General features: G+C 58.4%; 1 protein-coding gene across 1 annotated transcript; it reads right to left on the bottom strand.

Moving 5' to 3' along the window:
- Nucleotides 1-1,752: 1,752 nt before the first annotated feature.
- Nucleotides 1,753-58,462, bottom strand: EFNB1 (ephrin B1). The gene is made up of 5 exons (XM_029997042.2): nt 58,238-58,462; nt 26,260-26,537; nt 9,159-9,251; nt 8,001-8,129; nt 1,753-6,893 (listed from the first exon to the last, which is right to left on the bottom strand). The coding sequence occupies exons 1-5, from the start codon at nt 58,351-58,353 to the stop codon at nt 6,505-6,507; spliced, it is 1,005 nt and encodes a 334-aa protein (XP_029852902.1). The 5' UTR covers nt 58,354-58,462; the 3' UTR covers nt 1,753-6,504.
- Nucleotides 58,463-69,875: the final 11,413 nt, after the last annotated feature.

The following is a 69,875-nucleotide window of genomic DNA, read 5'->3' on the forward strand; positions in this document are numbered from 1 at the left end:
GCCCACCTTGTCTCTCACCCCTTGCACGCTGGCCAAGAAGAAGTTCATTCTCCACCCTCTCTTGGTGCCTCGGCCTCATTTTTCCTCTGAGACCCCATAAACCCGACCCATCCCTTCCTGCATCCCCGCAGTAACCGTGCAATCCAGCATCCACAACCCCTGATGGGACAACCTGGCTTGGTGCAGACTTGGTTTACACCAGGCAGGCAGAGCTTCGACTCCTCCGTCCTCTCCTAGAGCAACTGCTGGGCAAGCTAGAGGGAAGCTGGCCTTGCTCCCCTCCTCTGGGTGCACCCCGATTTTCCCCTTGCCTCTTTGTGGAGGAGGGTCATTCCTACCAGCACATCACAAAGAGCCTTCCTCCTCCTCTGGGCTGGAGACTGGCGAGGCCGTGGTGCCCCAGCCTCCCCACCACCGTGCCAGTCCCCTGGGATCTGCAGGGAGGGGGCACCCAGAGGCTGCAGCCTCTGCCCAGGACCTCAGTGGCCGGCACTCACACTCCCGCATCATCTTGAGCCCAGCCTGGCTGGCAGGCGACATCTTCCCCATCATCCTGCTCCATCCCCGGCACACATCCCACCTCCCATGTCCTGCATCCCGCATCCAGCATCCCGCATCCCACATTCTACGTCCCAGACCCACACCAGCAATGAGGACGACATGTAACCGCTCCACCACTGCCCTTCCCCGGGATCTTCCTTCTTCAGCTGTCCCAGGCTCCCCGAGTTGCCTTCATGCTACCGCTATCCCATGCTGCCGGACTGCCGCCCCCGGGAGAGGCAATCCTCGGACGAGGCATCAGCTGTAGCCAAGGGAACCAGGGATGCAGGGAGAGAGGGCAGGGGAGCCGTCCTGTCCCTGCAGCAAAAAGGTGTCCAAAGTCCACCTAAATCAGAAATATGGGCTCCAGGCTGAGTAACGCGGCCGAACCAACCCATCGAGCGTTTCCCATCCACACCCCACTTCTCATTCGTAACGTATTGCATTGCGTGGTACTTTATAGCAATGCAAAGTGCCCTATGAAAGCTGGTTATAAAAAGCAAGAGCAATGACTGTGGTAGAGCCCATTTTGGAGCCAGCAAAAGCACCATCTGTTAAGGATTTATTACCATCCCATTTCCTAAAATGACTTTTTAATAACTTATCAAATGAAGGTACATTGAGGAATGACTAAATAAATATCAGTCACTAGGTGGGACGAGTATCACTGTCCTGCCCCATCCACACACAGCTCCTGCGAGGCTCTGCCTGCTCCCGAGTGCAGGAGCAGCCCCTCGAGCTCCTGGGGGATGGCGACCACCGGGCACACCGCGAGCCCGGGGGCCGTGCCGGCACGGCGGCTGCGCAGGCAGCTCTGCTCTTGGGAGCAAGGCAGGTGGGCATTCGCCCCGGGGGAGCTGGTGGCCTCCGAGAAGCCTCCAGCAGCAGGGACAGAGTCACAGAATCATAGAACCATTTAGGCTGGAAAAGACCTTTAAGATCAACCGTATCCATCAAGTATCCAACCGTACCCATCTGTGTCCAACCCTAAGTCCATCGAGTCACTGGGGCCATGTGAGCTGCTGCAGGTATTAGACAACAAGCTCCAAATTTTCAATGCTGACCAAAACAAACCCAACAGCTCCCTCCGACACCAGCAGGAAAAGCCGGCAATGAACTGCATCAGCAAACTTGTCCCAGATCTCTGCAGACCAGGCTGCGATTTCAGAAGACAACGTGGGGCAGCAAAAAAGCACACAGGAGACAGCCGGGTTTCCATAGGAAAAAAACCCTTTTATTTAACAATATATCAGGTTCCATCACGGCTCCATGGAGTTCAGATGCCACAGAGCTGGTTACCGATGCCGATGATATGCTACTGGGCGGGAGAGCTGGGGAGAAGGCGAAAGGAATCAAAAAGAGGAACATGACACGAAGAAACAAAAGTCTGCGGCGCCGGGGAGAGCGGCCGACGGGACCCCGGCGCCCGGCACCACCGGAGCCCCACCGGCAGCCGAGGACGATCAACCAGCGCGGGATTGCCGAGCCCTGCTCCGGGACGTGCCCCCTGCAGCAGCCCGGGGAGGCGCTGGCACAGAGGGTCCTTGCTCCCTCCGTGCCACGGCCGAAGCCCCGGCGTCCCCCCGCACCGCCAAGCTGCGCGGTGCCCAAACCGCTCCAGGCGCTCGCCAGCGGCAATTCCCGGCCCTCGGCCAAAGCCCGCCATCCCGCGTGCCCTGCGCCGGCAGCGGGACCGGCCACATCCAGGCTCCAAGCCCGAATCCACCTCTCGGCTAACGGCAGCAGAGGACGGACAGGGAAAACCTCGCAGCCTGGACGTTCCGGCGGTGCCGGCACCGCGGCAAAGGCAGCCGGGCACGGGGTCGGGGCAGCGGCCCCGCGGCTGGTTGATCGCGTGACGCGGGGCCGCCCGGGAACGCGGGGACTTTTCCCACCTCGGGACGCGGGACCGTGGCGAGGGCGCGGATGCGACGCCGTGGGATGGAGACGTGGTCACAGCTCTGAAATGTGGGAGCGCGCGACGCGGGTGTGCTGGTGCGCGGTGTGGCCGGGAGGGAGGGAGGACCAGCCCTGCTCCAGCACCTCCAAATACCCCCCCCAGGGGCAGCGGAGGCTGCGGCAGCCCCCCCTCACCCTCTGCTGATATAATGCAGATTCACGGGCAACTGCCCGGCTCCTGTGAGCAAGTGGGACGACAGGGAGCTCCCGGCTGCCCACGGGGAAATGCCAGGCATGCCGGTGACACCGGAGATGGCTTCGGTGGGCACGGGGACCCCTGGCACTGCCCTGTATAAAACGTGGGGGCTGCTGAAGAGGAGCGAGCCGCCCCCGGCCCGGGCAACAAGCAGAGATCGGGCTACCGTGTGCTTGCGGTTGGCAACTGGAAGATAGGGATAGCTGGGGAAAGGGATCTGCAACAGCAGCAGCTCCGCGGGTCTGGAAAAGCGGATCAGGATCTCGGGATGCTGCATTGAGTTACACATCCCGAGGTTCAGGTTTTTTTGGTTAAAGACAAAAAAGGAGATAAATTTGATGCTCCTTTTGTTCACCTTGTGCTACCGAGCCTCTTGCCTGTGCTCAGGCCGGGGCTGAAAGCTCTGCCCGGACCCAGGACGGCCAGAAACTCGCTGGGAAAAAGCCAAGTCTGACCCTGCCGCGAGTGCCGGCGCTGTGCCGGCGGCAAAGGGCACGACCAGCCCCGCTGTGCCGCGCTGGGGGCAGAACCGGTGCTCCTGGCCTCGATCTCTGCTTGGGGCCTGGCAGATCTTGCATTATATCAAGGGCATGGCCCCTTACCCCATCTCGACCCCCCCAGGGGGGACCGAGCCCCCCCCCGCAGCCATTCTGCCCGGCAGCACCCGCACACCAGCACAGCCCCGCGGAGCAGCTCCGGGGCTGAGCGCAGTATGACAATGTTTTACACCCGTTCTTGTGGTTAAAATTTCTTTTTTTTTTTTCTTTTTTTTTTTTAGTTCTCATTTGTTTTTCTAAGAAAAAGCAACCAGAAAATAATTCAGAGTTTATACAAAACATCTTTACATTATTTCTTCCAAAAAAGACTAGTATTTACACAAACAAAATGGGGGGGACAAAAAAAAAAAAAAAAAAAAGAAAAAACCAACCAAACTTCAATGCTTTCAATGAAAAGAACCGAAGGGACACACTCCGTTTCAGGACCCAGCAGACCGAGGTGCTCAGCAAAAACCAAGAGTTCCGATTTCACCCTTTCTTCACATATTTACAAGGTTTCTCAGCTGCCCCCAGCAGCAGGAGTGAAGCTGATGGGAGCTGCTGAGCCTCAGCCCAGCTGGGGACAGCCACCGTGCCGGGGAAGAGCCACCGTGGGAAACCACCCAGGGCCATCAGTTTGCTTTTGGTACAACCCATGGCCAGACTCCTTCCCTTCTCCTCTAAAAACAAACCAAAACTAAATCATTTTCCAACCGCCTCCTCCACGCCAGCCGCTGCTCTCCGGGCTGCGGGGAGAAGCTCCCCATCGATAAAGCATCCTTCACCACTGCCACCACCATCACCACCGCCCAACCGCGGCTCTGCTCGCTTCAGGAACTGCAGGTCATGATTTTGCAGATGGAAGAGGGCACCGGTGAGGGAAAAGGGGGATTTTCTTTAAGACACAATTTTCTGTGATTTCTGAGAGCAGACCCCGTCCCCCGGCAGGGAACGGGGGTCCCGGCAGGGAATGGGGGTCCCGGCTGGGGCGGCTCCCGGCCCTTCAGCAGCAGCCCGGGGTGGGCAGCGCTGGCATGGATGCCGTGGAGGAAAGGGGGCTGAAAGGTGCTACACGGGGGGCCGGGGGAGCGGGGAGAAGGGCTGGGCAGGGGGGAGCACCCACCGCGGCTCTTCTCTCCTGAGGGCAGTAGCCGGTTTAGGACCCTGGCAGCCGTCCTCACTTCGGGATGCCGAGGGCGGGAGGAGAGCTGGGGCAGCCTGCTCCGCTCCAGCCCAAACTCCTTTTTAGAAAAAAACCAAAAAAAACCCAAAAAAACCCCAACAACGCGACACCAAGGGATGCTCCCGTCCCGCTCAGGACCGCGGCCAAACCCCCAGTACAGCATCCGAGCCGCCAGGTTTCCCCGTCCCCTGCTCTGCCCCTCCTGCCCGCTCCTCGTCAAGGCACTTTTGCAGAGCAGCTCCCTCGCTCTTTGGGCACTTCCTAACGCGGGTTTCGAGGCCCTGGGGACAGGCAAGGACAAACCAGGCCAGGCAACCCCGTGCCACCGCAAACCCACCGCCCGGCAGCGCGGCGAGCCGCCCCGGGGGAGCAGAACCGCCTGCCCCACGCTTGCTCCCTGAGCAAAAGCAGCTACTTCTGAAAGGAAAAGAAAGCGAGGAAGGAGGGGGCGGCCGCCGGCCCCCAGGCTGGGACAGCCCGAGGACCGGAGGGCAGCAGGGCACGGCCGCGGGCACCGCCAGCCCCGCCGTGCTCACCGGCATCGGCTACGGTGCCGGCGGGTCCTCCCGGGGAGAGAAAGCTGGGAACGATCCCGCCAAAGGAGCCCAAGGCTCAACCCCCTCCCAGTTTTGGGCAGGAGATGGGCAAGGCAAGGGCAGGGGGAGCCCGGGCTGCGGGACCCCCGGGAGGTGGCACGGCCGGGTGATGCTCCCGCGGGCGGCAGGCGCTGCTGGGGACCGGTTCCCGACGGCAGGTCCCGCAGAGGGGCACTGGGTTGTCCTGGAAAACCAGGCGGGTGGAGAAGCCTTCAGCTCCGCTCCCAACCAAGTCAAGCCCGGTGCTCCAGCCGGCCGGAGGGATACCTCCCGGGGGGCTTCCAGCTCTGAGCGCTGGCCTCCTCCTGGCACCCCCAGCTCCCCCCCCCCGGCACGGGCTGTGGGTCGGGAACGTTTGTTTTCCAGTTTTCCTTCCCAAGGAAAGCCACCCGCAGCATCGCCGGCTGGGGTACAGGACCGGGGGCTGCAGCTACCCCCTGCCCTCCCGCCGCCCCCCACTTCGCTTCCAGCAGGCTCAGCCCCAGCCCAATGGAAACCCTCAGCAAAGGCTTTTCTCTGCAGCGGGGTGCCCTCGGGGGGTCTGGAAGAGCTGCCGGCCGAGGCCGCTGCTCCGCGCGGGGCCGGAGGAGCACCCGGACTCTCGCGCACTGAATGCTTGAGACATGGTATAGATATATTTTTTTTTTTTCTTTCTTTCTTTTTATAAAGAGACTAAAACAAGAGTCAACAGCTACGAACACAAAAGTTTAAAAGGGCAGCGGCGGGAGCAGCGGGGTCTGCCCCGCGGCCGGCGGGACGGCGTGCTGGAAGGAGGCGACGGCGTGTGCCCGAAGGCGGCGGGCGGCGGGCCGGAGTCCCGCCCGGAATTCACAAAAATAAAAATGTTACAAAAAATTAAAATAATTATAATAATAATAATAGTAGTAGTAGTAAATCGGGTTTGCCAGCTTCCTCCCTGCACAGTTGTCTGCATCTTGGCACCTAGGCAGAGCATCCTCCTCCTCCCCCCGCGGCTGCTCGCTCCTCCTCGGACCGAGGCTCCTCGCCGCGGCCCTGGTGTCGGTCCAGGCTCCGGGACCCAAGCGGCGGCCGACGCGGCGCCAGGCGCACGGGCACTTCACGCAAGGACGTAGGGGCGACGCAGGGAAATCCCAAAACGAAAAGGGGAGGTGGAGTGTCCGGGATTGCCGGCGGTGTCCGAGCGAGCACGGAAAGGCACGGCGCCCGCCCCCTGGCCGGCCGCAGTCTGGAGAAGAAGAGGAGGATGCTGAAGGCTCACCCTCGAGTCTCGGGATTACAAAAGCTGAGAACTACAAAACTAAATACAAAGGGGAGAAATCAGCGCGCGAGCGTGCGAGCGAGCCATCCGCTCTCCAGCGCCGGACCCCGGCGCTCCCCGCGCCGTGCCGTGGGGTTCGTTTCGCTTCCTCCCTCCCGGCGCCAGACCGCCCGTGGGGAGACCCGGGGGGGGCGGCTGCCCCCCGCGCTCGGCGCTCCCGCGCTCCTGCATCGGCGGCTTGCCCAGGCTGCTCCTCACACCTTGTAGTAAATGTTGGCTGGGCTCTGGGGGGGCATCTCCTGGACAATGTAGACGGGGTGCCCGTAGTCCCCGCTCACCTTCTCGTAGTGCGGGCAGTAGTTATTCTCTGTAGTCCGTAAGGGGATGATGATGTCGCTGGGCTCGGAGCCCGCGTTCCCGCTGCATTTCGGGCTGGCCAAGGTGCTGAGGGACAAGGCTGCGGCTCGCTGCTGCGTGTGCTTCCGGTGCCGCTTGCGGATCTTGATCAGGAGGACGACGAGGAAGATGATGATGAGGATGAAGATGACGCAGCCGGCGCCGATCGCCGCAAAGACGGCCACCTTGGAGCTCAAGAAGCCGTCGCTGGGACCTTGGGTCTCCTGGCCATCCTGGTTGACGGAGCCTGCAAGGCGAGGGGAGAGGGGTGTCAGAGCCCGGCGGGCAGCAGCCTGCACCCCGTCCCCGCGCGGGTCGCATCTGTGGGGCGGGTGGGCGAGCCGTCCATCGGAGCCCCTTCTCCACCCCCCAAAATCGGCGCAACGGCTTCCCTCCGTGCTGCCTGGGGAGGGGAGCAGCCCTCTCGCCTCCGAGGGGCCGGCAGCATCTCCCCACCTTCCCACCCCGTCCCTTCAGCCCAGCCTGCAGGCGCTGGGCAGGGCAGGCAGGAGCCCTGGGCGTCCGCTGGGGAGGGACCACGCACCCTCTCCCCCACCCCGCATCGCTGCTCCCCCTTTCCATCTCCCGGCCGATGGAGCAGAGCGCTGCTCGTGTCCGGGTGACGACCGGTCCGGACCCCGGGAGCCTTTGCTCTCCGCAACAGATCTGGATGCTGTACTGAAAGTGGGCTCTGATACCTGGAGCCCCGCGATAGCCGATTACTGACCCCCCACCTCCTCCTGACCCCCGGGCCGGGGCAGCCCCAGGCCCCCGAGGGAAGAGTGCTTGGCTGGCCGAACCGGACGAGAAGAAAAGAGCAACTCTTCCCTACTTCATCTGATTTCACTTTTCTCTCAGCAGGGTCAGGAACTCAGGAAACCACCTTCAAAGGGCTTTCACACTGGCTCAGCTCAAAAACCCGAGGACCTCACCTCCTCCAAGCCCTCTCAGATGTACTGCGAGCAACAGATGGTCAGCGAGGAGGAGGAGGAGGATGAGGAGGAGAGTGCTGAAACAGCACTTCCCTGCAAAGCTCCTGCCAGGACATACCGGAGCCGGGAAAACAAACTCGAGCTGCTCCGTACTGCAGCCTGGCTGGCTGCACCGTGCCCTGAGCCAGAAGGCACAGGGCTGGGGCAAGGAGATGCTGCGAGCAGTAGGGACGGCAGAGATGGGCACAGTGCTTCCAGGAAACCCATCTGGATCCTTGCTCTGGAGCGCCTGGTATCCCCAGGATCCATGGAGCAAGCCCGGCTTGGAGCTGCTCTGCCGGCAGCAGCTGCCTGCCAACCTCCAGCCCCGCCGGCAGGCAGAGACCCCATCCCTCTCCTGGGGCGTCCCTGGCAAAACCTACCCGGCTTGCCGGGCTCCTCCACCGCGGGGACCTTGCTGCGCGGGCTCTGCGTGACGATTTTCATGGTGTTGTCAGACTCCTTGCTCGGCCGACTCGTCGTCAGCTGCTCTGGGATCACCGCGTTCGGATCTGGGGGAGGAGAGGGAAGGGACGGATGAGAAACCTCATTCAACCTCGATGGCGGCAGCTCGCTTCCCCGCCTAAAGAACAACTGCCCCCAAAATCCCAGCCAGCCACCTGCCACGGGGTGTGGGGAGACGCAGGAGCAACGGGAGATGCCGAGAGCAACAGAGCAAGGCTGAGCTGCTTCAGGGCTTGTGGGAAGCAGCCTCCCCACCCTAATCCCCCCCGCTTTTATGTTTTCTGAGCTCCTCTGCGTGGGTTGGGGCAAGTTTCTCGCACAGGCAGCGGGAGGAACGGGAAGGGAGCCTGCCAAGGCTGCAGCGCTGCTTCTTCTGTTTATTATAAATACTGGGCCCAAAGTGAAAACACAATAATGAAAAGCAGCCACCAGGAGCTGTGCATCCGGGTCGGGGGCCGAAACGAGCCCGAGGCATCGCTGGGACTGGGAGGCAGCCGGCAGCTCGGGACGGGAGGTGTTGGGGAGCTCCCTCCAGGACAAGAGCACGCTCTGCCACGGCACTACCACCGGCGACACCCTTGGTGTCCCACTGCCACCGTCAGCCTGCATCGTCCCCAAAGCACGGTGGCCACCACCGCTGAGAGCTGCCGGGACCACGCTGAGCCCAAGCACTAAAGCCTGCCCAGCTCAAACCCTTCTTTGGGTGCCTGGCAAGTCATGGGGGCACTGTCTGTGCCAGCCCCCCCCCCGCCGAGGCACTCGTACAGTTCGTGGGTCCCGTGCCGAGCTAGCTTCCCACCGGGACACCAACCACGAGGTTAACACAGAACAATTACTCCATTTTAATCCCAACGCACCAAACGTGTGCAAGTGTTGGAAAAGAAAAAAGGGAGGGAAAAAAGACCCTAAAAATGAGATTCTGCTGAACTAACCGAGGAGGCTTCGTAGGCTCCAGGGACCAGCTGGCCTGGCCCCAGTTTCCCCAGAACCCCCACAGCACAGCAGGACAGGGGCCAACGTTTTGCTGGGCAAAGGCATTTTGGCGATGGGAGACCCCAGGGTGCAGAAGGACTCACCCTGCCCCACTTTCATGACAATCTTCATGGACCGCGTCTGGCAGACCCCTCCTTCCCGGTTCTCCAGGCCATCCAGTGTCCCGTTGGAAGTGGCTGCAAGAAAAGAGAGGGAGTGTTAGGCAGGGTTCCTGGGAGCTGGAGCGGCACTGCTGGGCACGTCCCAGTTCCCCCCAGGCACCACCGGGCAGGACCCCGCTGTCCCCAGGCACCGCGAGGGAGCTGGCAGGAGCTCAGCACCTCCTGACGCAGGGGCTTGCTCCTGACCTCCTGCTGCGGCCACTTCTTCATGCCCCAGTCTGAAGCCCACCACAAGTGTTTAATACACCGAGTTCTCATTTTCTGCACCTTCCAAGGCTGTTCGCAGTGGTGAGGATGTGATCCCTCCAGCTTCCCCTCACTGCCACATCCACACAAGCAAGCCATTCTCCGTGCCTGCACCCTCCTCCCCCTTTAATTCCTGGATAATTTCCTTTGCTCCTTGGTGTATAATAGGAACACATGCATATGCACAGTTTAAATTATACATATATAATTACACACTGTGCCTCAGTAAAGAATGTAAACTCAGAGCCCCAATAGGGTTGAGTGGCTTTAATTGCAGGGCAGAAGTCAGTTATATTCACATTAACTTTTTGCTTTAGCCGGCACAGATTTTTAAGCCTTTCAATCCTGCGGGAGCACAGGGAGCTGCACGTCTCCCACCGCCACCACGCAGAGGAGGACCCCCACCCAAGCACCCACCAGCCCTCTGCCGTGGCAGGGACAGCTCAGGGCAGGGGTGGACACGAGAGAAAAAAACCCCAAACCAGAGGATTACAGGATTAAGAACCCAAATGGCAGATTCTGCTAAACATACTCAAAAAATTGGCTTCTGATCCCAAAAGGGCCCTCGTTGCCAGCAGCAGTGAGCACCCGGTGGATGCTGTGCCGAGGTGGGTGATGCGTTGGGTGGCTCTGGCACGCAGCTGGCTCTCCCCAGCAAGCAGGGATGGTTACCAAGCCGGCACCTCCATCCATCACGGCAAACGCAAATCATCCCGGTGCTCCACCAAATCCAGGCACAGGGACTCATTCACCCAGAGAAGCAACAAAACCTGGGAGGAGCACGGCGACAGCATATGGCATGAGCGGGGCTTAGGAAAGGTGATGCAATGGAGAATCACGAAGCTACGGGGATAATTTTACAGAGACAAGGCAGTGAAGCAAAGCAGGATTTGGCCAGCACAGCACAGCCAACACCTACCGCGAGCCTCAACGCCAAAACTCAGCCCCGGGGTTTCAGATTGCCTGTGCAGCCCAGTTCCTGCCTCCACCCTGCAAAAACTCGGGTTTGGGGAGGCGGGGTGACTGATGGTCGGTGGGCACAAATCCATCAGACCCCGCTGGGTGTTGGTGAGGAGGTGATGGGAAGAGGCTGAGTTATGGAGCAGGGTCTTTCTTTTTCTTCTGCACTCCCTGTCCCGCAGCAGGACCCTTGGGTGCCTCGATGAAGGCTCGATGCTAGGCTACACTGGAAAGCGAGCCTGGATCACGCTGGGATGCAGGCTCAAAGTCCATCAGCTCTGTCCAAACGCCTCTGTGCAATCAAGGCTCTCGTGTGAAACACCAGCAAATGTTTTACTAATCAGAAAGTCGTTGGGCCGTTTGCTGAGTTATCACCTCTCTCGCGGCAGGGTTTCACCTTCCAGCAGCTCCCTGGAGCTCCCTGGATGGAGCCGTACATCCACGCATCTGGGATTCGCTGGCAGGCGTTTTGACAGGAGCACTGTCAGCACAAATCCTGATGCAAACGCCTGGGAAACAGGATAAACATCCCCCTACAGCCTGCACAAGTTCCTCCCAATGTGAACCAGAGTCAGGGCCTGAGTAAAAACTCCCCATAAAAACATCTTGGGGAGATAACTCTGGCAGAAGGCTCAGCAGCCCAGTTCTCCCAGGCCAAAGGCACTGTTTTGCGGATGAAATAAGCTGATACGTCCCAGCTCATGGCCCTGAAGCAGTTCCACGAACAGCTTCCCAGCACCGTGCCACAGGTTGCTCCATCTCAAACAGACTTCACCCGTTCATGCTGCAACGTAGCGGGGCAGGGGAAAACAGAGCAGTCTGTAAAAACCAGCCTCTGCGAGACCTCGTAAGGTCTTATTTATAAGGTAATAAGCTAATTATATCAAAACGATCTACAAAGTGTGGCTCGAGTGTGGGGAACTAGGAGATCCTGCAAAGGTAGAGCACGCAGCAGTAACGGGAGACAGCAGTTCCTCCAAAATAACGACAGAGACATTGCATTTGGATACCACAAAATATTAACGGTTCAAGCAGGACAGAAGAATGGCAGCTGGAGTCACAGGGACGGACGAGGAGACGCAGCTGAGCATCCTTCCTCCCGCGCCACACACAGGACTTTGTTCAAGAAGCCTCTTCTTGTTCTGATCATCATAATGATGAGGGGAGAAAGTAGCTTTGAAAGGGAACCGCATGAAAAAAAATGAAGCAGCTACTTGAGAGAACATAAAAAGGGGAGGCTAAAAGGGTAAAACGCTTGCAAAAACCATGGCGATCATCTCCGGTACAGCCTCTTGAAACAAGGACACACGCTGCCACACTCTGTATAGATCCAAAATGGGCCAAACCAAAGCAAAGCAAGATGTTCCACACAGCTGGTGGGGCTTCCAAAAGTCAAAATCCCATCCAAACGGCTAAAAGAGAGAGTACAACATCTGGCGGGTTTTATATAAAGACGTGGGACAGGCTGACGTGTTGCTGAGCAGCAGGTCCGGAGGCGGGCAGGGGGCTGCGGCCGGGGGGTCCCCACTGACCCAGGGGCAGGGGTCTGCGGCGGCGGCACTGCAGGCTCCTCCGTCGTGCTTTGCTCGGAGCTCAGAGATGGAGAGCTGATCCTCCCGCTCTGTTTCTTGCTTTCAGTGGAAGATCTACCAGCAGAAGGCCACAGGATCAGGCCGGCACCGCTCCAGCAGAGACGCGCAATCCAGGAGGCACCTGGCAAGCAGCGAGACGGAAGCCCAAAGCGTCTGTGATCCTCGCCGCTGCGCTCATGGGAGAGCGGCGGAGGCACCACCGATCCTCAACGGCGGACGAAATTCAGCATCAACAAGTGCACGGTAACGCAGGGGAGAAAAAGGTTAAATCCACAGGCACAACAGCGAGCTGCAGGGAGAGGCGAGAGGCAGCCTTGAGCCTGGGGAGAGGTGGCCGCAGGGCGGGAGCACGAGGCAGAGCTATAAAACGATGGACGAAGACAGGCAGGGAGCTAGGGATACCCAAGGGAATAGGAAATGGCAGGTCTCAAGCGACGGCTGTGATCTCCACGCGCCGCATTTGCAACGTGCAGCTCTCGCATCAGCAAGGCTTGATCTGGCCAGCCCCAGCAGCACGGAGTGCATGGGAGCATTTTCTTGCCCCCCTTCCATTTTGGAGGGACTTACTTACAGTTTGGCTGTAGGACTGGGAGAGCAAAAGCAGCCTCTGGACAGATGACTTCTACTCCGGCTTAAAGAAAAGGCAGCTCCCAGCCCAGAGAGCTATTAGATGCCTTTCCCTTAATGAAGCATTAAGCCTCAGGCTGCTGAGTGATGAGGGTTTAACATTGATACCATTAACCATGTAATTGCTTGTCAATTTAGAAGAGATGCTCAGCGTGCATGGAAGCACAGGCAGGACCTCCACTTGCTGGCACAACTCACCCCGGTCCTCGGGCACGAGACCAGCGAAACACCAAGTCCCAGCCCAGTGACACACGCCAGCCAACTGGGACAGATGCCTCCGAGAGCCCCAACAACCCCAGGTTTCCACCTCCAGCAGCAAGCGGTGCCGTGTGCTGTCCCCAGTGCATCACAATCTGCCTCCCCACCACTAGCACTCAGAGTGTCACCATAGCTTTTCTTCCTCCCCTAAAAATATTTCAAACAAGAACTTGGGTTTTGGCAGATGGGAGACTCTGGAAGTAATACCTGGCAGCAGATGAAGGCAAGGGTCTCTTAAACGGTCAGCTTTGGACAGAGCGAGACGCTTGGTTTCTCTTCTGGATTCCCTCTAGCAGGACTCCGTTATGATTTGGGCCCCAAAGCACAATTAATGTGCTGAGACTGTAGCGAATCCAAGTCTCTTTCCTTTTATTATTCTTAATTACTCTTCCATCTGTGCGCCGCAGCCCTGCTCCAGACCCAGCCAGGCGCTGTGTGGACGCAGCCCGGACACCAGCCCCGCAATCCGCCCCCCCCCTCGCCCCCAGACCCGTCCAAGATTCCCGTTTCCATCGCGCAGCTTTAGGCGGAGGCGGCAGCATCCCACCGGCACCCACCGCCACTCGCCGCCAGGGCTTCGGGGTGCCCCCGCAGCCTGACCCCCATCCCGCCGGAGCAGACGGGGCGGTGGGAAGGCACTGACCGACCTCGCTGAGGGGCAGCTGGCGCAGAGCAGCCTCAGCTCAGCCAGGACACCCACGCCAGCCTGAAAGACCCTCTTGGCACAGGTGAAGACCCTGCGGGGGGCCCTGAAGATGCGCCTCACACACCTCCGGTGCGCTCGGACGCTGCGCCGGCAGACCCTTGCACGAATCCACAAACAGACTCTATTTAAAACAAAAATCTAGCTCCTGCCACCTTCCCTCTCCTCCAAGTCTTTCAAGCTGTTTTAAGCACCCTCAGTACGGAGGTTCGGGTGTTGCATCAGCAGAGGTGCTGTACCGGTGCCCAGCTCCCTCACGGGCACCGGGGTCCTTCCTCCCCCCATCCCGGCCAGGGCTGGCACCCCAGGGGACCCCCAAAGCCACTCCAGGTCACCCAGCAGAGGCAACCGCCTGCTCCACCGCACACAAGTGCCCTGGGGCTGCCCAGGGAGCAGGGCTTAGTTGCAGCCCCTTCTCCTCCTCCTCCTCCTCCTCCTCTCCGGCTGAGCTGGGAGGTGGCAGGGGCACGCAGCCCGGCTGCATGCAGCCTACACTCACGGTATCACCACCATTACTAATATTAACATCATCATCATTATAATTACTATTATTATTATTATTACTATTAATTATTATTATTATTTCCTTGTCGGGCCCCACTGAAGGGAGGTGAGCCCACCACCCCCCCCTCTGCAGACAACCCCCCTCCCAAGCCCTTTCCATCAGCTCCGGCACATTCGCTGGGTCGGCTGCCAGAGCAAGGGCAGGGGCTGCGCGGGGGGAGCCGAGCCCCACGCTGTCACGCTGCCAGCGAAGCCGGCAGGAGCCTTCCAGCCCAGAGGCAGCTGCACCGGGAAGGGGCCCTAAAGCCCCAGAAATGCGTGTGCAAGCCAGCCCAGCCCTGTCCCGTCCCCGAACGGCTGCAGGAGGTGCAAGGCTTGGGTTTCACACACCCTCCTGGCAGCTCCAGAGCTGCTCCAGCCTCCCAGTCTGCAACCGAAAGAGAAGAGCCGAGCAGCTAACCCCGAGGGTGCCCAGGGGGTGCAGGGGGCTGCCCCCTCCCCAACTCGCCACCCCAGCGTTGGAGGGCGCTGCCGGGTCCACGCAGCCAGCCAGAACCGATGCCACGGTGCCAACTGGGATTTCTCTGCCCCCCACACCTATACTGGGCATGCAAGAGAGCCCGTAACTGCAGTCAGCCTGCAGACAGCCCACGCAGCCCCGGGTCCCTTCTCCCCACCGTCCCCAGTGGGCACCAGGAGATGACCACCACGGGCAGGCATTCCCAGCCCGGCAGCCGCCACCATTACTCCCCGTTACCCCCAAAAAACCCTTCTGGCAGGAAAAAGCTCTGCTCCAGGCTGCTCTGTGCACGGCGATGGCAGTTGCCACGGGGTGGGAAACACACGGCGATCCTCGGAGCTGGGGGCAACCACCACGACCTTCCCGCTCTGCCCTGCCAAAGTGCCCTAAGACCCAAACCTAGGTTTCACAAGCAACACCTTCCCTGTTCGTTATCTGCATCCTCCTCTTTGCTCCTTGGGGTTTACCGTCTCGGGGTCCCACAAACACAAGCAACTCAGAAAAACGTGGGTGTTTTCTAGAAAACAGCCCGTCCCAGGAACCGCTGCAGCCGGGGTTTTGAAGCACCGAATGGCGAACCCTCCTCGTGTCCCAGCGATCGGTTTCGGGTTCCCTCTGCCTGCAGCACAGCGACTCTGGGGGTCTGGGAAACACCGCCGAAGGGACGCAGAGCTCATCTCCTCCCCTCTGCCCCCGCAGGGGACGAACGGGGGTCCCGGCAGTACACCCACCGAACCGAGGGCTGACCGCCGCAGGCTGCTGGAGAAGCGGCGGCGGGACCCCCACCAGCGCGCGCTGGGCGATGGCGTGCCGAGGTTCACGGCCACGCTTACTCCTCCGGCGCAGCCGTAAAGCCTCCCACCGCCACCGCTTCATGTCCAAAGCCAGGTGTGGGCGCACGGTTTGCTTCCGCGGCTCCTTCCAGCCCGCGGCTCCGGTTTTTGCTGACGGCATCAACCCCTCCGGAGCAGCTGGGAGCCGCGAGCGGAGCAGCACGCTCCCAACCCGGCTCCCGCAGGCGCAGCCGCACCGGCCCATCTGCCGGCGTACGCCCACGCCGAGCGGGGCGAGGAGCTGGAGGGGCACACGGCAAACCCGGTTGCCGGCCGACACAAAGGTCCCATTTACGGTTGTGGTGTTTGCCGGGGATTTCGGCTCTCTGAAGTGCTACGTCTTCCCGGGAAGCCCTGGAGCAGCCGAGTGCGGCTGGAGGGAAGGGGGATGCCAACACCTGCCAGCACCATGCGCCCAGCCCTGGAATTGCCTGGCTAAATAAATAGATTTTATATATAAAAACACGTGACTCTCCCTGCACTGGGGAGGGAAATGCTAGCCTCCCTGCTGTAACCTCGGACCAAGTCCTTTCACCAAGGGGGAGCAAGCAGGTATGGCCAAGAGCTGGTGGGTCTCCAAGCCAAGGCACGAGGAAATGACCTAACAGTGCTGATAGAGGCTGAATTGGCTATAGTCATAACTTTGTCTTGTTGAAAAACCCTACAAATTTTTGCCACCAAAGGGAGAACCTGGTGTGCTGCTCTGGTCCGCTCCTGCCAGCTGGGGCCAAGGCACAGCGAAGGAACCCGGGGCTTCACCTCCATCCTCCCCACGCACATGGCAAGCAGGGGACAGCCGGGGTGACTGCAGAGGACAGGCTGCTTGCTGCGTGCCCTGCGGAACCCGGACATCCCAGCCCAGGCTTGTTGCTCCAGCGAACAGCAAACGCACCACAACGTGAAAATCACCAGGTTCAAATATGCTTCTGGAAATAGGAATGAAAACGATAGCACTGGGTCTGGTTGGGACGGAGTTCACCTCCTCCTGGCCAGGGTCAGCCCCCCACAAAGACAAACAAAAATGCTGAATTAGCCCCATCCCCTTTAAAGGGCAGCAGCTACGTTCGCAAAGCACAGGTCCAGCAGCACCAGCCGGGTTAAGGGGTAAGAAGGGAGGATACCACGCGCCCGCACTCATCCTCGTGTGCCACAGCACTGCTCCCACACCCAAGCGCTGGTTTGGAACTCTCTAGGGTGCCTTCCTGGGGCAAAGGGAGAGCAACAGGCAAACACTGAAGTATTGCATAGAAAAAGACACTTTAACACAAGTAATGCTTAAGTGAAAACCTAATTTCCCGTTAAAACAGCTTTCTGATGGAAAAATTATAATCAACCCCAATTAGCATCATAATTAAGAGCCACAGCTACATTGCAGGTAACCTCATCAAGGCTGGAAAGCACTTCTTGGTTGCAAGACCACTGCTTGCTTACTCGCTCGCAAGCCCTTTTGCATGAACGCTGCCGAGACGTCCATGCGGAAAAGCCTTGCAAGCTTCCCGTGTCCCTGTCCCGCGCCGGGGAGCATGCGCGGCCTCGCTTCTTGCGCAGCTCAGGAGGACCACGGCGCTAAATAAAGCCTTTGTCTTCAAGTCTATCCACCCCCTTCCAAAAAAAGAGAGCGTCGGTGGAAGAGAAAGGTTATTTGCACAGTCTCTGCGGTAGCCCCAAGCAACTGGTTATAGGTCAGGAAAAAAGTGCCATGTAATTCTCCACCTGATGCTCTGCCAGAGTCATTTGCGGGCCCCGCTGGGAGCTGGAGAGGAGGAAAGCACTTATTGCGTTTTAACAGGGTGTAAATCTCTTCGGTTAGGTAGCAAAACATCTGCGACTGACTGAGAAATCTGTCGTGAAGGGGACGGAGAGGGACGCGCAGGGGGACGGTGCCCCCCCCGCCTCCGCCGAGGCCGATGCCAACGCCGGCTCCTCCTCGCACGCGAGATGCTGCGCGGAGGGATGCGGGGATGCGGAGCCAGCGCTGCTCGCCGAGACTGCAGCTGCAGCAGCCGGCTGAGCTTAGGCTACACCATCACTGCCTGGGTGCCGGGCTGGAGGCGGCTCAGAGAAAAAATCAAAGTTATCGGGGACCGGCGAGGCTGATTCATGTGCAAATCTTCTGCCTGGGAGAGCGTGGGGAGCCAAGGAGGTGCAGGACAGCAGGGAGGGACAGGAGCTCAGGGTGCACTGTGGGACAGCCGGGAGGAAAACCCACTGCAATTACAGGTAAATTTTGCATAAGCATCAGGAATCTGCAGGCAGCAGGGAAGTTTACATTGGTGCAGCTCCTGGCCCCGAGTTGCAAAGAACCCCCACAGCCAGGACAGGAGTCAGCCCAGGCACCGCTTCCACGGGGGGAGCAGCCGCCGCTGCCGTGCGCCCACCGGTGTTGCACCCACGCAGGGACTGGAGCCCGGCCTGGAGCAGGATCGCCCTCGGCTCCCAGCGCTTCATCCCACGCCAGCCGGAGCAGGAGCTCGCCGACACCTCTGCGCAGCCGTGCCCGCGGCTCTCCCGGGAGCGAGCACGGCAGCACCCGCGCTGGCCCAGCAAGAAGCCACCGGCTGCAGAGCCCAGACGTCACCCCGGGGTCCCAGCAGGACCCCGGGACGTGGTCTCAGCCCTCTGCTCCGGGAGGATGCCAGCACACGGACCTAACGGTCTCCAGCAACACCCTGGCTTATAGGATGTGGACTTTTCCAATACATGCTAAAGAAGCTCCCGAGTATCCAGACGAGGACTTTCCCCCTCACCGAGCGAAGGATGGAGGGAAGGCCTCTCTGCCCCCCAAGTTAGGGCCGACCCCCATTGCAGAGGGACCAGCAGCCACCTCCCCCGACCCCACTGCTCCCTACCAGCCCACCGCGGCCGGCTCTCAATTAGCTGTGTTAACACCCGCTCCGCGCTGCCAGGCGGGATCAAAGAGCACAGTCATTACACAGCAGCAGCAGAAAAACCATCACTCCTAGGGCAAAAAAAACTTCAAATAGCAAGTAAAACCAATTCTCCCCAGAAAGGCAAGCTTTTAAAGGTGCCGCACGCAACCTGGGCAGCCCTCCCCAGCACAGCCAGCCTGGTCGAGAAGCGTTCAAAACACAGATCATTAGAAATTGGAGATGGAAAAGGGCTGCACATCACAATTCGTTAATGTCAAACCTGCTTGCACTCTGCACGTCTCATGGCCCAAGCGTGGCATCAATTCTTGGAGTCCCCCCAGCTTGCTCTTGGTCCGACAGCCAGCGCCCACCCCAGCACCCACGGTCGCCCACCCCAGCACCCACGGTCGAACACGCACGCCCCAGGCGATCGCCCAGCATCCCAGGTTGCAGCCGAAGCTACAACACACAGCCTTTCACACCAGGTTGGAGCTGCGGTGGTGCCTGCAAGGCTCCTCCCGGTGCCCCGGCAGCAAGAAAGCACCATAGGTACAGGAGCAGTACGGGATCCCAGGGGAAAAGCCCGGGGAGAGGGTCGCGATGAAGAAGTGGTTATTTAAAAAAAATATGCCAAGGAAGTAGTTGCCTGCACTTATCTACTGTACGCCCTTCCCAGCCACTCCTGTATGCTGGGATTTTTTTCAAGTCTTCGTCAAGCTGAAGGCTTCCTCTGCCTTTCAAGTCTCTTACTGGAAGTTTAGTCCAAAAGGAACCAAGTTTTAATCTCTTCCAGCGTTCCGGAGGAAGCCCTCGGAGGTGACCGTCACTGGAGAGCAGGGTCCATCAGGGTCCGTGCACCTGCAGCTCCAGAGGATTCCCTGGGGTCCCCAAGCCCCGCTGCTGCCGACGTGCCGGGGGGAGCAGGGGCTGGAAGGGGGAGGAAGAGGACGGGGGCAGATGCACGGCCACGGCGTGCACCACAAAACGCCTTTAGCGTTGGCCCTCCGCCACAGCTGCCAAGGGAGCACCTTTTGGGGGGTGCAGGCAGTCACGCTGCTCCAGCAGCGCGGGGGGCTGCAGAGCGGGATCGGGCAGGCGATGCATGGCTGCCAGCTGCATGTCACCTTCCTTGCTGCCATCGCCGCACGTCCTGTCCGCACGTCACCTCGGTTTTTAGGAGCACTGGGGAGTCGAACGTGTTTTATTTTGTACTAACGGGTCGCGCCAACGTTAGAGATTTGCTCTTGGAAATCGCTTCTCCTGGGGAAGAGCATCCTCGGATGCAGGCAGCCTGGTGCCCAGCAGCCAGAGAGTTAAGCGGCACCGGCACCCCTGTTGCAGGCAGGGCCCCCCTCTCCCCGGCCCAGGAGCAGATCAAAGCGCTGGGTATTTACCTCCTGGCTGGGTGCGGGACACTGGCCCTTTCTGATAGGGCTTTTCATCCCTATTAGGGCCGTGAAAGGCTGAGCTATGAGATCAGCTGCCAGGGGCTGTCCGTGGACAGCGCTGAGCCGAAAAGGTCAGGAGGGAGGAGGAGAAGAGAAAAGAGGCAGAGGCTTAAGGGACGGGGCTCAACAAAATCGCATTTACTGTGGTCACGGTCTTCAGACAAGCCTCCAAGACAAGGAACCGCGTGTTGTCTAAGGGCCATTATTTGGGTTTGACATGTCCAGCGCCCGGGCTTTGAAGTTGGGAGTGGGACACCGTTAGAGACCCGTTTGTCTCCGGCGCAAGCCCGCCGGCTCCCACGCAGCATCTCCTGTGGGGAGAGGGTCTCATCCACCCTCTGCCACCAGCTCCCGGCAGGATGGGGATGGAGGAGGAAAGCCGGTCCCCAAAACCAGACGGTTATGCCGCCAGGACGGCTTTGCTTCGCCCAGGCTTTCCGCGTCGCCGCGGGTATGTCGCAAGCTGGTGGGACGAGGACAGCGTCGGCCCATTTGGGTGAAGAATGAGGAAGCCGGTTAATTGGGTTTTTATCAGCAGAAGTTCATAGCGCTCATCACGGCATCAAACGGCACTTTTGCTTTCAACTCACCTTCACCAAACAAGTTGTGGGACGGAAGATGAGGAGCACATGAAAGTGGCCACATTCAAATGCAATCAGCAAAGAAAGCCAGCAAAGAGCTGGCGGGCTGTCAAACCGCCCCGGGGGGGCTGCGCCTGGTCCCCCCCGGCACGGCACCCATCAGAGACGGGCAGCCAGCGCGGCACTTGCCAGGGCAGAAGGAACCGGGGAGGAAATTATTAAATACCAAGGGTTGCAGAAAGGAGTCAAGCGGCTCTGCAGACACTCTCACACATGCTGGCATGGGCTAAAAGGCTTCCCAAACCAATGGCAGCTATTTCGGAAGCTGGAGGAGTACAGACAGAAAAGCAAGTAAGGCAGCGTGTCCCAAAAAAAAGAAGGAAGGATGATTCTGGCAGTTGCCAGTATATAGGTGACCCCCTTCTCCATGCTGAAGCGCAAGCCATAGAAAAATGCTGATGTAGAAAGGCCCAGGGACGAAGCCCACATTGCAGAGGCAGCCATGGTTTACAACAAATAATTCTTGCCAGGTTAAGTCTAATTGCATCTAAAAACAGAAATGCAAGACAAGGGGTTTAAAGAAACACTCAGGGTAATATATCTGGTCTCGCTGAATCCTGCTGCCAAAAAGCGTTAGATTGGATTACGAACATTATTACATCAAAAATGGATTGAAGGGCTTAAAGACTAACAATAAACAGCAGACGTATTAGATTTATGGGGCAAACATCTACCGGGGCCTCACTTTTACTTTAGCATTTTCATCAAACAAGGTCTCCTTGCCTTAAACAGGCTCACAGGAGAGGTGGGACACCGCAGCCGTGCCCAGAGACTTGGCAGAGGGATGGGCAAGAGATCCCACCTGGAGAAACACCGCAGCGCCGGTTGGCCGAGGCGCTGCCCATCACATCTGCAAACAGCTGCCTGGAGAGCATCGAAAGGCAGAGCGAGGCTTCGCTTGGGGGTCTTCGCTCTCCCGCACCCCATCAAACACAAAAAGGGCTGCAGGGACCACCACCACCACCGCGTCCAAGGATGAAGCAAGCACCTAGGCTGAAGAACACGTCACCCGAGGCAGCTCGGCGGCACCGGCAGCACGCAGGGCACTGCTGGGCTGCATCCCGAGCTCCCGCATCTGCATGGCAGGGAGCTGCGCCGGGAGCTCCTCCTCACGCCGCCCCGCTGCCAGGACATCGGGATTAATGCATCTCTATCTAGGCACCTCATTACCGGAGATAGTAAAACTGGAGCAAGTTCAAAGAGTAGCAGCAAACGCAATTAAGAGCTGCAGTGAATTAGGAGGTGAGGTGGAGAGAGCCAAACCTGCACGGCTGGCTAAGCGGTGGGGGGGGGCTGGAGCTGCCCACAAGCATCCCAGGAGCACAGACACCAGGGAGATGGGTAAGGCTACTGGCGTGGGACACCGACAGCCAAGGAAGCAGAGAAAATCATCAGAAATTCGTAAAAAACAAAGCTGAGGAGAAATGCTGGTATGGTCAGGCTCTCAGACCTGGTGCAGATGACCCATGGGCACAAAGCAGGACCCCCACCCCGCCTCTAGGACAGCACCTTCACAAAACAGTCTTCAGTTTCCACCTTCCTACAGCCTTTTGCTCCTGCTAGCCCAAAAAGCAATCGGATGGATTACTTTTAAGTACTTGGACACATTCTTCCCTCCCATTTCAGCCATTCACAAGCAACCAGCTTCTCTACCAGCTCAGCGGGGATGAAGGGAGGAGTAACCACACGCCTGCTAATGAGCCAGAAGCACCTTCTGCCTTGATGAGGACGGTGTGAATGATCCAAACCTCACTGCTGGCCCAGGGAATGGCGGCAGCAGTAGCATCCACACACAGGTCTGCAAGTACAAGCTACCCTGGAGTCCCCCTCGACCTTTCCAGCAGCCTGCCCACAGCTTTGTGCTTGGCCGAGGAACCCCTAAAAGGACTTTCTTTTGGGGCAAAAAGCAAGAATTCGTTCCTGTTGGACCTCACCTTCCTACCTCCCACGCAGCACAGCAGGAGGAACCGCCTGGGAGAGCCACCGCCATGCGCTTCCCTCTGTCTGCCCGCGGCGTACGATGGTTTTGCAGGGAGGGGACAGGACGCTGGGGACAGGAGACTCCCACCCAGACACCAAAGGCAGGCAGGGAGGCAGCCGCAGGAGACCAAGGGCAGAAGAAACCACAGGCTGCCCTGAATCCAAAGCCTGCCGCAGAGCAAAACACCCAATTCCCAACTTCTCCGCCCTCTCAGGGCCCCATCCCGGGGACGGCGCCCCATGTCCTGCTGGAGCCCCACGTCCTCCACCAAGGACCTGCAGGCAGGAGCTGCCGCATCTCATTCTTTATGAAAAGGCTTAGGAAGAAGCATCACCTTCCCCTGCCCAGCCCCGGGAGAAAAGATGCTTTTAACGAAAGCCTGGGGCTGGCGCGGAGGGGCTCGGTGCAAGGCTTTGGAGAGGATGGGGAGAGGTTACGTTCTCTTTCAAAAGCCTTTTTCATTGCTAAGCCGAGGGCTGGGGCCGTGTCCCTCCGTGATAAAAGTGGCCCTAAACAAGGCTTGGCATATCCAAGGCGAGGGCGAGGAGGGGGGAGCAGCCTTGAATGGGGAGGGACCCCAGGAAGCCCCCCGGCTCCGGCGGGGAGGTTTTCCAGCTGCCTGGGGAAGGCGGGGGCCAAGCGGCACACGTCCCGCTGCTGCCTCGCTCCCCTCCGCTTCAGCATCGTTTCCCCCAGCTTAGGGCCGCCGGCAAATGAAAAGGAAGAAAAAAAAACTTTTGTGCGTCAAGGCAAAGCTTGGGGAGAGGGGAGGGGAAAAGGGAAAAAAAAGGAAAAAAAAAAAAAAAAAGACAAAAAAAAAAAAAGACAACACGTGGGTGGTCTGCTCAGGAGACTTTTGACTTTGTTTTTTTGGCTATTTTATTTCTTGGCAGAAAGAGCTCCTGGGGCTGCTCGGCAGAGGGTACGGCCAGATCACAGGAGCATCCTCGGCCCACCCAGGGGCCAAAGTTCAGCTGGCAGCGGCCGCTCGCTCCCAGCACCGAGGGGGCTCGCATCAAAGCGCAGAGGAGTCAAGAGAAATTAAAGTCAGAAACGGTCCGAGGAGGGGGCAGAGGGCACTGTCGGCCCCCCGAGGAGAGAGGGGGGGACCCCGCAGGGATGCTCTGAGCACCCCGCTCACCACATCCCTATTCCAGCCCTATACAGGCTCCAAGATGCTGCAAGAGGAGACTGGGAAATAGAGGATAAATAGGATTTTATGGCAGTCTCTTTAGAGATCCCCCCACCTTGGGATGAAAGCAGGATTCCATTACAAATACAGAGAAAACTTCTAGATAGGGGAGAAGATTCCCACTGCCGGCAGCAGAATCATACCGAAAAAGGGGGCGAAAACGCAACGAGTTTGAAAGCCTTAGCCAAACCTCCAACGGGATGCACAGTCAGGATTTTGCAAGCTGCGCAAAGCCGGCACGGCGCAGCTTGCAAAATCCCGGCTGTGCATCCCATCGGAGGTGCAGCCAGCCGGAGTCAATGGTGACCCAGGTGTGCTGGCAGCGTCGGAGGGGAGCTGGCGCCGGCTCAAAGCCACGGGGGCCCTTGGGGAGCCACGTTTGTACTCGGCAGCGCGCCCTCGGCCGCTTGTGAAAACGCCACCAAAAGCTACGGGCAGTTGATTTAACTTAAGCAAGAGCTTTCGTGTGAAATGCAAAGCAGCTCCTTAAAACTTGTGCAATTCAGAGCCTGGTAAATCCCTCTGCCTGCCCTGCCCGCACCTTCCTGCCGGACTGCGTTGCAATGCGAGGGACCCCACGTTTCTCCTCCCCAGCGCTTCGTTAGGCTCCCAAGCTCCTTCTGGGAAACATTTGTCTTTGGGGGCTATTTGCAGCCCCGGGGTCCCAGGCGACATAGCAGCGGGGCGCGAGGCAGGACCCCGCTTTCAGCCCTCATTAGCTTGACGACCGTGCCGCTGCTTGAACTTGACCCCCGAGCACGGAGGAGCCGCTGACCGAGCGTTTCAAGATGTTTGCCTGACATACAAAAGGCAGACTCATGGCTGTGCATTCAGCCCCTCTCCCCGCTCTTTGCCCACTGCAGGGAAAGCTTGCTGTTGAATTAAGCCTTGCATCAGCTGAGGGACAGCAGAAGGGCTGACCTTTCGGGGTCCCAGAGCCACCGGCCACGGTTACTCGCGGTAAGGGAGACGGGAGCCTGCGCGGGAGCTGTGCCAGGGTTTTTGGCATTCCCAGCCCATCCCCGCGGCGCCTGGGCTGGCAGCCAGGGTCGCCTGCACCCCTGACGGCTGCAAAGCTGGTGACCCCACCTGTGCCCCCCGAGTGACAGCAGGCAGATGGCCCCAAATCCTGACAGCGAGAACGACCGAGCGACGGCAGCTCTCGGCAGAGACCGGCCCCGCCAAACAGTGACTCAGCCCCGCGCAGCCCGCGGTCTCTGCCGGCACCACCGCCACGCCGAGCAGGATGAGCGGGTTGTTGCGCCAGGTCCTCCCCGCCATCGCCCCCTCCTACGGCCACGCGGTGCCGGTGACCAGAAACCCCCGGGAGACCCTTCGTCACCAGCCGGTCCTCAGCCAGGCGTTAGGGAGCACTACACAAAATTTACCACCGAGGAAGCAAGGGTGGGCTCAGGGCTGACCTGCCGGAGCCCGTCCCGGCTGCTTTCCGTGCACCGGGTTTAGTCAAATTATTCTGCAGCAAAACCACAGGCAGCCCCAGCCCCAGGGAGGACTCGCTGGGGAAATCCAGGCTGGCAGCATCACCGTGGCACCGCGCTACGGCAGAGCATCTCCTGCCCCCAGCCGCCTGCAACGTCCTCGGCAGCCCCTCCGAGGGCAAAGATTTCAGCCTAAAAATACGTTGTTTACCGACTGGAAAGCACCAGCTCCCACAGCTCGGCGCTCGCCTCCCACGCAGGTAGCTGACCTCTGCGCCGGGCCGCTGGCCGGCGAGCCCGCGGCAAGCGACGGCGAGGGGAGAGACGAGCCGCGCGGCCGCCGTGCCCTTTGCCGGCTGCTCTGCCGCGGGTTCACGTGCGACGCGCCGAGCCAGGCGGGAGCGGTGAGGTTGAGGAGACGACGGGCAGGGGAAGAGCGAGCTGGCAGGCATTGCCGTGCCCGGCGCTGCCAGACCGCCTGCCGAGGGACGGCCGAGCTCCCCGGAATCCTCGCTCCATCCTGCCAGAGCCGGCACAGGCAGATACATCCCTGTGCAATGGTCCCCTACAGGCACAGGCCACGGGCTCCAAGAAAATTCAGCCCTCTTTCCCTCTCCCCTCCATAAAATCACGTTATACCAAGAAATAAGAGGAACAGGCCGCTACGCAGAAATTCTACAGCCATTTAGACCACAGCAAGCCCTGGGCACCGCCAGCAGCTTCCCGCTGCCAGGGCTGCTCTCGGTGGCAGCACCCAGGTAGGAGGACGAGTGTCTCCTCCGTCACCGTTCCTCCCCATCCTGACTGCCCCACCAGAAGCTTCCCAGCCCCAAGGCAAAGCCCTACGAGAAATGCCCTGCGACACCTCCAGCAAAGACGGCAGCAAAAAATAAGCTCCGGGCGTGATGGTGCTCCAGACACACGCTGCCCCTCCTTGCCAGGGCTGACCCCGGCGGAGGGACATGCTCGTGGTCCTGCTCCCGGCTGCGGGCAGGGCAGGGGACACGGCACAGCAGCCAGATACAGGCCGGTGACCCGCTCGGCCGGTGACACATTCCTCCCCCTTCTCTCATCCAGCGGGGAAATATTTTCCGTACGTGTCAGCTCTTTGCACCGGCCAAGTCGCGAACAAGCGCCTGGTGACACTCTCCAGGCCCCCGCCGCCCCCCCGAGCCGGGGACGGCGGCGAGGAAGAGGAGGGCAACTCACATGTGATGAAGTAATCCTGCTGCCGCTTGAACTCCAGGCCCATGTAGTTGGGGCTGAACTCCTGAAACTTGATGGTGAAGCGGATCTCCTGCTCGGGCCGGTTGCACGTCACCAGCACGTTGGGGTCCATGACGGTGCTGCAGGCATCTGCCTGGTCCTTCTTCACCAGGTACAGCTTGTAGTACTCGTAAGGCTTGGACGGCTCCGCCTTGGGGCAGATAATGTCCAGTTTATCCCCAATCTCCGGGTAGATGACCAGCCCCTTCCCAGTCATGAATCTGGAAGAGAGGAGGGCGAGAGGTTAGCCACGTGCAGGCAAGCGGGGGCCACACCAGCCCGTCCCACCCCCCGCAAAGCCCTGCTTTCACACCGTTTATTTTGTGCTTAAACTCTGCTGCTTTCCCTCTGCAAGATGCTTTTTGACACCAGAATACAGCTCTCCTCTTCCTTCACCGTCACTGCCCGTGCAAGGAGCCAGCGTAGGCTCCCACCAACAAAAAGAGGGGCTCGCTCGGTTCATTCCCGCTCCCCAGCCCTCTTGCCGCGACAAGGCTGAGCACCCTTCCCAGACCCCAGCCTGGCTCCCAAAAGGGAATGGAGCCTTCCCACAAAGGGCTGCGGAGCGGGCGGGCTGGAGACGCCGCGGCTCTGCCCGACGGCCAGGCAAGGAGCTTCCTGCAGGGACAGGCGATAATTAGGCACGGGGAGAAGTCCTGACAATGGGGTGCAGGGAGGGATCCCTTCCACGCCCCGGCTCCCCGAGGAATTCCTGTCCTTAAATGGAAGGGAGGGAAGCATCCTGCAGGACAACTTCTACCAGGCCAGGCTCAACGGCGTGCCCAGGAGCGTGGGAGGACCGGATGGAGAGGAGCGAGGAGGGAGGAAAGCTATTTGGGGCTGGAAGGCAGGGCATTGCGAAGGGAAGGAAGGCAATATGCTGATAATTAGCATTCAGATTTCATTATTGTGGAGCAATACTCTGACTACTTTTTTTTAAGCACGAAGTAGAGGATTAGGGCAACAAGGAGGGAAGCAGCAGATCATCTACTTTGATGTAGGCAACGTAACGCATTCTTGATGGAAGATAAGGTGGGAATGGATGTTCCTGCAAAGTTATCTCTGCTGCGACTCCCTCGCGTAATGTGGGCATGGCAAAAACCGAAGCGTGTGCTTCAGCAGGCTCCACGTCCGCGGCTTTCCCTTCCTGCTCTCGGACACGGCGAGTCCCCGTCCCATCCCACCCCAGCAGTCGGATGAGGGGATGGGACACCTTCTCCCCCCCAGCCAGCTGCACCGGCTGGGGCTGCAGGCAGCGCGGAAGGAAGATCAAACACACAAGACCAACCTGCTCCGTGGCTCTGGTACAAGTCTTAGCAAGAAGCCACGGAGCTGAAACTAGCGCCTGAGCAGCCCAGGCTCCAGGCCTCCGGCTGCAGGAGCCCCAGCAGATCTGCACGCCGACCGGCCGGGCTGGGAGGAGGCAGGCGGAGCCGGAGCCCACGCATACCCCGATGCCCTTGGCAAGGGCTCCGGAGCTCGGTGCCAGCTGTAACAGCGGGAGGGACGGCCAGGACAGACAGACAGACAGACAGACAGACATCAGCTGCACCTCTCTGCCAGGTCGCAGCCCCGGTGCTCGCCCTCGCCCAGCCCCAGAGAGGAGGCAAGGCACAGGGACAGGGGGTACGGTCCCCTTCACCCACGCTGCTCCGAACGCGGGAGCTGAGTTCAGACCGGCTATCTGCCCCATCCTCCCTGCCGAGCCGTGGCACAGCCTCCACCACCCCAGCTCCAGCGGTACCCGGAGAAGCACCGTGGCCACGGCGGGGGACAGTTGGGATCACCCTAACCCCGGCACCACCAGTACAGCGGCCGCACCTTCGCCGTGCAAGCTCGCGGGGAGCAATTCAGTTTTACCAAAGTCATGACTTCTGGAAGAGGCAACAGCCTCGCGAAAGAATAGGGAACCTGTAGGAAACTTAACCCCTGAACGCGCAGGTGGGATGCCGCGCCGCTGGCACGGCAGAGCCCGGCTCCATCCCCGGCGCTGCCGGCAGGTGAGCCGCGCTTCGCCCCAACGTTACCAAGTAGGTCAGCTGGCCCCCGGCCAGCACGCCGCTTCCAAAGCCTTGGGAGCGATAAAGGCTTCCCCCACCCACAGCCGGAGCCCTGACGCAATCCCGGGAGCCGTGCAGCAGGAGATGCAAAGGAGCCCCTGCCCCTCCCTCCCCACCCCGCGCCGCAGACATGCAGCGCAAGTGAACACTTGCACGCTCGCTCACGGGTTCCCACCCCGAGAGGCAGCTGGATCCCACACTCGTTTCTCCACGGTCGGGCTGAGTCAGAGGCTTTCTGGCACAGGACTCGCGAGTGACTCAAATTCCCTCCTCTGGCCCCTGCCAGCTCCCTCCTGCCCGGGAGATGCCAAACAGGAAGCCGCAAACAAGTCGAGCAGATGTCTCGCAACGCCGGAGCAGGAGGAGAAGGCTGCTATCCGTCCCCCATCTCCACGCCAGGAGGACCTATCGCACCTCCTCGGCCAAAACCTGCAAACCGACCGGTCCACGCGACACCGGCCTGCGCTGACGGCACGGCCGCCCGGGATCAGGTCGAGCTGATTTTTAACCATAAAGCGATCAGGGGAGCTGAGAACGTCCCAGCACCACAGCCTGCTGGCACGTCTTCATCCCAGAGACTTCAGAAAGAAGGCCTATGTTTGTTTCAGCTGTTTCAAGGATACAACGACGAGCCCAATTTCTTCTGCGAACGCTCAGTCTCAGCTTCAGAAGCACCCAGCTTCTGCCTGGGAATTGGCCCAGGAACGTTTTCCAGATCTACACGAACATCGAGCACGACAGAGCTACCAGCCAAAGCAGGCAGCACTTTTGGGGGTGCTCCCTCCGACGGCTGCTCCCTGCCAGCCGCATTCCTGCCTGCACGCACGCATTTTAGCCTTTGCCCTCCGAGTTCCCTGATTTTTTCTCCGCCATTTCCCCCTTAGCGTCCTCCCTCTCTTCTCTAAAAGCAGGGCTGTTTCCCAGCCGAGAGGCCGGGCAGCATGAGCGGTGAAGACAAACCCCCGAAGCATACGCCTTCAAAACCCCTCTCAGGGCTCTTTGAGCTCTTAACCACACATCGAGACTTTTTGCCCCCCAAAATTTTGCTTTGTAGCAGGCAATGGCTTGAGGGCCATGCTAGGGAAGACTGACAACGGTTCCCATCATGCAAGAGGCCAGGTCTCCAGGAAATTCTCCTTTAAAAAACAGAAGGTGAAAAGCAACATTTATCACAGGAACAGCAGAGAAAAAAGTGTCCAAAAATTGTCACAAGTTGCCCGTACGCAGTATTACAGCAAGTTCTGGGTATGAGAAATTTTACTTCAGAAGGACCGTTGAAGGCAAAAAAGAATTACACTCTTGACTTGTCTTTACAAGGACACATCTTCAAATTTATCTTAACTGGGAAGAATGAACAGATCTCCTTTTAAATTAATAGAGAAATTCATTGTGCCCTCAGAGCACATGCTGTATCCTCCATACCTTACAGTTTCATTTCCCCGTTTTAAGGTGGGGAGGGAAAAAAAGAAAAAATTAAAATTCAACTCAACCTTAACGCTGGAACTAAGATTGACACCTGCATAATAACATGCTCTGGGACACGGCCCCAGACACGCACTCTATTAGACAACTTGAATTTGGGTCCAGCAGAGCAGCAGGGCACCGAGAGGGAAGACAGCTGCTGCTCAGAGCCGTAACCTCCCAAAAGCCCAATTTCTGACCCCGTTCCTGGGACATGAGCGGACCCCTGCCCACGATCTGCCCCGGCGAGCCCAGGCTCAGCACGCCCCGTGCAACAGGAGGGGGACGACGGACCCACAACCAGTGCCCCACTGGCGAGCACCCGGTGCTTTTGGGGCAAATCCTGCACAGCACATGGAAGCCCGTGAGCCCATACCCGGCACCCAGTGGGGTCCCCCCACGCATGCACCTTCCCCCCCGACCACCCTCCTCCACCTCTCCCACCACTTGGGAGGAGGATGGCGGCTCAGCTCACAGATAACATCTCAGCATCCTTTCTCCTGATGCCAAAGGTGGTGGGAAAGACTAACTACAGCCATTAAAGCTTAAAAAAAAAAATTTTTTTTTTGCAGGTGCTGCAAACTGCACCCAGCTGAGCAGAGCCTGCCGGGGGGGAGCGCTGGCCTCCACTCCCATTATCGGCAGCTTCATCACCTACAGCCCCTCAAGCTGATTTTTGGGCGGTGGCACCTGCGGCTGCCCACCCGCAGAGCCGTGCCGGCTGCCGAGGAGCATCCCGGGCAGGCGTCCCCGCCGCCGCACCCCCGGCCCCCGGCTCCCGGCCCCCACAGCCCCCAGCTCCCGGCCCCGCAGGTTCCTTGGGACCGATCAGGTGGCGGCGTCCAATTTCCTCATTGTTTCGGGAGGTGTTTTCTGATGGGAAAGGTGAAAAGGGTATTTGTGAGCCTTGTAAACCGATTCCTCCGAGTTGGGTAAACAAGGGGAGCTCTGTTGGCAGCGGGATGCCGGGATGCCGGAGCAGAGAGATGGGATTAAAGAGCAGCCTCTCCCCTGCCCCGAGTTGGGGGGCCACTGACGGGGACCCCCAACCCCCGGCGGACCAGGCAGCCCCCCCTCTCACCAGCAGGGAAGCTTAGTCTCCCCTCAGGGGTCCAAAAACCTCCAGTGGGACCTGATGGAGTGACCTGGGGGCTACCAGTGGGACCTGCTGGAAGGGCCACGGACTCGCCCGGCGCCCAGTGTCAGACTCGGCCGCCCTGGCATGACGGAGGCGGTTTGCGGGGAGAGGAGGAGGAATGGGGCAATAAGAGATGCTAATCCCTTGAAATACACAGGAGGGCTGCCCAGGGTCCAGGGAAGGATCACAGCCCTCGTGTCCCCAGGCTGTGCCCAGGCAGGAGCTCAAGCCACACCACGGCACCGGCGCGTTCCCCGGGCGAGCGCAGACCAGCCCCGCGGTGCCGGCTGCTCCTTCGGTTCAACCCCGACACGGCCGGGCACAGACCCACGCCACGGCTGCGCGCACCGGGGACGACCGGGATCCCCGGTGCAACCGCACGCAGAGAGACGCCGTCCTTCCAACCGGCAGCCGAAAAGCTCGCACCTCGGCTTCAAGGAGGAGCAGCCGCGTTGGAGGGTGGCGGGGCTCCCGGCAAACCGCCTGCCAAATCACAAGCCCACGGCTTCCCCAGCTGGCCCACAGGGCACCAGCCACGCCAAGGAGCTCCGGCAGCACCGCGGTTCCTGAAACCGGCAGACCCCGCTGGGCATCGCGCAGGGATGACCTGCTCCATCCCACCGCTGCTACAGGCTCGAGGAGCCCAGGAACACAGGGGTAAGAAGGAAAACCATGCAAGTTTGGTCGGAGCAAGCTCAGGACTCGTGTTGGGCACGGTACCTCCCTCCTCCACACACACACACATACCATGCAGGCTCCTCTTCTCCACATGGGCATGCACGGGCTAGCAGACTGGGTCATGGTTAAACGTGGACAAGCTAACACGTTCACAGCAATAGCTGCAAACACAAGTGTCCTGCAGATAAGGTATCCGGCACCTTTACAAACATGCTAGCAGTCCTTCAGCTCTTCCTTAGGGAGAACATGACCAGTAAATTGCTTGAAAATACAATTTTTTAAAAGAATGGGTTGACACACTTCCAACAACCCCTCTCTCCACGAGCCCAGGCACTCCTTGCACCACGTGAACTACAAAACCTTTGGGGCAGCATTGCCTTTCCCCATGTCCAAGAAACATGATGCACCTCACCTTATTTCATGCTTTGCAGAAAACAGAACAACATTTAACAACAATATCCTCCTTGGAGAAGATGCTCTAAAGCATTAATGCTGACACACATACAAGATGACATATGCTAAATGCTGTTTTCTTCAAAGAAATCCAAAAATAACTGTATCTTACAAGCAGGACATCTACTTCTGGCAGTGAAGGCTGCAGGAAGGCTGCCGATGCCCGGCAGAGCGAGAGGAGGGCAGCGATAACTGAGGTGCATATGGCATTTTCTAGTATGCAGGAGCTGTGTGTCTTCCTGGTGCCTGGGCAGCTGAAGGCCACGTTGGCTCAGCTCTCCGTACCAACAGAGCACATGGGTCGTCCCAGCAGGACCACGGCTCCCACGAGCCACCGCAGCTCACACCAGCTGGGAACCACCCCAGAAAAGGGATGGGAAACGGCCAGCAGCTCCGCAAGGTAAAGAGAACCAGTGAAAAAAAGCCAAAACTCCATGTGCAAACTGGGTGTGTTCTCCTGGAAAACACTTCTGAAACCTGCAAGAGCTTCACCAATGCCCAACGGCACATAAAATTAAACACCTGCCTCTCTCCGCCTCATTCTTACTCGCTTTTCTAGGACACAGCACCACCGTTTCACAGCAGCTGCCCAGGTTCAGGGGACTCTCTCTGCCCAGGACATTTGGCCACCACCTAGAAGAAATCAGTCCTGCCCCTGGAAGAGTTCTCCAGACCCCCCATTGCCACAGAGCCAGGTCACGCTCCAGCCATCGGAGGGGTCCCTCCAGAGCTCACACTCCGGCCGTCGCTCCAAAGCTCCTCCGGTGACGCCCAGCCACCTCTGCGTTTGCCAAAACCCGTATTTTCACCAAGCAAGAGACATCAAGGGGTTGGTACCAAATACTGGGACCTTACTTGGGCCGTGTCTTCACAGCACCATGGCTGAAGTCAAACAGCATCGTCGGACAGGGACAACCACACGGTCCCCTGCGAGCTTGAACCGAGAGCATCAGATATCCCGTTTCATGGGGACGGTTTTCTCGGCGATACCCCAGGCAGGGCTGGGCTGTCCGCAGACACTGGCACATCAGCTGGGGTCCCCAGCCAGCCCTGTGGGACACCACAACCCACCACCCAACTCACTTCACCTCTCAAGAGCCAAGGACAATTAAAACGGAGGAATTGCATACTTAACCCAATGGCCCACCTCATCCCAGTACAACAACAACATCCACAGCCCTTTCCCGGAGCAGTCCCAGCACCCGAAGGCACAGGACCCTTTCTCCTTTTTGATTCTCCTTAAATTCTTGGGAACAAAGATATCCCATGGAAGGAAGTTAATTACAACTTGAATAAAAAGGTTCCCCGCTCTCCTCTGCCTCCCATCTGTATCTGTCGCCTTCTCGCTTGTTCAGTCGAATTATTCGTTACTGCAAGAGAGGGTAAATAGGAGCACACGAATCCCCACACTTTTAGATCCCACTTCTTTTATGTGCTCTTCTATTATTAAGTCTCCTCTAAAAAGAGCCTTCAATCTTTCCCCCCCCCCCCCCCCCCGCTAATCTATGCATAATTATTTTCATTGCCCTTCTGCAGACCTCTTCTATTTCTGCTGCATCCTTTCGGAGCCGAGGTGGTCAGCACAGAACCCAGCAATTCCAGGTAACTCTTTCCGAAAACAGCCTCGTACCTCCTTCACTCCCTCGACCTCCGCTGCTCAAAGAGATACTTTTCAGCTATTCACAAAGGCACCTTCCAGCCCCCCCAGCATCTCGCCATCCCCGGGCAGGGGGAACTGCCTCCGCTGAGCCCCCGCGGCCGCCCCACGGGGCCGTCCCGTCCCATTCCCCTTCCAGATGCACTCTAAGGCCCTTTTTCCACATCTCGGGTTTAATGAGGCCCATTCAACCCTCCCAAAGACAAAAGGCCCTTCTCGTTTCCAAACGGATTTACACGACGCATCAGTGAGGCATAAACGGGTCGCCATGGCAACCCGCACCCTGACCCCCCCCCCCCCCCCAGCACGAGGATGCCATTTTCTAACTCCCCAAAACCCCTTTGTTGCTTTAATGTCAGCTGTAAGGCTCATCACAGGCTGGTAAAAACACCCACCCACCCAAAAGTGACCCCCCCGGGTGCCAGGGATGCCATTTTTTGAGATGAAGTTAAAAGATGCTCAAGCCCCGGTAAACTCTGCACCGTGACCGACTCCAGGTCACGGTCAAGCTGGGGTTCAAATTAAGCGGAAGGCAAGGAAACACCAGCTGCAGGGGGAAAATGAAACCAAAACACCCCTCTCTGCCCAGAAAGAGGTGTGATGCTCAAGACAGTGCAGGCAAGCCCATGCTCAGGTGCCAGCCCCAGCCCTGACTCAGCTCCCAGCATCTCTCCATAGGGAAGCCGGTGGCTTTGGTGATGCCAGGAGGCCACTCCAACGCCTCACACAGAGGTTTAGTAACCATGAGCCTCACATTCAACGCTTCGTACCATAACTCTCCCTAACCAGTTTCAATCACTGAAGGCCGAGCGAGCATCTTGTTTACCCAGCGCAGAGCTCCCTGCTCCAGCTGGGAAGCAGGATAGATCCCATCATGCCTCTTCGAGCTTTGTTCAGAAGTTGCCCAGTTGCTGCTGTAACTCTGAAGACCAAGCCCTTACAAAATGTAAAGGGGGATGGCCCAGTTGTACCTGATTAGCAAATGGAGAAAGACCAGAGAGAACCTATTTTACCGTGAAAACACACACAACTGCAGTGTCTTTCCGCAACGGGAAGCCAAGAGGAGAACCCAAGTTCCCGCTGCAAACCTGCAGCTTGGAAAAGGGTCTGATCTCCCCTCCTCCAGCTCAGACCCCTCTCCTAGGGAAAAAGAAATCCAGAGCAACACTGGGCAAGGGCTGACTCAAAACTCCACCCGCTACCACCACCCAGCACGTTTCCACTAGCGGAGGTGCTCTTCAGCCAAAAAAGCCACCCACGAAGCAACAATGCAGTCCCTCCAAACAGATTTTGCTTTTACTGTCCCTGCACCAGATGCCGCGGCAGGAAAAGTCCAGATGAGGAACAACTAGCAGAGGTCACCAGGCAAAAACGACAATCCCCACAGGTCTGACTCTGCCCTCTGCGCCGGCTTTGCTGCCGCCAAGCTCAGGAGTCTGCTCTTCTCCCAAGGGCTTCTGGACCAGGCGGTTCCAGCAGCGGTTCCAGCGAGGTTATTGCCAACCAAGAAGAAAACCAAGCAGAAGAGGGCTCCAGCCATCAAGGATGCTGCAGAAAACGGGTCAGCAGCCAGACTTCGGGAAAGCAGGCGCGGGTGCCGCAGGGTGCCGTCCACACCTCGGTGCCCGTCGCCGGCAGCTGCCACCGCAGCCGGCGACATCCCCGGTCCCACGGCCACCGGCAGCCAGGGCCAGCCCTGGTGACTCAGAGCCCGCGGCAGGGCTGCGGGAAGGGCTTTCTCCTCGAGCCATCCACGAAATTAGAGAGTGGCGAAGGTACGCGCCGCCGGAGAGCACCCGAGCCCCGGACTCCCCACCAGCCCCAAGGAGGACGGGCGATGGGAGACCCGCGGTGCCGGCTGACCACGGGTGGACGCCAACGCACCCAACGGGGCAGGGAGCCCGGGGAGAAAGCTCTGCCGTCCCCTCCCGCGGCAGGGACCGGCAGGTTCACGTTTCCAGCTGCCTCTCCTCCTGCCCCATCCCAACCACAGCCCGTCAGCCGCCCACAAACACCCAGCAGAGGTTGGGTGGCTTCGGGCTTCGTCCCGCAGAGGCGAGAGAACGCACCAGCGATAGCAGAGCCGCTGCAGAAACCACCGGCGCAGGGTCCTGCCGTGCCGGGGCTTGCCGGAGGGGGGGTCCTGAGCCAGCCTTCGAGCCGCTGGGTGCCCCCTGCTCGCTGTCGATACAGCCCCTCCCTCGGGATGGGGATCTCGGGGCTTTAATTACCTCCGCAGCATCCTGCCTGGATGCTCGCTGCCTCCCCTGTGGCTGGAGAAAACACGCGTGGGCGGTGGGGGATGAGCTGGGACCCCCAGCCCGCCGCCACGCCGGGGCCGAGACCTGCCAAAGGCGGGTGGCAGCACCCACCAAAAGGCGGACGTTTTCCTTTGTCCCCTCGTGGGCTCGGCCAGGATGCCTCCTGATGGTCATCCACCACTTAAGGGGTCGGCTGCTGAGCACCCCAACGCCCCGAGGAAGAGGAGGAAGGCTCACAGCCCTTGCAGAAGCCAGGCGCTGATGGGAGCAGCCACGTGCCCTTCCATCTTCCCACCTCCGTGCAGCACCCCGTGCGTTCAGATGTTGCACTCAAACCATGCAAGCAAATGATATTAATCCAAACCCTGCGGGGGGGGGGGGGGGGGGGCAGGGGGGGTTAAAAAAAAAAAAAAAAAAAAAAAAAAAAAAAAAAGCTGGTAATTGAGGGAGTTTGGAGGAGATTTAATTGGGGCCAGAGCACTGGCGCAGGCTGCTGCTGCCACCTGCAGCGCTCTCCGCAGCCGGTGGCGTGCGGCTCCGGGGACCCCGGGCTCCCGCCAGCGCCGGCATGGGGTGCAGACGCCATTTGGGCAGAATAAGGAGCACTGGGGGTCCCCCGGGCTCGCCCCCCCGCCCCACACGCACTCCCGCAAACTCATTATTTTTCAGCACAATAAGCAACTCCACCGGCGATGGAACCAAGGGCTTGGCCAAGAAAATAAAGAGGAAAAAAGCCATATTTTCTCCCTCAAGTAATATCGTCCCGCACCTCCCCTCGGAGAAATAAAGACGAGCCGAGTTATCTAATTAATGCTGGCAAGAAGCGGGGAGGCCGGGGGCCGGGGGGGGGCTGCCGGCGGCCCACAAAGGCGGCGTGGGGAGCGGTCTCCCCGCCGCCGCCGCCGGCATCTCCCGTCAATGGGGCCCCACGCTGGGAGTGAGGTAAGAGGGGATTCAAAGGGGGGTTTGTCAGGGGTTTTGTTTTTGAAAACGGGGGAGGGGAAGGGGACAGGGCTTGACAAGAGCTGACAGACAACTGAACAAAACCATAAGGGCCATGAATGGCAACGCGGCTCTTTAATTGGCGTAGGAATGGAGAGAGAAGTGAGACAATGAGGCGCGGGCAGCGGCGGCGAGGGCCGAGGCGTGGGCAGCGAGCGCTCACCTTCTGCTCCGCCCCGGCTGCCCGTCCAGAGGTTGGCAGCTGGATGCCGCAGCCGCACCACCATCCCCCCCCCCCCCCCCCCCCCCCCCCCGCAAAAAAAACCCCAACCAAAACCCCAAGGAAGCAGGAAAGCAGTACGGAGCAGAGGCCGGCACCCCAGCAGGCATTGCAAAAGCCAGACGGCACCAGAAGCGGCACGAACCCAAACCCCAAGCGCTGGATGCTGCAGATATTAAATGATCCAACGGAAGCGGATCAGGTTCCCCGCTCGGCCCCGTGTGTTTTTCGGCTTTGCTTCGGTTTGGACGCTCGTGCCCTGGCTGCAGCCCCGCTCATCCGGAGGACGGGGGGCCGGGAGGGGGAGAGACGAAGAGGCAGGTTAAAAGGGAACAAGGTTGGATCAGCGGGGTTCCCACTCCTTCCCTGACCCCTCCAAAATAAGACGGAGGAGATTTTGTCTCCCGGTTCCAAAGCAAAGAATTACTTTGGCAGGGGACGCGGCAGCGGCTGGGCGCCCACTTGGAAGGGAAAGCGGGAGCGGCAGGAATATGCCCAGGGAACCCAAGACCAAGACCTCCCCGCCAAGCCCCGCTAATTGTCATGCAGATTAATCCCCAGCCGGGACAGAAAGGAGGCAAACTGCAGCCCTCCACAACGCGGGGTTGGGGGTGCAGGGGAAGGTGGGGGGGGGGGGGGCTCAGCCCACCAGACCTGACACCAACTCCGGTGTTTTCCAAAGACCCCCCCCGCTTCCCACCTCTCACTTTTCCAGCTCGGTTGGAAAAATGAAGAACTGAAAGCAAACAGCCAAGAGATGAAGTTACAGCCTGCGGTTAGTCCTTGGGTGAGAGGAAGCCCCTTCCTCCCCGCACCCCGGTACGTGACACCCCGGCTAACCCTGCACCCCACAAAACCAGTTTGCAGCTGGGAGCCCCAAAGCAGCCACCTCCCCGCGCCTGGGTCCCCGCGGGACCGCGGCTGGGCGCGCTCCCGCACCCGGCCGACAACAAGTGCCGCAAGTCGCTGCTGCTGCTGCTGCCTCCCCAGGGGTACACGAGGGGTCCCCAAACTTCTCGGCTCCCCGCTTCACGCTACGCCAGCCGCGCACGGCCACGTGGCCGCCTCCGAGGCGAGGGAGAGGAGGCAAGTAGCCTCACCTGTTTTTCTGAAGACTTCCACAAAAATAAAACCCACGGCTGCCCTGGGGAGCAGCAGGGACCTCCTGGCCTCAGCCAAGTCACCGCGAAGCCCCTTCCCCCGGCACCCGGGACCCCCCCACGATGTGCCAGGGCTCACATCTCCATCCCCGGAGATCCCACCGAGGGCTGGGTGGCAGCCCCCATGCACCGACCCCGCTCGTGAGCGGATCCCCGGGAGGGCTGGGGCTTAGGTTCGCCCCGGGGAAGCGATGCTGTGGTTTGAAGGATTAATCCCAACATTAGGAATTGGGCAGGGAGAGGAGAAAACCCTGCGGATGGTTACCCACAGCCCAGCTGCGGGATGCCCTGCCCTGCACCAAACAGGTCTCCCGGGTTTCGCCAGCCGCGCCGGTGGCGGCTGCCAGCCCCTTCGTCCCCGGGGAGCAGCGTCACCCCTCGCCACGCCGCCGTGACTCACTGCCGGGCCCTTTGATCTCCCAGATGTGGCCAAACGAGTTCTGTCATTCTGGCTCGGTCTGGAAGTGCCATCTTCCCAGGCAGCTGCAAATCACCAGTCCCTCAGCCCTCGTGTCATTACCGGGAACTCGCCCGCCTTGTAACTTATTAAGACCTTCTTAACCACCCCATTATAACGAAGTGCCTGCGTACAACAACCCCAACAGCTGTCCACTACAGCCATGCAACCACTGCCCCAGTAACCAGGTCACGCAGTATTCCTCACCTCTGAGTCAGCCCTATCGCCGCGGCTCTTGGCTGTACAGGACCTTCAGCCCCACACCACGGGGGTGGATGGGTCTGGTTTAGGTCTGGGAGAAAAAGCTAAAGGTGAGTCATAGGACCTCAAAAGATTATTTCCCCCCACACGCACACACTCTCTTCCTTCTGCACACAACTGTGAGCGATCACCAAAGCCTGGTGAGCAAGCTCCGCAAGAAAGCGTGAATCCAGCCTCTGCCTCAAGCCATGCTCCTGGATGTGACTCCGCCGGGGAGAAAACTGCCCCTTTCTCCCCAAAACCTCTTCCTAGGGCTGCCCACATTCCCTCTTCACCGAAAGGTCCCGTTCAGGCGCAAAAGGCCCAGATTTCTACATGTCTACAGGCTGCGGCAAAAAGAAAGACCCTCCTAAAGGCTCCACCACTGGAAGGGGCTGGGACACCCTGTGCTCCCCTGTGCCTGCCCCTTCACTGCTCCCAGTTTACCCAGTTCGGGGCTGGTCGGCACAGCGGCAGCTGAGAGAGGGGCCGAGAGAGAGGCCAGCACAACACAAGAGTGTCAGGTTTAAACCTCTCCTTCTGCTAAAAGAGATCTGGCTCATGCTTGCTTTTATTTTTAGGCCAGATACACGTACAGCTGAACTTTAATAAAATGTACAACCTCCTGCTGGGAACAGGAGGAGGAGAGGAACCAGAAAGCCCACTGCTGTCTCGGGTGTCACAGATGCTGCCAGACCCAGAGATCTCAGGACCGGTGCTCCTCTCCGGCCCCTTCCCCAGGGATGTCCCCCCAGACCCTGCCGGGACACACGGCCCCTGCTCCCAGCAGGAGATTTAACAAGGCGCTAAGAAAAGCTCGGGTTTTAAACCTAAAAATAAACCAGCCCTTGGGCCTCGGGAGGAGGAGGAGGAGGAGGAGGAGGAGGGCAGAGCACCCAGGCTGCCACCTCGCTCCCCGGCCGTCCTCGCCAGCCCAACGCGTGGCAGTTCCCAATTGCCCGCGGACGGGGAGCGTTCGCAATCCTTCCCCCCCGCCCCGAGACGAAAACCTCCGGCTCGCCACCCACGCGCATGGAAGAAAGCTGACGAGACGCCGCGGGAGAGACCGAAGTCTCCCCCCAACCACTTCCTCCCCTCCCGCTTTGCTGCCAGATGCGATTCCCCAGAGCCTTGCCCCAAAATCCCGCTAGCTCAGGCATTCCCGGCTGCCGTCCTCGCCCCGCCGTGCCACCGGCTTGGGGACAACGTCCCCGCGATGCCACCGTGCCGGGAGCCAGAGAGGGCTGATGCTGCCAACCCTTTTATTGCAACGGGGAGTTTATCGCAAAGCGCCCGCTGCATGCTTGGGGACGCTGCCAGCAGCGGGGGGGGTCTGCCGCACTCGGGCGCTGACACCCCATCGTCCCCCCCCGCCCCGGCATCGCCCCAGCTTTTCAGGGCGCTGCGAGGATGCGCGCTGCCGGCAGATGTTTGCGGAGGAGGGCCGCAGCCCGGGCGGCACGCTCGCTGCAAACCCCCTCCCCAACGCGCAACACGAGCGCTCGAAGCGACCGGAGCTGCGGGAGCAAACAGGGATCAGACGCTCACCTTGCACGCGCGCAGCGATGGTTTCGGGGCATCCACCGGGGAAGGGGGTTTATTTACCATCCCTTAAAAAACATCCCAAGTGAGCACGGGTGCTGCTGCAGAACCGCCCCAAGTCCTGCCCTTGCAGCCCCCGGGATGCGGGCAGGACTCACCCCCCCCTCCATGCAAACCCCACGACCTGCTCTCGCTCGCCGGGGCCCCAAATCGCCCCCCCGGGACCTTCAGCTCCCCCTTCGCTTTCTGCCTCCCTCTCCCAGCTCAGGAAAGGCCCTTCTGAAGGGCTCCACCCTCCAACCATCCTGCTTTACTCCGACGAGCTAAATGCATTTTAGCCTTGCTTTCCATTTAAGGTGCTTTTTCTTTTTTTTTCCTAACTTAAGGAGAAAGTTCAAAATGTTTGCAGTGACTGCGACGCACTAATTTGTAACTTACTGCAGTGTCGACATTGCATTAAGTATTTCTGTCAACCGTGAGGACACACCATGTCTATGTAAGAAATTACACTAGCAATTATAGCTAAAGAGGCATGTAAAATTTCAAAAAAAAATTTAATGTATTCAGAAATGATAACTGACATTCTTATTAGGATTAATCTAATTTTAGTAGAGTCATTTATATCCTGCCTCTGGATAAAAAATGAATTTCAATTTTAAAACCTGGATAAAAACTGGCATTTAAAAAAAGTACTTTTAGAAGTCACCCTGCATGATTAAGCATGATGATAATACGAGAAAGCTTAACAAAAACCCTTGCCATTAAAGAAGATATTTGTTAAACAAAATGGAAACAGAGATATTTATCAACCTGAGCAGACTACTTTAGGCTAACTCAGGACCCAGCACCGTCAGGTGTTGCTTGTGGTCGCAGGTTAGTGGAGAGCAAATTGGCAACTGCAGATAATGGGGAAGGCCCAATAAGATGCTCAGGGCTGGGTCAGAGTTTTGGCTCTGGATGCGGGGACCGTGGGATGCGTCCTGCACCCACGAGCAGGGAAACGCCAGGCAGCAGTGAGAGCGATACTGTGCATCCATAGCCTAGATGAGCAATACCGCCCATCCATAGCCTGGACAGCCCCCATCGGACACGGACGGGGAACAACTGCAAAGCACAGAAGCGAGTCAAAGACTGGGAAAAAAGTGGCAAAAAAAAAAAAAAAAAAAAAAAAAAAAAAAGTTGGGTCGGGTCGGTTTAGCTTATCCGAAAACAGGAGATTTAACACCAAGGTTCTTCGCAAGGAGAAGCTATGGGGCACTGAGGGCTGCTTTAACACCGAGCGGGGCTGCGGTCCCGCCGGGGCTGCTAACGCAGCCGTAGCAGAGGGAGGACAGCTCAGCATCGCCCGTGCCACCCGGGGAGCAGCGCAGGCTCCTCTGCCGCGCTGGCATAGATTAGTTGTCTCCTAGAAAAATGTGCTGTTGGCCTTGTGCACTGGTCTCAGTACCGTGGTAACTCGACGGAAATTGATAGTTTGAGTGGTAAAGGCCCTGGCAGTCTCCATTTCCCCGAAGCAGTAAGGAGGAGGAGGAGGACAGCCTCCATACCCATCGCCGGGCCAGCAAAGGACACAAGGAGCCGCTTTGCTCCCTTCCCCGACCGACCCAAGGAGGATGCCCTTCCACAACTTATGTTTCCCATTACGTACATCTTTAACAACAGCGAAATAAACCCAAAAAGCACATAACGTTTGTAGGACCCAGCTACCCCAGGCGAGAAACCAGCTGAGACTCCTCCGGGCAGGCGTATTGCTCCACGTCCCCCGTGTCCACATCCTCCACGGCAGCGGTACTGCCACGGACGTGCCCACGAACGCCGCGCGCCGTGGTACACCGACCAGAAGATGTTCAGCCTGCCCAGGATGGGGAGGACGGGGAAGGCAGGAGGGCGTGCGGGGACCGGAGGGCACGGGGAGCCTGTTCCCGGCCAGGGATGGGACCTGGGGTGCCCAGCACCGACCAGGGCTGCATCCCCCTCCTCTCACCCCCAGCCCCCCAGTCAGAAAGGCATTAAGCATGTAGGCAAGACACAAAATGATTTAAGAATATGTGGAAGGAGTCAAATGCCAAAGAGGAAAAAAAAAAAAGTCCCGGGCTGATTATTTTATTTTCTACTGACAGTTTCAGCCACAATGGCCAATAAATCCTGATTACGGATTTTAAAAATGCTTCCTGCAGACACTTGGACCATCAAGGCAATTCTGGGCTCCCATAACTCCTGGTTTATGATGGTCATACATGTCAACTCTTCGCAGAGCCCAGCATTTCAATAAAGATGACCATAAACCTAGATTAGAGATTAAAGAACTGGCTCAGAAGTTTGTCAGAGGAAGAAACAAGTTTCCCTGCAAATGCCTTGCCATTTTTACCGACTAACAGTTCGGTTTTTTTGATGGTTTTAATACCGGCAGTAAATTTTCAGACTGCCAACAGCTCGGTGCGCAAGACAACAACTCAAAGAAGACGAACATGGCAGCGGGGAGGTGCAGGGAGGACACGGGCCCAGCCAGGGGCTCAGCCGACAACACGGAGATGAGAAGTGACAGGTCTCCTCCTGGGCTACCCATCGCCTGCGACGGCACGGGGACGCGGACGCCAGCTCCGACCGACCTTCCAACTTCTCCCCTCCCAGCCCCCCGACCTGTCAGACTTCTCTCCGGGGAGCAGCTCTGTCCTCATTTCTTCTCCTCTCGCCTTGGCAGGGTCAGTAGCTGCCAAGCAGAAGCACACGAGCACGTGGGAAGGCGACAGGAGACCGGTGACCCCCCCCCCCCCCCCCCGAGGGCTCCCCGCTGCCGGGCAGGACCAGGGACCCCAAGTCCGATGCGTACGGGGAGCATCCCCGGCCCCCCACCGCCGGCAGCTGCCTCTCGCCCCCAGCTTGTCAAAGCAGCAGCGACAACCACGACGGAGACGCCTTTCAAACTATAAATGCCGTGCGTTTATTGTGCTCTTGTTTCCTGGATGAATATGCTGCTTCCTTTTAATAAGTGCTCTCTTAGGAGAAGGAAAAGGGAAAAATAAAAAAGCAGCAGAAAGGAAGGAGGATGACTCACGGCGAGGCCACATCTCCACGAACACAGGAGAGCTGCCGAGACGGTGCCAAGGACGAGGGCTGGGATCAAAAGGACGAGAGCGGATCAAACGCGCGCCCTCCCCGGGGAAGGGAAAGTTTTGCGGGAGCTGCCGGGGGGAGGAAGGTGGGATGGAGCCGTGCCCTCCCGGCCACCCATGGATTGCCTGCTTGGGTTGCAAGAAGCCACCTCCCTTTCCCAAGACTCAGCCACTACTTTCCCATTTTGAACAGGACTCTCCAGTTCATCAGATTTCGTGATGATGTGCCCGTGGGGTTGCCCCATGCCAGGACACGGGTGGTTATGAGGATCGGGAGGACCAGTATGAACTGTGGGTGCACCCAACACAGATGAAAAAAAATGCCCTTTCCCCGAGCAAATGAAAGAGCCGAGCCCGGAGCTCAGCACGCCGAAGGGGGCCGGTGCCCTTTCTGCCGGTGTCTCTCAAAGTCTATCAAAAAGTCCCATTTACATCAAAATGCCCTTCCAGACATGCTTCAATTTTACTTTTCCCCTTTCATCTCCTTCCACCCTCCCGCCCCACCTCGCAGCCCTATTGTGCTCGCAGCATCTCGCGCGGTGGAGAGGGCCGAACGGGCTGCCAGAGTGAAAGAAACAGGAGAGAATGAAAAAACCTTTAAACTAAGGGAGAAGCCGGAATCGCTCCTGGTCCTGCTCCAGCGGGAGCTGTGACCCCCCCTCTCCTCCCACCCGCTGCTTGGCGGCTGCCCCGGGGGGGACGGCGCTGGCCATGTCCCCAACGTGGGGACAGGGGACGGGGACTCGGGCTGCCCCAGCCTCCGCTGCCGCCCCAGCTTTCTGGTCAGGCTCCGGTAACCACAGATGGTTTTAATGAGCTTTAACAAAAGCCTCGGGCAAGGGTTGCAGAATTTGCAGTCCTGCACTGCTCAGCACCCTCCCCTCGGCACCACCGCCATCCCCGGCACCCTGCACGCCCCGCTCCCAGCAAGGTGGCTACTGGTGGCACTGGGACAAGCCCGACAAAAGCGCTTTGGGCGCAGCACGACTGCGCATCCCAGCTGGCAGATCGAGTTTAAGTCCCTCCCTCTCCAAATCAGTCCTAAAAAATCCCAGAGGAGCTGGAACATTTCCATCCCATGCCAGGCTCTCCTCTGCCAAAGCCGTGCCCCACCTGCCCTCCTCAAACAATTAGGATTTAATGAGCTGCCGCCTTCTCCCAGCCCTGGCCCAGACAGCACCGCATCCTCACTAACAAACTTTTGCAAGACCCTTAAAAACAGAGGCACTTTCTCCAGGTTGACTGATTGACATCCAAGCCCAAGAGTGAAATCCGCTCCAGGTTATGACAAGCGCAAATGAGGTTTAATTTCGGTCTAACCCATTAAAGCCCAGCTCTAGCAGTGCAGCGTAATCCTGATGCCTTTCACTGGGCTCCGTCCACCTCCCCTGACATGGAGCTTTTCCAGTCCGCCCTTCCTATTGTCAGCGTCTATTTTTAACCCCAAGCATTATTTCTCCCTGCGTGACTTCAGACACTCTCCGGGGACGAGGTGGAATTGCTGAGCTAGTACCAAGCAAAGTGACTCAACTCTCACCTTCAGAAGCACTACAGGAATCACAGGAGTAGTAAGTTTTCCTCCGTTCACATTTTCCTTTCTCCTTCCCACCAAGCTTTGTCTGGGGCTAAAAGCAGGGGAAATTGCAGGGAAGTAAAGCCCATGTCCATCAGCAAGCAACACGCCAGCAAGCCATTTTGCTCCCTTTTCTTGGCCAGCACCTTTACCATCAGCTAGATTTACCTCTATAGCAGTTACCTTGGCAAAAATCCTGCATCGACACCCATTACCGGTGTAAACCAAGGTCAGAACCGTAACCTTAAAATCGGTCTTATGAGCTGAGGCTCCGATCTACCAGGCATGGGGAACCAGCTCGATAAATATGCAGAGAGAGGCACACATCCCTGGTGCAAAAGGGAGGAGGCGTTTTCCTCACGGGGCCCTGGCCGGGCTGAGCGCGCCGGATGACAACGCTTCATTACTCCCTTTCAGCTGGTCCTCCCGGCGCTGCAGAGCAGTAATTAACAAGAAGGTCAGCAGCGAAGCCCTTCAAGAATCTCTACCTTCAGGGGAGTTTATCAAAACAACCCACCATTTGCCGCCTTCTAATTCATAAAGCGCGTAAACCCAACGCCAAACACTCGGAGATGTCTCATTGCGTGAGCAACATGTGCGCTGCGTTAGCCAGATGTTTACATTACTTGGCATTAAGAACCAATAAATAATCATTAATCTATTGCTAGCAACGATGCTCCCTGCAAGAAAGCCCGGATGCCAAAAAACGCGGTGTTTACAGCAAAAGCATCCCGAGCCGCGGGGAAGCCGGGCGCAGCGGAGGCAGCCTCCTCCGGCACGGATCCGGGAGAGCCGCCCGCCGCGCACAACGCGGCCGGCGCTGCCAATTCCGGATTGCATCCCCAGGCCGGCAGCACTCAGCGTTCCTCATAAAGCCCCAGCTCGGGGGCTCGCAGAACCCCAAGAGCCGCAGCTCGCGAGCCGGCCTGCTCCCACATCCACACAGGACCGCTCCGGCTGCCAGAAGATGCGGTGAAATCGAGAGCCATCGCAGTCTGAGCTGTTTGAAACCGCTCGGGTCAGCCCCGTTTTTTGGGCTGACTCCCTGGTTTTGCTCGCTGGAGCTGGCAGGGTGCTGGAACACACACAGCTCCGGCGATGAGGGGAGGCAGCATCTGGAAGCAATTATCCCACCGCTCTTGTATCTGTCACCCGCTCCCCGTCCTTGTGTAAGGAAACCATTCGTACTATCAACAAATCTCTTTAATAAACTAGGATTCTCGCCCCGCTCCCCGACAAGAAGTAGGCAGCGGAGGCTTTCCCATCGGAGGGTGCAGGGTAGACGGGCAAGGTCCCTCCTGCCAGATCTCGGGCACGCGGGGTGAACCGGGCACACCAGGGACAGGCACCCGTAGGTACCTTAAGGAGAAAGCCCTCTCGGGTAAGAAATACAAAAATTTCTCTGCTCCGTCTGTGCACTGGTATGAAGCTGCAGCACGTTAATGCTTTACTTGCAAGTCTGATGTCCCTCAAACCTCCAGCACTGCTTTACAGGCAGGGAGGAACTCCTGGGAGCACTGCAAGATGGTCCGTGTGCCTCCATCTTCAAACCACGCATCTCCATCCTCAACCCACGCGCCTCCATGCTCGAAGAGGCAAAAGGAGAAGGAAAGGGCCGTGCCTGGGAAAGCAGGAGCCAGGAGGACCCCGCAGCTCTCGCCCACCCCTGGCTGGGGGCAGCAGCAGGAGTCCCTGCGCTCTCCCTGCCACCGCCACCGTCCCACAACGCGTCCAGGCACGACGTGCAGCCTGCACCCCGAAAGGAGCAAAATCCAGCCGAGAAGGGATGCTAGGCAGGCACCGGCGCTCTCCCAGCCGGGCGGCATGACCGGCAAACCCCCAGCCCCGCTGACTGGTTGGCACCCTTAAAGGGGGGCAACCCCCCACCCGCCTTCCCAAGCCCACGGGCTCCACGCACAGCAAAGGGAGGTGGTTTTGGAAGACTTTCGTGCCTCTCCTGGATGTTATGAAACCAGCCAAGGAGCATGAAACTGCCTGCCGTGGGTGGGAGCACCCAGGGCTATATGAAGAGCACTGTAGGATTCCTGCGTGGTATGGGAAAGCACGCTGCGCTCCCCCACCCCGCACACACCCTTCCAGGGTATTTTTTTTTTTTTTTTCTTGAGAGAGAGAGAGAGACCGGGTAAGCACAAACAACCATCGCAGCCCCACATGAAGGGGGTAATTAGGGAAGCAGCGCCCATCGCTAACCAAGTCAAGGCAGAGATCAAAAGCATCATCAAGTGTTAAACCTCCTGGGGATCGGGAGCCGCTCCTGGGAAGGGGTTTGTATGGGACTCCCCCCACCCCGGCCACGTGGGATGGAGGCAGTCCCTGGAAGGGCACTGGCTGCTCCCCACCATTACCCCAGGGTGCCATCCTCTCCCCGCCTTTTTGGGAACAAAGTTTAATTCTGCAAAGAAAGCCCGAGACACGAAGCCGGCAGACTGGCCTGTGCACCATTCCGTGCCGTCCCTGCAGAGCCACCCCCCGAGCCCCAGCACCCATCGCTCGTGGGGAGGGAACACCGAGCCGACAGCCTCCAGCATCCCGCCAGCCTCCAGCATCCCGCCAGCCGGCTCTCCTCCATCCCCTATCCCCAACGACGAGTTTTTCTGTAGCTCAGGCATGGGGAAAAAAAAAAAAAAGAAAAAAACAGAAATAGGAAAAAGTTATCCTAGTGCAGCAACACCAGCAACAGGCACAAAGCCGTGCCGGTGCAGGACGGAGCGGTGGGAGAGGGCTGGGGGGGGGGCCGGGAGGCACAGCCATATGACGGACCCTCCTCTCCTCTCCCTCCGCTGACCCCGGCCCAGCACCGCTGCCCTGCCAGGCTGTTGCTGCCCCAATTATTTCAGCAATTAGCTACAGCTGAGGCACCGCTAACGGGGGTGCAGGGGAGGGAGGCACACCACTGGAGAGCACACGCCGGCAGGGATGCGCAGGCAGGGGCGCGCAACCAGGCCGTGTCCTCACGGAATTTACACGAAAGAAGAATAATACAAATTTAAAACCAAACACAGCTGAAGGGGAAATTCCAGCCGCCTCCAGCCCTTCGCACCTCCGAGCGCCTTCCTGAAACCCCAGCCCAGCCGGGTCCCCCCCACTCCCCGGCCCCCTCGAACGGTGGGGACCACGGGGCACGGCCGCTCTGCCCGGCGAGAGGGAAGGGGGCTCTGCACCCCCCAACGGGGCTGGGACAGCCCTTCCCCACCTCCTGGGGAAACATCTTCTCCTCCTCCTCCCGCTGCGAAGGAAGCTGGGAACAATGGGATGCACCAGTGCCAGCTCTGGAGGGGATGCTCATGGACCACCCGCCTGGCTGCCCAGGGACAAGGGACATGCTGGGGGGGGGGACAGCCGAGTGCAGGGGACACGGGCAGCGAGCCAGAGTGCAGGCAGCTGCCAAGACCCCATCTCTTGCTTGGTACAAGGAGCAGCACCCCATCCCGCCAACACGGGGAGGGGGGGACATGCCTGAGTTCAGTGACTGCAGGGGCTGTGCAAAGCCCCCCCCAGCTCGCCCCCACCCCAGCGCTTCCCACGGGAGAAAGGCTGCCGGCTGACACATTGGCCAGACCTTCCCCTAAAAAAAAAAAAAAAAAAATTTTTTTTTTTTTTTTTAATTTCTTCTTCTAAAATAATTGACTAATTGGCCGAGCCCCAGTTCCATGCTGGGAGTGGATCCCAGGTTCGCTCTTGCATGAAGCATTTATTAAAGACATCAGAGGAGGAGAGGAGGGCAAGGCAGAGCCCGGCAAGCCAGGGGAGCGGGGCGGTGCCCACAGCCAGGTGGAAATTTCCCATCGCGCCCAGAGGGAGGAAGCCCAAAAATTAATCCCGGCCATCCCCTGCAGCGCACCTCTGCCCCGGGCAGGGCCTGAGTCAGCCGGGGCGAGCATCGCGGCCCCCGCGCCCTGGGGAACGTGCCGGAGCGAGCGGGAGCGCGCGGGGCTGCGAGCACGTGCGAGGGAGGGGGTCCGCAGCCCCCGTCCCCGCGGCCGCCCCCTCCTCTCCTCCCTTTAATCCCCAGCCCCAAAGCAGAGCCCTTTTAGGGGAAAGTGTAACGCAATACCTGGAAAATTTCTCCCACCCGCTCTCCACTGCCGGCTGCCAAATTTAAAACATATTTGCTGCTCGGCCTCGAAGAAACGTAACCTGCTGCTTAATTCCGACACGTTTATTCTTTGGGGACAACGAAAAAATTCGCACCGCCGCTAGTGGCTCCTCTCCTTACACCCCGCAGCCCTCAGGGGTGGGAGCTGCCAAAAAGCTGCCTGGGAGCCGTCCACCACCACGCAAGCACCGCAACGCCGGGGAAGGGCAGGAACCTCGCTCTGCCCATCCCGCCCTGCCCGCGGCACCGGTGCGGGCAGGGCAAGAAGTTTTTGACCGGTGAGTAGGTGCCCTCGAGCCCCGAGCCTCAGCCGGGGGTGCCACCGGCCCGAAAGAGCCCTTGGGATGCGACAAGTCCAGGGCAACGCAACGCTCCGGAGGACGGGAAGGGGCAGGGACCACCACCCCCCCGCAGGGAGAGGACCCCTCCTCGAAGACGGGTCCGCTCCATCCTCCCCTCGCCTTACGGAGCCCCTCGGGGGGGGGGGGGGGGGCGGCTGGGTGGGTCCCCACGCAGCCCCCCCATCCCTCGCCCCACCAGCCGGGCTCCTCGGCAGGAGGAATTTTCCAGCGGGGCTGGGTTTGCGAAGGGGAGGCTGGAGCGGTGGAAAGGGGCCGCAGCAGCGCGGGGCTGGGGGAGGGCACAATGTGTTTAGCAGACTGAGCGATCCGACAGGGCCCATTAAAGGAAACAATTTGTAATACAATAATTATTATGTCGTTTCTCTGGACTCTTTCCTAAGCCTCTCTTTAAACAGTTAGGGGCTTGTCGTGCCTGCAGAAAGCAGACACGATCCGTAGGGCTGAGGATGCTTAAGTGCCCACGTGTGCCGAGACGAGGCAGACGGGGTGGGGGCACGCCGCGCGCCCGGCGCTTGCCCAGAGGGACGGGAGCGCATCCCGGTTTGCTCGCCGCCCTCGAGGGATGGCAGGGGGATCACCGGGAACGCCCGGGGGCACGGGGAGCCGACGGGCCCCAACCGCAGGGGGGAGATGCGGGCGTACCCCCAGCACCATCAAATGAGGGGTCCTCACCCTGCACGCTGCCCGGTCCGGAGCCGCCTTCGCTCAAGATGATGGCGGGGGCCGCATCCTGGCAGCATGGCTGGGACCTGCAGCTCCTCCAGCCCCGCTGTTACGCTCCGAAGTCCTCGGCCGCACATCTGACGAAAGCGGCGGTAGCCAACAACAGAGCGAGAGCGCGCAACGCAAATCCCCGGGATAATGAGCCCGGAGGAGGGAGACGGTGGGCTCCGTCTGAGGAGGGAGCCGTGCTTTTATTGGAGAGGCCTAAAAGGGCTATAAATCCTCAGATTCAAAGGCGAATTCGAGCTCTTTCAAGTCCAAGGAAGGCCTGGGATGTGTCAGCCGGGAGGACTAACCACGCCGCGTCCCCTGCTGAAGTGGCCTCTTCAGCAAAGCCGCGCTGCAGCCCGGGATATTACACCCAGATCCTTTCCATATGCTGCCCGCCCGGCGGCAGGCAGGGTACGCCGTCATCCCTGCCGGCACGGGGGGGGGGAGCCCACCCTGACCCTCCGCCCGGGCAAAAACCGGCCACCCCCCGCTTTAAGGGGGGAAGCGCCTTTGCACCCGTTCCCCCTTTCCAACGCACATCAACAATTTGCCCCCCGAAATGCCGGTGGGAGCCCGGGGGGGGGGGGCCGCGGACCTCCCCCTCGCGTTCGGCTGCGATACTACAGCAAGCCCAGACAAAGAACGCCGGAGCCCAGCACCATCACATCCCCGAGCATCACCGCATCCCCGAGCATCGCACCGCACTGCCGCCAGACCCGAGGCTGCCATCCCTGTGTGCAAACCCACACGCCAGACTGCGCTCGCACGTTTCAGAAACCCATTAAAACGTTAAAATCGGTGGCATATAGAAGACAGTGTCGAGTCTCAGCCTTGCCACTAATGCATGTGCAACCACAGACGTTTCCCAGCCTTAATGAGAAGGAAAACATGCAAACGCTCCGTGATCAATATTAATGGTGTAAGGGTATTTCTGGCCGATAAGCCGTGAAAACGCATTTTGTTTTTTCTGGAGTACCTACTCGGAAGCCGTCGGATGCCGAAAGCCAGGCGGGGCAGACGGTCCCCAAGGCTGGGCTCGTGCCACAAGCCAGGGAGCCACCAGCCGCTGCCGCGTGCAAGGAAAGGGATTGCCGGGAAACGGGACGCTCATGTCCCATCACCGCGCATGGAGCGGCGAGGGACACCAGTCACCAAAACCAGCCAGGACGGCACCCACCCCAGGCCTTTGCAGGGGAGGGGGACCCGGCCACCACGAGGGAGGCACTTCCAAAACTCCGGCCTGAAGGAGCAGGGACAGAGAGCTCCCGCAGTGTCCCCTGGGCAGCCCACCCCCAGCAAGAGCCAACCCACGTCAAACCGCGTTAACACGAAGCCTCTCACCGCGGCCCAACCCCGCCGACGGCCGAGCCAGCAGACGCGGCACACATGGACGCAGGCGCAGCATCCCGGCGGGACGGAGCCCTTGGAAAGCACCGAGGGAGGTTCACGGTTGGATGCTAACAAGCCCCCCCCCCCCCCCCCACCGGCTCTGTCTCTCGGCGCAGCCCCCACGGCAGCCCCGCTAGCAAAGCCCGGTCCCACGGCCTTGGAAAGGGGGAGCAGCCCACCTGGGAAGGGCCGGCTGCGGGTAGGGAAAGGTTATTCCAGAGCAGCCGAGCCAGGGTTATAAATAGCTGGCATTTTTGAAGCGCAGCTGCTCGGCTCGGCCGGGGCGGCACTGCCACGCCGGCACCTGAGCCGGGTCGGATCCCGTCCGGGGGCGCCGGCGGGGAGAGCTCACCGAGGAGAAGCCACCGCTCGCTGAAATGCCACGAGTAACCCCCCCAAACCCGTCCCCCCATCCTCTGGCTGGAGGGTGCCGGAGGCCCCCCAAGCCCCCCCTCCCCTCCAGGCATCACCCACAGCCTCTGCGGGGTTTGGCTCCAGCCCCAGAGGAAGAACCCCGCTCCCCGAAAGCGAAGAAGCCGCGCAAACCCCACCCCGTCCGCAAATCCAGCCTAACCAGGCAGGACGTTTAGCCCTGGCTTGTCCGACTCATCTGGGACCGAGCCTGGACAGGCTGGTGGAGCCAGCCGGGAGCGCCGGGATGCCGAGGCTCCAGCACCGCCGTGAGCAGAGCACCGGTGCTCCAACCGGAGACAAGACACGAGGGGCAAGAAAAACCTCCCCGAAGGATGGCGGGGATGAACGGAGGGGCACCGAACCTCTCCGCGAGCAGGCAATCCACCACCACCACCACCACCCCCCGCCTCCTGCTCGCCCGAGGAGGTTTCTCTGCCGTGCCACCCGCCCCAGAGCCAGGGACGGGAAGGAGAAAAGCGTCAGAAAGCAGCAGAAAGGACCCCGGCTCTTTCGGCTCTTTCGAGGCGAGCACAACAAAAGCCCCACAGCACCGCCGCCACATTCCTGCCCAGATGTGACGCCAAGATAGCGCCGAGCCCAGAGTCCTCCTCCTGCTCTCCCGATACAAGCAATCATTAATTAGACACAGAATGGATTTCAGCTTTGTTTCTCCCCACCCTGTTTCAGCTGCCAGACTCCAAGTAGCATGTGCTACTGATCGGTACAAGATGTTTTCCCACCGGACCCCAGTGCTCCTCGGGTAGACCGGCTTCCCAGCAGCACTGCCACCGCTCTGCTGATGACGGGGTGCCCTGCCAGCGGGGCAGGGACCGGAATGCCACTGGGAAGCTGTGGGGCAGGCGGGACCCAAAAAATCCTACGTGGAAAGAAGGGGTCACCCCTACAGCTAAGCCCCCAGTTTCCAGGGGACAACCCAAACACCTCCCGACGTGTGTCGTGCAAGGGGCCGCACGGGCATCGCGGCTCTTCGCAATCCCCATGACCCGTACAAACACGTGCAGGGCTCGGGGGGGACCCCTGCCCGCCCAGTAAAGCTGCTCAGGGGGGACCCCTGCCCACCCGGCCAGGACCGGGCTGTGCGAGGCCACATCCCACCCTGCCGCACGCAGCCTCTTTGGGACCAGCATCCAAGGAGCGGCTCCAAACCAAAGGCGACGAAGCCGCTCAGGTGCGGCGGTGGGGGGAAGCAGCCCCCCGCCAGCTCCCACCCAGCCCTCCACGGTCAGAAACGGCACAAAAGCCCCGTCCCGTCCCCGCTGCCATGCGGCCCCGAGGAGCTGCGGCAGCTGTTTTGCTCTGGAGAAAGCTACGGCTCCTTTTACAATCAATCAGCCACCCCATCACGGCTCTTTTTTTCTTTTAAAGGAAGCAGTTAAATCCATTTTATAGAATCCAGTGGTATTTACCCAGCTACTGCAATAGCCGCAGCCCTGCCTTCGCGCTTTTTTTTTTTTTTTTTTTTTTTTTTAATTTAAGTTAATGAAGTCATTCCCAAACAACACGCAAGAAGCCCTGGGTGCTCCTTTCCCCCAGGCACAGCAAGAAGGGTAACCTGGCCGCTGCAACGTCGGCCGGGCACCGGGCTTTCTGCCTTGGCGGGGAGCGAGAGCCCTCCATGCTGGGAGGGTGCTCAACAGCCTGGCACCCAGCAAAGGGTCCCCCCAGCACCGGAGCGCGCAGCACCCTCCCAGCCGCGACCTCCTGGCACGCTTGGAAAGGGCTCCTCCATTCCAGAGGGAAACTCCAACTGGGATGCAGACCGTCCAGGCTCACCTAACCCAAACCAGCCTTCGGAGAACAAGCAAAGCCCCGGGGAGGCAGAGGGGTGTGTGGGGGGCCATCGGATCCCTTACAGGACCATCCGTGCCCCCCAATCCCCCGGGGAGCCCCCACCTCCCAGCCCAGCGCGCTCCCCAGGAGAAGGGAGTCTCTGAAGGCTCCGCGAGCCCAGCGCGGCTTTTAGTTAAAAATAAGCAGCGTGTTTTCACTATTTCCCAACTCCTTATACTGCAAAGCGCCTCATGTGCCCACTGGTACGGTAATTAAATTACATCTGCTCCGACAAGTGTGAGCCCACCGATGCAGAGCTCCAGGCCAGCCATTCCCCTCGGAAACAGCCTTCCCGCAAGCACTTTGTCCCTCGTAAAAGGCATTAAAAAAAAAGGCAAAGATACGCCAGGCTTCAAACTCAAGGCTTACAAAATTCAATAGGACACCATAATGTCATTAAAGACAGAATAAAAATACCGCAAAAGATTAGACTTTTGTCTGGGTTTTTTTTCCCCTCCTTCCTTTTTTTTCTTTTTTTTTTTTAAATAAATGTATTTATTTTGTTTTTAGAAAGTTGCTGGGCTGCTCTGCAGAGCTGGTGAGCGAGTAGAGCCGAGTAAAACTTTATATAGGGGAAAGAGAGAAAAGCAGAGCCGAAAGGACCGGTTCTTCAGAGCTGCGCGGATGATGTGTCCCATTTCCCCCACCTCCTTATTAAAATAGTTTCTGGAGAGGCGAATTCCAGCCTGAAATGAATTTTCCAAACCATATTTTATTAGGAATGCTTCCTTTTAACCGTCGGCCCAGGAGCCCACCAGGGTCAATATTTCTCCAAAATTACAGCCAAGGGAGTTGAGAAAGGATTTAGCCAGAATTTCTCCTGCAATTCCCGGCTGTCCAACAAGAGCACGCTCCCACCAGGCCCCCGACTGAGCAGCAAAAGGGCCGATTAAATCCCAAAAGCACCCTCCGGCCCCCCCATGAAACCCCCTTCGGACACGATGGAATAAAATTAAAACCATATTGGCTCCCCAAGACCCCTTCCAAGGGGCTCCGCAGACATCCCGGGGAAAGCTCGCTCAGAGGGGATCTCATTTAGGCTGAGCTTGTCCCAAGCACAGGTTTGTGACCATCATCACCTTTTATCCAGCCGAAAGCATTTCTAGGCCTATTTTTTCCCCTTTAAAGACACAGAATTATTCACACTAGGAAGACGGTGACGATTTCACTGGTGGCTTTTGGACACGCACCTAGAAGCCCAGGGGAAACCTTTCCCCAGCGCAGCATACGGTGCTGCAGCTTAAGCTAGTCTTAACTCGATTAGGAAATCGTTCCTTCCATCAGATGCGTTATCAGCGTCCCTCTGATAACCACCACGAGATCAGGAACCTGCCGGTGACGCCCCGGTGAAGTTACAAGCCCGCACTTAGTAAGCGCAGCCCCGAGCTGCCCAGGGGAGGAAAGGGCAGAAAAATATTTTCATTATTTACAGTGACACCACCAAGGCCAGACGGCCCAACGTGCGACTCTTTCTCCTTCTATCTGTTGGAAAATTCCACTTAGTGATGTTATTTTTAAAAGGCTTTAGCTCTCTTTACTCTAAAAACAAGAGTTAAAGCTTGGCGGAGCGGGGCGGAGGGCTGGCACAGACACGGCATCGCCCGCGGAAGGCACCTGAAAGCCCAAAGTACGGTGGCGAGCGCGCGTGGGGGGTTTTAATGCGTCTATCCAGGAGGGTAAGCCCAGTCTAACAAAGAGCACGGCTTCTCCTCAAACTGGAACCAGACTTCCTTACAGCAGGCGGTTCCCCAGACCGGTTTGCTCAACTACGTTTGCAGGCAGGAGCGGCCGCGAAGAGGCTCTGCCCAACGCCATGCAACCCGCAAAAATCGGAGGCGGGAGCATCAAGGCGTAAAAGAAAGTGAGGGACCCCCAAAGATGGACCCCAAAGACGAGGGCGTGGGGTCAAGCTGACGGGGCGCGAGTGGGAGCACGGCCGGGCACCCGCAGCCCCCACCACAGCAAAATCCAACCATGGCTCCTGCCCCGCCGCTGGGATCCCTCCCCAGCACCCATCCCGCCCCGGCAGAGCCGTTTCTGGGTGGGAACGGTGACATTTCGGGCACTTCCCACCTTCTCCCATCCCTGTGGGGTCCCGGGGCTGGGGAAGCACCGGCGTTGCCCCCGAGCCCCCCGGGCTGCTGCCCCACGCCGGGGATCCACGGGAGCAGTCCCCACGCGGGACGGCACGCCACCAGAAAGCTGCGCCGAGAGCGGACAACCACCGAGCTCCAAACTGGGGGAGAACCCAGAAAACACCCCGAGCTACCCCCGGGAAGGGACATCTCCAAGCCCACCGCACCCGGGGCCGGGGGCCGGTGCAGGCAGCCCCCCCCGGCAGACTGGGAGGATGGTGGAAAACCCACCGGCGTGCAACCCCCCCGGCTTCCAGCCTGCCCACCGCATCGCCACCGCCGCCTCCCAACTTCCCAGGCCTTGGCAATTTAATAAAAGCCAACGCTACGAAAGCGGACTGGGGCGACGGGGGCAACATGGCGTCCCCCGACACCACTGAGCTGAAGCGATTTCTACCTCCAGCTGCTCTTTTTTTTTTTTTTTCTCAAAGAAAAAGGTATTTTCCGGAACCCATTTGCCTCCCCTTCGTCGACGGAGCAATTCCCGAGGGTAACGGCTCTTTCTGCTCCCAGCCAACGGACACATCTCCAAAAAGAAGGACCGAAAAAACACGCCAAGCAGGAGAATTAACTTATGGGGAGCCCCCGCAGCCGCCGGAGCCTTCGTCCCAGCATTTCCAACGCGCTGGGCTGGAGCTCGAGAGCGTGTGTGCACACGCGTGTGCCCGCAAAGTTGCTTTCCCACCCCAAAAAAAGAAATAAATGTTTGGTTGGAATAGAAGCATCCAAGCACGGAAGGTTGTCCAAATTGTTTTGGTTCTCTCCAACCCTCAAAAACTCTTTTTTTTTTTTTCCTTTTTTTTTTTTTTTTGTTTTGAAAAATGTGGTGGGAAAGAAAGAAAAAAAAAAAATCAGGCTAAAAGCAGGATTTTTTTTTTTTTTTAAACCGAGAAGGGGCTAAGATAAACAAACACTGTGTGATCTACAAGATAAAGCCCAGCAAGAGGGCTACCAAAACCATCCTGACACCACATCCCCAGGTCAGCAGCGACCGCGGCCGAGCACCTTCCACTCCTCCTCCTCCTCCTCGCCCTTCATCCCGGCGCGCTGGAAAAGCCCCTTCTCATTGTTCCTGCACCTCAGCCGGGGCAGAGACACGTACGCAGCCATACAACACATACATATATCTAATTTAGCTGGATATGTAGCCGGAGCCGGGCTGGGGAGGAGCGCCGCAGCCCCGTCGTCGGCTTTGTTCGGACCCGGACCGGGGGGGTCCCACCGCGCCCTCCGCCCCCCCCCCGCCTTCCTCCGTGGCCTGCTTTTAGAAGGGAAAAAAAGAAAAGAGAAAACCCAGAAAAAAAAAAAATTAAAAAACGATAGTAAATCCAACTCTAGCGCCGGCGTGGTACAGGGGAGCGGCGATCCGGCCCGGTGGCGGCCCCCCCGGCGGGCGGCCAGGCGGGGGGCGGCGGGGCTCGGCGGAGCCTCCCCAAATCCCGGTGAAAAAGAGAAGAAAAAATAAATAAAAATTTAAAAAAAAAGGCATTTTAAAATGTCAAAAAAAAAAATCTGAAGATAAGAAAATCTTTAAAACCCGAAAGAATGGTTAAAAATCAGGAAAAAAAAATTAAAAGTACATTTTTTAAAAAAAAAAAAAAGCCCGAAGGTGAAAGCCCGCAGCAGCCGGGGCTCGGCGCGGGGTCCGTACTCCAGCCGGGGGTCGCTCCTTCTCCGTCCGTCGACCGCAGCCTCCAGCCGCTCTTCGCGGTGCCCTCTCCGCTTCCCGGGGAGGGTTTTTTTTTTTTCCCCTTAAAAATCCTGCCGGTTTGGTTAATCTTTAATTTTTTTCAGTTTTTCCTTTTTTTTTTTTTTTTCCCCCGCCGGGGTGCGGGGTGTTGCCAGGCGGGTTCGCACACACACTGCCTCTCCTCTCCCCCCCCCCCACCACCACCCTCCCCGGTCTCCCCCCCGCCTCACGTACTTGGGGTTACCGGCGCTCCAGGAGACCGGTTCCAGGCTCTTGGCGAGCGGCGCGGCCAGACGGCACAGGGCGAGGAGGACGCCCAGCAACCACCGCCCGCCGCGGGGCCGCGCCATCGTCCCTCGGCGGCGGGACGGGACGGGCGTCAGGCGCCCATACCGCTTCCCCGCCGCCTTCCTCCGTCTCCCGTCCCGCCGCCGCCGCCGCCGTCCCCTCCCGCACAGCGGCACCGCCCGCCGCGACGATCCCTCTACTCCTCCGCGCAGGCAACGGAACGGGCAGCCCTGAGCGAAGCGGCCAATCGCGGAGCGGCGCGGGGGGGGGGGGGGCGGGGGCCTTGCGGCGAGGGGACACGCCTACTTTCTCTTCTTAAAGGGCCCGCGCGGCGTTCCTTTTTTTTTTTTTTTTTCCCCTTTTCTTTTCTTTTTTTTTTTTTTAAATTTATTCCCGCCTCCCCCAAACGGGGACCGGCATCCAGCCGCGATCCAACGGCGCCCCCTAGCGGGCGCCGCTGGCCCCGCCCCTGCCCGGGAGCGATCGGTGAGGAGAGGCCGGTCGGACCCGGCTCGGGCTGCGGGGGGGGGATGGCTCCGGCCGAGGACTGAGCAAATTCACCTCTGGGGGAGATTTGGGGGAGTTCCGTGGAGGTTCTCTGAGGGGGTTTTTTTGAGGATTTGGAGATTTTGGGGGGGGAAGGTTTTTGGCACTTCTGTGGACTGGTTTTGGAGGGTTTGGAGGGGTTTGGAGAGGGGTTTGGACTTTTTTGGAGGGTTTGGGGACGTTTGGGGGATTATATTTTTTTTTTTTTTTGCTTTTTTTTCGGAGGTTCTGGAGATTTTTGGAGGGGTTCTGGAGGGGTTTGGAGGCTTTTTGGAGGGTCTTGGGATGTTTCAGGGATTTTTTTGGCTTTTTTTTTTTTGGAGGTTCTGGAGGGGGTTGGAGGTTTTTTGGAGGGCTTTTGGACATTTCGGGGATTTTTTTGGCTTTTTTTTGGAGGTTCTGGAGATTTTTGGAGGGGTTATGGAGGGGTTTGGAGGTTTTTTGGAGGGTCTTGGGATGTTTCAGGGATTTTTTTGGCTTTTTCTTTGGAGGTTCTGGAGATTTTTGGAGGGATTATGGAGGGGGTTTGGAGGTTTTTTTGAAGTTTTTTTGGAGGGGTTTCAGAGTTTTTGTGAAGTCTTTTGAAGTTGTTTTGGAGGGGGCGTGGAACTTTTTTGGAGGTTTGGGGGGATTTTTCTGAGGGGTTTTGGAGTTTTGTGGAATTTTGGGGGAGTTTTTTTGGAATTTGGGGCGGGGTAGGGAACAAACTCCAAAATCAGTTCACTTTCTACTAAGAAAATTTTTTAAAAGCCTCTGGAGTCAGTTCGTTTTCTATTACAAAAATAATAACACCACCACCACCCCCCCCCCCAGAGTTTGTTCAATTTCTATTAATAAAATTTAAAAAAAGAAAACAATGCTGGAGCTAGTTTGGTTTATATTGCAAAAATTAAAAAAAAAACCAAACCTTTGGAGTCAGTTTTGTTTGTATTAAGAAAATTTAAAAACAGACAACTCTGGAGTCACTTCACTTTCTGTTACAAAAATACTCCAGAGTCAGTCCTCTTTCTATTAAGAAAATGTAAATTAAAGCTCAAGTCAGTTCGCTTTCTATTGCAAAAATTGGAAAAAAAACCAACGTTCTGGAGTCAGTTCACTTTAGGCTAAAAAAGCATTGAACGCCCTCGTTTTGCAACACCCCGAGACACATTTCTCTCCGTTACTTTTTTTATTTCTCCATTTCCGCCTTTCTCCTCCGGCACCTTACACGGCAAAACCCTGCCGTCAAATCGGGGCGGCGATTTGTCAGGTTTCTGCTTTTTAAAATGAAATCCCCAGGCGGGGAGCAGCGCGTTGCCGCACGGGAGCGGTGCGGGGGCTCCCGGGGCGCGGGCACGCAGCGGGGGCTCGCGCTCCTCTGATGACACCCTAATTCAAAAGCGATGGCGATCCTTGAGGAAGGAGAAAAAAAAGAAAATCGGATTCTCTTCATTTTTTGGAGGGAGGGTCGAGAGGGCGACCTGCCCCGGCCGGCCTGGGCCCCGCGGCTGGAAGCGGTACCTGCCCTGCCTGCTGCCTGCCCATCGCTCGCATCCCTGCCCCGCCATCCCTGCCCATGACATCACGATCGGTTGCCATGGCGATGCCGGCTCTCCCGGCACAGGCTCAGGTGGGGATCCGGAGCCCAGGAATCCTTCAGAAGGAGGATGCTCTTCCCCCGCGTCCCCTGTGCCCAAACCGCCCCGACGGGCGGAGGGAGAAGGAGACAGGATGGTTTCGGGATCGCCTTGGGATCGGAGCCCCTCGCCCGGAACCAGCGGAGACCGGTTTGGTGCTGACGGGTGCTGGCGCATCCCAGGGACGATCGGAACGAGGCGAGCGCCGCAGATGGGCAGAGCCACCGAGGAGCGTCCAAAAGTCACCCGGTGCCACCTCGTTGCGGGTTCAAACGTCACGGCCACGCGCTGGGTAAACACGTACAGGAAGGTCTCAGGGGACACCAAAGCAAACGCTCCCAAGGTGGGAAAGGCACGGCGGCGCGGGGAGAGGTCTCATTCCTGGCGGTGGGGCACCCCGGAGAGGCGGGCGTCTGTCTGGGAGAACGGGAAAACCCTTTCCCGGCCCTTCCCGGTGTCGCTCCTATGGCAGGGAACAGCCTCCCAGTAAAGGCACTCGGGGACAAAATCCTGCTTTTCCCACCCAGCCCCGGTAAGGAAATCAGTGCTGCCGAACCAGGCCGATTCCTCAGGTGGTTCTGGCTAAAAAACCCAATAAACTAATTGGAAAATGGTTCCCAGCCTCAGCCGCACCAGTGACACCGGGGAACTGGGCTGAGCTCCAGACAGAGCAGCGCCGGCAGCAGCAGGAAGGGATTGCTATCCTGGAGGGCCGAGGCGAGGATCTCTGAGCAGCTGTGGGGCAGGCGCAGGCGGGCAACGACAACCCATCCTCCTCCAAAAATCCCGGGCTTTGTGCTTGCACGAGGAGCCGGATGCGGGTGAGAAGTCACCAGGAAGCTGCCGCCCTGCCCATGCCCGCTCGTCAGCCCAGGGAGCGATGGGGATTCACGTCTCCCTTCCCTTTTTCTGCCTTTCTCCTTCCCCAGCGCGCTCCCAGGGTTGGCACGGACGTCCCCGCACGCTGCGCCTGGCCAGGGGCACAGCCGTGCCCAGACCCTTCCCCGGAGAGCGCGCGTGGAGAGCGCACAGAGAGCGAGCGTGCACGGAAAGAGCGCGTGGAGAGCGCGCGTGGAGTGTGCGCGTGGAGAGGGCGCACGGAGAGGGCGCGCACGGAGAGAGCGCACGGAGCGAGCGTGGATGGAGCGAGCACGCGCGGCGAGCGTGCACGGAGCGAGGGTGCACGGCTCGGGCGCACCTGCTAGCAGCGCTGGCTGGAGTTCAGTCGCTGCCACGGCAGAGAGGGATCAGAGAGCTCCCGCCGTGCCGGCCCCAGCCCTCCCAGCTGTCCGGAGGATTCCCATGCTATACATCAGGGGAGGCAGCGCTCGCATGATCCCACGCCAAGGGCACGTATGCGCACACAGGCGTGGGGGGCCGAATGTAACTACGTACGCAGCGCGGCCCCGGACCAGCTGCGCGAGGCGTCCTCCTTCGGGACGGCCACCCAGAGCTGCGGGGGAGCAGACCGAGAGGCAGGCGCGGTGTGATGCAGCCCTGGATGCAGAAGAGGCGATGCGGGACTCGGCCCGCGCTCCCCGCTCCGGCAGCGAAGGGCGGCTCTGGCCGCCTTTGATGTCCTGAGCAGGGACAGCTGCCCGACGTATTAAATGACTGCGGGTGTCATGAGTTTCAGGGGACTCAGCTCCCACGCAGGCTCCCTCCCCGGCGCCCAGGAGGGTAACGCCGCTCCGGGGTCCCTCTCCGGGAGGGGCGCGGGGGTCTCCAGCACCCGCAGACCTGGTGCTCCCCCAGAGTCCTTGCCTACAACCAGGGGTGGGGTGCCTGCGGGAGAAGAAAGGGCATCACTTAATTCCCACGTTCTTCCTATTTTTGGGGCCCAGGAGTTGCCTTGTGCCACAAGCCCGCTCACATGAGTGCTTCCCCTGCCCGTACACCACACTGTCCCCTTCCCACGCCGTCGGTACGTCTGTACCCTGGTGTCTCGGCTTCCATCTCCTCCCTCTTCCGCCTCCCTTGAAACCTAATTTAAAATGATAATGCAATTTGGGGGGGTGATCACCCCCACCTGCTTCATTCTAAAGGGACAAGGCGAAAAAGAAGTTATTGTACGCCCTTTGGTAAGACCCAGCATCACCCCCAATCTACTTGGTTCTCCGGCAGCTCACCGTCACCCCTGCCTCCTCCCGAGCAGCCGTGGCTTGCAGTTTCTTACCGTGCACAATCACACCCTCATCAAATGATGATCTGCATCCCAAAATCTATTCCACAGCTACTTCGTATTTAAATTGCCTGCAAAATTTTATAGCGAAAGAGTAATGGGATAAAACAGAGCAAAAGAAAATTTAGGCTGAACACCAGGAAAAACTGCTTAGTGCTGAAATCTGTTCGGCTGTGGGATGGTTCCCCCCGGGAAGCGTTCGAGTTATTTAAAACTCACCTAAATAAAAATCGGTGGGGAATAAACTTCACTCATCCCAAAGGCATGGGCACCGTGGGACCTGGTAGGTTTTCCCCCTAACTATTTTCTGGGATGAAACGGATGAGATCTCACCGGGCTGAACTCACGCAGCACGTGTATCCCAAATGGCTTTGCAGAGGCGCAGAGCCTTTCCAAGGAGACAGCCCCGCGCAGATTGCGGCCAAAATTCATGATTAATCCAACCCTCTTCAAAAAAAAACAACCACAGGGATTTTTTGAAACGCCAGGACATCGGATGTGTGGAGATGTCTGACAAGCCTTGTACCTATTAAATAGCGAACAGCCAGGCAAAACGGGTGCCAGAAAGCCAGCGTTGCGCTGCTAAATCAGAGGATCAAATTCAGAAATGAAGGTGATGTCAAGAATTTGCCTTCGCCGTGATTTATACCATCATTCTTGCGCTCAGGCTCCTGGAAACTTGCACCTTCTGCAGATGTGCTGGCTGATTAAAATGATGCAACCTATTCGCTAGCTGTGTAATATGATTTAAATTAAAAAGCCCATATTCTAACTGAAAATCTGCTACGGCTGCTTGCAGCCCCACCACCGCCTCTGGCGCTTCCCACCTGCCCGGGGTGCCGGGGAGGAGCGGGGGGAGAGGCGAGGGGGGAGCTGGAGGCCCTTGGACCGTCGGGGCAAGGACCGAGCAGGGAAATGCAGCAGCACAAGGCCATCGGGTTCCAGAAGGCACATTTTATGGGGCTGAGAAGTCTACTGCATAATGGTCCGGGGAAGGAAGTATTAAAATCTTTAACCAGTTTTCAGAGACGCGATAATTAAGGTGGTGTAAGCTACAATTGCCTGGAAAAAAACCAAAGGCAAGGAATAAGATTTTTATCACTTCAGAAGTGGCCACTCATGGATTTGAGGTTTTAAAAAAAGAAAAAAAAAAAAGAGAAGGAAAAAATCCCTGCAAGAAAAAGAAAATGTAAAAGGCGACTGAAGAAGGGTCCGGCCAGGGGCTGCGGGGAAGAAGAGTGGCAGAAAGCGGGAGCTCGGTGTGCAGCCGCGGGCACTGGGAAGTCAGGGCACCTGATTCAGGAAAGCACTTAGCATTGTCCCGAGTCCAGCCATTCACCGCTTTAATCAGGCGCTTTAATGGAACTTGAGTACAGGCTTAATGCTTAAGCATCTTCAATGGAGTTGCTCTCTTTCATCAGGACCTCTGGGGAGGAAAGAATATTGGCTTAAATTAATGAGGCCTCAGAAATGGGTGAGAGAGGCTGAACTCACCGCTTTACTCTGCCTTCTGCGAGAAATGAGCGGAGGCAGAGAAGGCGGCAGCTGCCGGTCCCGCGCATCCCTCACGCTCCTCCCGAGGGCAGGACAAATCATTGCCCCGTCTCAACGTGTCGGGAGAAAATTCATTTCTTTGGCTGTGCCTTGGACGAGGGGGAGAGCAGAGGAGCGGAGCTGGTGGGCCGCCAAGGGGGAGGGGGCAGCAACACTGAAAACCGCATCCCTGGCAGGCGGCTGGCATCACCCTAAAACACGAAGGGAGAGCAACCGGGGGCAAGAAGGTCCCGAGCATCCAGAACTTACCGAAAGCCAAGCCATGCACGCTAAAAGTCCCCGCCAGAAGTAGATCGCCTTGCTCTTTTAAAGAGTAATGGCAATGGGTGAGAAGCGGTAGGGAGCTATTTTTAGCTCTTTGAACAGTATTGTAGAAAACATAATGAAAATGACTCAAATTGGCTGGAGCATGAGCAGCCCTAAACTGCACGGTAATATATCCCAACAGCAATATGATGGGAAAATATATATATACATATATATATGTATATATAAGGCAGCAACCTACCTACTTGCGCAGAGCTTGCTGGAGGAGGCAGGCGGTGGAGTCAAGAGCATCTAACAGGGTACTGCGGAGGTCATTCGTTAACATCTTCCTTAATGACCTGGCAGAACGCATAAACAGCATGTTAATGACCTGGCAGAGAAGATAAGCAGCTTGTCAATGAAATTCCCGCAGATACCCCAATGTGCAGGGCCGCGCATACTTCCACAGTCAGGGAAACATGAAAGGGGCCAAATGGCTAGAAATATGCACAGGAAACTTAATGATTTTGTTAGGGGGAAAAAAAAATATCTAATCGGATCTATCTGGGGTGAGTGATTAGAAACTTGTCGGAGCGGGGGAGCGGCAGCCGGCAGCACAGCAAAGGCTGCTGGGGACGGCAGTGGCGGCAGGTCGGGTTTAATATGCAGCTATGCCAGAGCTCTTCTCATCTACCTCTCCCAGGGAAAACATAAAGTGCATTTTCAGGTCACTCATCCACTGAAAGAAGGAAAAGCCCCAAAAAGGAGCAGAAGCTGGAGGAATGGTATGTAAGCCGAGATTTTAAAACACATGGATCTGTTTTCTTTGGACCGGTAGCGGCTAGGGGAAGTCACAACTGCATGCAAATATCCCGCAAGGTTTTAACACCAAAGGAAAAATGATTGAGGGTGGCAGAAGAACAGAAGGCGACCTCAGGCCGTATCCTACCCAAGGGGAAACTGCCGGCAGCCCGGAGGCCATGCTTCGCACCACGCCGGCGTCGTGCTGGGGCACGCGGCTGCCGGTGGAGGTGCCCAGGGCATCGCACCTCGGCTGCTCCCAGGGCTGCTCTCCCGCTTGCCACAGCCTCTGCCCCTTGGCCGGGGCAGCAAATAAAAGCATTGCTGTCCCCAGGGTCAGATCTGCTGTCCCCAGTGTCAGACCTGCCACCCCCAGTGTCAGATCTGCTGTCCCCAGTGTCAGACCTGCCACCCCCAGTGTCAGATCTGCTGTCCCCAGTATCAGACCTGCCACCCCCAGTGTCAGATCTGCTGTCCCCAGGGCCAGACCTTCCATCCCCAGGGTCAGAGCCTGTGTCTCGGCGTGAGAGAGGGTTTCTGCTAGCTGGCTGGAAAAGGTTGGGGGACCGCTGTGCATGGCCACATAGTCACGATGCTGCTGCAGGAGGGACCTGGAGGGAGAGGGGCTGGACGGGCTGAACTCTTCTCCCAGGTCCCAACTTGTGGGCAGCCCCGTAGGGTAGGGTCCCCGCAGAAATCCCAGCACGTACCTACCCGCACGAGTGCCCCGAACGAGACGGTGATCTCACGTGAATGAGCTAAGAGCTGGCTGGGTCCTGCCAGGATTTACATGGGAGGCTCCAGAGAGTCTGTGTGTACTCACAACCCTCCCGCCGAGAGCCACAGCTCTCCCCGAGGGGAGGAGGAGCGGGGCTCCCTTTCCTGCTTCCCCACCCTGCCCTGCCAGCTCCGGCTCGCTGGCAGCCATCCTGCGCCGGGCGGCCCACGCTGCCTCCCCGTGCGGCTGCGCGGCCCCACCGGCACCATCTCCGCTGCCCCGGGCCAGCGAGCTCCAGCTCCCGAACCCCTGCACCCCTGCGCCCCTGCATCCCTGCATCCTCACACTCTGCGCCCCTGCATCCCCACATTCTGCGCCCCTGCATCCCCACACCCCTGCATCCCTGCATCCCTGCACCCTGCATCCCCACACCCCTGCATCCCTGCATCCCTGCACCCTGCATCCCCACACCCCTGCATCCCTGCATCCCTGCACCCTGCATCCCCACACCCCTGCATCCCTGCACACCACAGCCCATCCTCACCCACCCCGGGTGTTGGGAGGGGACCCCGGTTTCCCACAGGGCACCAAGGCTATAAAATCCTCCCATTTAGGCAGAACGCAGTGTCGCGCTGCCTGCTTGGACCATCGCTCCATGCCCCGCCGCAGGTTTTGCCGATGCGGCCCGGGGAGCCCGCGGCGGCGGCGTTGCTTTTCCAGCCACGCTGAGACATTGGCTCCCGGCACAGAGCAGGACGGGGCGAGAGGCAGAAGAGGAAAGCAGAGAAATGATGCTTTATCTCAACAATCGCAAAAGGGATAAACTGACATCATGAGTAGTTGCACAGCAGCGTTTCTTTTGTGAGGCTGGTAATTTGTGACAGCGAACATCACTGAAAATATCTTAATTAATGTTTATTTTGATGGCTGTGTAGGTTTGGGGTGACGTGTCCCTGAGTCTAGAACGGGGAAGGGGGCAGGGTGGCGGGAAAAAAAAAAGCAGATTTTTTTTGACTTGCTTCCCAGAACCACAAAAATGTCTTTTAAAGACTCCCTCCCTCGCCCTAACAGGCTCATCAGGAGCAGAGAAGAGATCATGGAAAGAAGAGAGATAGAAAGATAGACATTCAGAGGAAGGGGGTGAGGGGCAAAGACATGGGAAGGAGACAGACAAACACAGAGCAATTTGCATGTTTTATGAGTCTTTGATTTCAGTGTATTTACAACCTCAGTGCTAACACCCTGGTGGGAAGTTCTGGAGATTACTGTATTTACCCTCTATTTCGCTTTACATCTTTATCAAGCGATCTGTCTGTCTCGCCTCCAGCCAGTCGTTTAACGAGCTGCATCTACGGCAGGTACCGGCCCGGTTCAGAGGAGCCCCTTGCCCGCCAGCCTCCGGCAGCGGTTCCCATAACCGGTACCCCGCCGGCGCTGCCTCCCTGCCAGCCGAGGGACACCCCTGCAGCCCCCCGGGTGCTCAGCTCCCCTCTCGCCACGGCTCACCCCGATCTAACCTTGCAACGCGGCTGCGAGCTGCCGGGGTGCCGCATCTGCCCCGCCAGCCGCTCCACGGGGCCCGGGGATAGAGGGGATTTTTACTGGGATGCTGCTGGAAATGCAAAGATAATCTTAGGAAACAGCAGAGCTGTTGATGTCTGTTTTTTTTTTTTTTTTTTTTTTCCTGGAGGGATCTCAACTCGTTGTTACTGTCCTTGTTTTTCCCCAGCTTCAAAGATGGGCGACAGCATTTCTGGGATCAGGCTGGGCGGTTTCTGGTTCAGCACAGGGGAAGGGGAGCCCCAGCCCAGAGCATTTGGTTCCTCAATGGGAGAGACGCCGAGGGTGCAGGAGCTCCTGCCCTGCGAGTATCCCATTCCTTTCCCATTTTCCTCCTCTTTGAGCCATTTTCTTCCTGTGTTTCCACCAAAAGAACTGAGTTCCCTGCTTTAATCAAGCGTGCCACAGAAATGGGATGGCTGGCAGGACCAGCAGGGTACAGTGGGCGGAAATGCGCAGCCAACTGCTTTGTGTTCATTTGGTATTTGAAATATTGACAACCAGCTCTAGAGCAACTTCTAGAAACCTCGGTGTGGGAAATGTCTTTTCTACCAAGTGCCTTTCTGCTGGGAGAGACAATTTTCAGCAGAAATTTCAAGCCCTGGGTGAATCTGTCATCTCACCGGAAAGCCCCCGTCACCCAGACACAACTGTTCGCTATGCAAAGAGCAATTGGCTCGCGCCAGGTTTCACAGCACCATCCTTCCAAAAATCACGCCGTGACCCCAATTAGCACTCTGGAGAAGCAGATAATGAGTGCTTCTTCTAATGCCCTTTTCAGCATGTTTGCTTAGTATGAATCTTATGATCTGCCTCCATCAGTCAAGGCGTACCCGGAATTCATCCCTTATTCTCTGACCCTCCGAGCGCACCAAGTTGTGATCAAGGGAAGTTTTTCCAAAGGATTTTGGCTTCTTTTCGCTCTTGGATTTCCCCCAGATAATCACGATATTTTTTTTTCTCAGATTTAGACACCCACGCGCACACCAGAAGAAAGGATCTGCCAAGAGCAGAGCGAGGGCAGTCCTGCACCCGACAGCGGTTTCTCTCTGCCTGGCAGGGTATTTTCTACCGGGGCTCTGCCGTTTGAACCGCGGGAGCTGGCTCCAGTTGGCTGCAAACCCCCCAGTATCGTTTCCACTCCATAATTGGGCAAGCGCTGCTCTTCCTATCAGATCTTCAGCGCAAGCACTAACTAGTGTCTACAAGTCTTCAGTGAATAATAAGGAATATTCAAGGAAAATCTTGCACTTTTTCTCATCTCCTTTCTGCCAGGAAACTCATTTTTTGGGATACCTGTGGGAAGCGAAGGCAGCTGAAGCACAGGCAGCTCACAAGCACAGGCAGTTCTTGCATGACTATTCATGGGCAATCTTCGGAGTATTTGCTTAAACGCAAAGCAGATTTGGAGGAAAAATAGGAAACCTGCAAGCCTCCGAAAGGCAGAGCCGGGGGAGCGGCACGACAAGCCTTTGCCGACGACTCCTCGCTGTAACTCTGCTGCTGCTAGGACTCATCTCGGCACGACGGGAAGCTTCTCTGCTAGCTCCTTCAGCTCATTTATATTGCGGGGTTTCCCCCCCCCCCCGACATTATTTAAATCTTGTTCCTTAATAACTCTACAACTAAAAGCAATTAAGGAGTTCAGTGAGCAGCATCAATTTCAGCAGTGCCTCTAAAGCGTGTCCAGCCCAGATAAGCCCTGCCTGGAAGGCAGCGGGAGGGCAGGGGGAGCCCGGGTGGGTGCCCGGCTGTGCGAAGCCCCACGCCGTGGGTGGCACGGGGGGGTCCTTGCTGCCCCCAGCCTGAGCTCTCCCGCCCTCCCAGGTGCCCCCCGAGCCTTTTGCTCAGAGGGTGGGTGGCTGGCGGGGGGCACGGCCCCGGCACCCTGCCCACACACCCCATCGCCAGAAGGTGCTGCTCCTCCGATAAACGATGCTTAAAACAAAATAAAGAGAGAGATGGGTTTTTCTTTTCCAAGGAAGCAACAGATCAAAACCAACCGTATCCGTGAGGCAGACGACAATTACTGGCAATGACCTACCCGCAGCCGCTGCTGGGGAAGCGATGCCGAGCGAGATACGGGGGGCCGAAGGGGTCCTCGGAGAGACTGGCTCAGAAACACAAGGGACAGACATAAACAGGGGTTCAGCCATAAAAAGAGACATTCAGCTTCGCATACGGGGCAGCCCGCTTAAAAGCCAGACTGTCCAAAAGCCAAACCTGCAGAAAGGGTGAAGCGACGCAGACCTCGGGGACCAGGGCAGCGGGCAGGGAGCCGGCTCTGCCCCCAGGAGGGTGGGCAGGGTGGGGGGCTGCTGGGGTCCCCTTCCCCGTCCTCCCCCGCCAAAGGGGAGAGCC

The sequence above is a fragment of the Aquila chrysaetos genome, chromosome 21 (genome assembly GCF_900496995.4).
Source record: "Aquila chrysaetos chrysaetos chromosome 21, bAquChr1.4, whole genome shotgun sequence".
NCBI lineage: Eukaryota > Metazoa > Chordata > Aves > Accipitriformes > Accipitridae > Aquila > Aquila chrysaetos.

Excerpts from the sequence above, each read along its gene's own strand:
- EFNB1 (XM_029997042.2), bottom strand. The coding sequence starts at position 58,353 with ATGGCGCGGCCCCGCGGCGGGCGGTGGTTGCTGGGCGTCCTCCTCGCC. Across the intron at positions 9,252-26,259 it reads GCAGGATTACTTCATCACAT|CCACTTCCAACGGGACACTG; the intron begins GTGAGTTGCCCT and ends CTTTTCTTGCAG. Across the intron at positions 8,130-9,158 it reads TGTCATGAAAGTGGGGCAGG|ATCCGAACGCGGTGATCCCA; the intron begins GTGAGTCCTTCT and ends CTCCTCCCCCAG.